Source organism: Halichoerus grypus, chromosome X (genome assembly GCF_964656455.1).
Source record: "Halichoerus grypus chromosome X, mHalGry1.hap1.1, whole genome shotgun sequence".
NCBI lineage: Eukaryota > Metazoa > Chordata > Mammalia > Carnivora > Phocidae > Halichoerus > Halichoerus grypus.
The window spans coordinates 30405949-30477444 of NC_135727.1; the positions used below are offsets into that span (position 1 = coordinate 30405949).

General features: G+C 47.9%; 1 protein-coding gene across 1 annotated transcript; it reads right to left on the reverse strand.

Annotated features, from left to right (window-relative positions):
* Window positions 1–23060: 23060 nt before the first annotated feature.
* On the reverse strand, window positions 23061–25908 carry SOWAHD (sosondowah ankyrin repeat domain family member D). Its single transcript, XM_036066380.2, has one exon. It carries the CDS (start codon window positions 25633–25635, stop codon window positions 24667–24669), a length of 969 nt encoding a protein of 322 aa, XP_035922273.2. The 5' UTR covers window positions 25636–25908; the 3' UTR covers window positions 23061–24666.
* Between the last annotated feature and the right edge of the window lie 45588 nt (window positions 25909–71496).

The window sequence follows — 71496 nt, forward strand, 5'->3', positions numbered from 1 at the left end:
AGTGAGTTCCTGGTATGTTTACAAATCACCAAAAGCTCTTGAGGTCCACTGATGATGTCTACATCACTAACACCTATCTTTTTTTTTTTTAAACACATTTTATTTATTTATTTATTTATTTAAGATTTTATTTATTTATTTGACAGAGAGAGACCCACAGCGAGAGAGGGAACACAAGCAGGGGGAGTGGGAGAGAGAGAAGCAGGCTTCCCGCTGAGCAGAGAGCCCGATGTGGGGCTCAATCCCAGGACCCTGGGATCATGACCTGAGCCGAAGGCAGACGCTTAACGACTGAGCCACCCAGGCGCCCAACACCTATCTTAAGGTTGTGTCTACACAGAGTGTTCCCCATCGGTTGACAGAGAAAATGTACTATTTGTAGGCTGTCTTTTCTTAGTAGAAGCCTCTGTGTAGGTGTTTCGGTTAATTGTGTGGGAGCAGCAGAAGAATGCAGAAAGTTCGTGGAGCTTTGGAGCTGGGCAGGTCTGGGTTTACATCATCTACCTTTCACTGGCCCGCTGGGTGACTTAGGGGAGTTACTTAACCTCCCTGAGGACATATGAAATGGAGGTTAATGCTGTGTTACAGACTTGCTGTGACAATTAAATGAGATGGTATGTCAAAAATACCTGGACTGTTGTTGGGACTTAGTAAATGGTAACAATTTATCTTTAAGAGTTCTGGAGTAAATCTGTACCAATATTTTTTCTTCTTTCTCTTTTCTCTTCTCTTCTCTTCTCTTCTCTTCTCTTCTCTTCTCTTCTCTTCTCCTCTCCTCTCCTCTCCTCTTCTCTTCTCTTCTCTTCTCTTCTCTTCTCTTCTCTTCTCTTCTCTTTTCTCTTCTCTTCTCTTCTCTTCTCTTCCCTTCCCTTCCCTTCCCTTCCCCTCCCTTCCCCTCCCTTTCCCCTCCCCCTCATCCTCCCCTTCCCTTCCCCTCCCTTTCCCCTCCCCCTCACTCTCCCCTTCCCTTCCCTTCCCCTCCCCTTCCCTTCCCTTCCCTTCCATTCCCTTCCCCTCCCCTCCCCTTCCCTCCCCTTCCCTTTCCTTTCCTTCCCTTCCCCTCCCTTCCCTTTCCTTTCCTTCCCTTCCCCTCCCTTCCCTTTCCTTTCCTTCCCTTCCCCTCCCTTCCCTTTCCTTTCCTTCCCTTCCCCTCCCTTCCCCTCCCCTCCCCTCCCCTTCCCTTTTCTTTCTTTCTTTCTTCCTTCCTTCCATCTTTTTTCTCTCCTTCCTTCCTTCCTTTCCTTCCTTTGCTTCCTTTGCTTCCTTCTTTATCTTTTGACTGGATTGGAGGGGGGATGGACAGTTTCTGTTTCAGCAGGCAGTTAACAGAAAGTTCACACTGGTGCAGATATTTAGGAGCAAACTGAAAACTAAAAACTGAAAGTGAATGAATAATAAATAAGCTGCTGTAAGACTCCCTAATTTATGGAAGGAGTGGAAGCCTGGAGCCCAGCGTTATTAGGAAACAGTAAAGGGTCCCAAGAAGATGAGGATGTTCATCTCCAAATAGGAAATGTCAAGAATAACATTCACTCATGTAACAAATATTTTAGTAACAAATATTCCCTCATGTGTCAAACAGCATATGTCGGCTGTTGGGGGTACAGGGGTGAACAGGCTCGGCACGGACACTGTACTGGGATCTCACCGTCTAGTCCAGTAGACACACACAGACACACACAGACACACACACACCCCTGCAAGGTTCTTGACTTAATATTGGTGTGCAACACATACTCATATTTTTATTTTATTCTATTTCGTTAAAAAATACATTTCATAACCCACTAATAGGTTGCATCTACAGTTTGAAAAACATTGATCTAGTCAAGGGGATAGACACACAGACTGTTAGTTATCCGACACTGTTATAAGAGCAGCGACAGAGGAGTGTTCCTAGGGGCCAAGGGGAGTATTCTGAACTCACATATTTTAAATTAAAAGGTCTGGTTAAATCTGGTGCCAAAACAGCATATGTCCCTAGTGTAAGCTGCATTTTTTATCTTTTTTTTTTTCATTTTTATATTTTTTATCTTTAATCACCAAAGTGACATTCCTATGTTTGCAATATGCATAGAACCATATATTTTGTATGGAATTTGGGGATCCCAGAATGGTAGTATTTTATTCAAATAAAAGCTTTGTGCTTTAAAAGCTTTTCACTGACATTTCGAAGCACACTAGAAACAGTACTTTTGTCCATTATCTATTGCTGGGTAACAAACTATCCCCAAAATGAGTGGCCTAAAACATTTTGTTTCCATCATCATTTTGTGGGTCAGGACCTTGTATAGGCCTTGGCTGGATGGAAGGGGCAACAGGGACCGGAGGATCCCAGGATGGCTTCTTCACTTACACTGAGAAGGAAAAATCTCCTCTACCTTTCAAAGTTCTTCTGGCTGGTCTAAGAAGTGTCTTGATCTGAGACAGATTGATAAGGGAAAATCAAATTTGATTATGTATGTATGGGGAATCCACATAAACATGAGCGATTCCAATGACAGGTAAAACGAGGTATATATGTCATCCTGAACTAAGGAGAAGAGGGTAGGGACCTGGGACTTCCAAGGGAAGGAAAGCAACTCACAGGAAGATAGAAAGGAGTAAATGTTTGGTAAACAAGTGTTTGCTAGGCCACACAGAAACAAGGGGACACAGAACTTGGATCAAACAGGCCTCGCTAGGTGCCTCCTTGTCTACCATACTTAGTTCATATTGTACTGTAGTTATATGTGGTGTTAGCTCTCTTTCGGGAGCACGTTCTTTATCCAAATTCTTTTAGGCAGTTGAGGGGAGGGTCAGAGTTTCTTCCCGAGTCTTTTGGGCCTTGATTGTTTTCAGCTCGAAATAATGTGTGCAAAAGTGGCACATCTTAGGGTGATCGTTCTGAACCCCTATACTCACACGCTGAGCACCTTGGCACTGCTTGGTCTGTTTCCCTCCACATGGCAACTCATCCTCCAGGGCCCCTCCATGGAGCTTGGGCTTCACACAACATGGTGGTCTCAGGCTAGCTGACTGCTTACGTGGCACCTGGCTTGACTGAATGTTCCGAGAAACAGGAACCGGATGCTGCTGGCAGCCTCTTCGGACCTGAGCCCTGAAACTGGCAGCAGGAGCATGTTCATGGCTGTAAAGACTGTGTAACCCCACAGGGCTCCACGATGAGTTTGATGCCCTGCTCTTTGCCGTCTTGAAATTCCTTTTTTAAATTATTCTATTTTTTTAAAGTTTATTTATTTATTTTTGGTAATCTCTATACCCAGTGTGGGGGCTTGAACTCATGATCCTAAGGTCAAGAGTCCCATGCTCTTCCACACTGAGCCAAGGAGGCACCCGCCCTATTGAAATTCTTAATAAATGCTCAGAAGGGATCCTACATTTTCAGTTTGCGCTCTGCCTAGTATATCTCTTTTGCTGTATTTTATTGGTCTAAGCAGTTACAGAATCCACTGGGATTCAAGGGAAGGGGCTATAGAACCCACCATTGGGAAGAGTGTCAAAGAACTCATGATCACCTTTAATCCATCACAGCATGGTGTAAGAGAGGGGTGAGAGTGCGAGAATCAAGAAATCTGAGGTCTGGGGGCAGCTGGCTGGCTCAGTCAGAAAAACATGTGACTCTTGATCTCGGGGTCATGAGTTTGAGCCCCAACATTGGGTGTAGAGATTACTTAAATAAACAAAGAAAAAAAGAAAAGAAATCTGAGGTCTAGTCCCAGTTTTATAGCTACCACGGGCCTGCCCCTCACAACCACTTCAGCTCTTGGGACGTCAGTTTCCTTCCACTTGAAATGAGGAAATTGGTTCTAAAGTCATGAACCTCTAGTACCACATTTGTAACTCTCTAAATGTACATCTGATACAGTGTTCGTTAGAAAAAGTGTTTCCACGGGGTTCACCAAAGGGAGAGAGGCATGGGAACGGAAGGCCAATGAACTACGAGACAATGATTATTAGTTTAATCAGGAGGACCGTGGATCTAAATTCAAGGTCAACTGCCTCCGCCTGCCACTTGTTCATTCCAGAAACACCCGTCACAGAGTGTGAGGCAGACCCACAGTGCTGGGTGCTGGGCTGCGGTGGTGAGCCATATCCACAGGCGCCCATCTCCACGGGTTCACAGTCTACAGGCGAGCATGCAGACGGTTGCAGCCCCGAATGCTGAGTGCTGTGGCGGGGAAGGCATGAAGTCCTTGCGTACCTGTCCTGAACAGGGCAGGGGCTGAGGAAGAGCAAGCTGAGCTCTGCGGCTGAAGAGGAGTTAGGTCTGGGGAATGGAGTGGCTGGTTCATATCCTCTGCAGAAGAAAGAGACCGTGAAATAGGCCCGGTCAAGAGGAAGCTGGGAGACTTTAGGGAACTGAGAGTCACCGTGGGTGGAGCTAGTGCAGACGGGATATGTTGGGTGGTGGCCAGAGACAGTGCTGACAGGAGTAGGAATGAGGCTGAAGACATAAGCAGGGTCAGATCTCGGGGAGCCTCTAAGTCTTGAGAGGGAGTTTGGATTCTATCCTGAGGCCCAGAAAAACATTGAAAGTTTCAGAATTGGACAGTGGTCTATCTGGTTGGGGTTTAAGGAATCATCGGGGTTACTGTGTGGACTGGTCAACTGTGGGGCAGGGTTAGGCTAAGAGTGGACTGGTCAGAGGCTGTGGTTTGTAGTCTGGGTGAGAAACGATGGTGACAGCACTAAGGCAGGGGGAGTAGAGATGGAGGGAAATGGACAGATCAGAGAGATTCTGTAGAAGCAGCAAGCCTTGTGATTGAGTGTAGGGGAGGAAGAAGATGGCGGTGGCAAGGATGATGCCCAAGTTTCTGGTTTGAGCAACAGGGTGGATTGGATGGTGGTGTCATTTACTGAGAGGGAAACAATAGATTTTTTGGTGGAAAAGTGGAGGAGATCAAGCGTTCAGTTTGGCATATATTTCGTTTGGGACGGTGGTAAGACTTCCAGGTGAAGATATCCAATAGAGAGTTGGGTTGTGGGTATGCAAGTCAAAAGAACTGGAGGAGGCTGTGGGTTAGGAGAGGGGTTTTGTTTTTGACCTAGGAGTGACAGCTTGTTTGCATAATGATGTGAAGAACACAGGAGAGGAAAAGTAGGAAGACAAGAGGGGTCAATAGGAATAGTTAATGGATCAAAGCTCCTGAGGGCTGGAAACGGATGGGTCAGCACAGGACTAGGGATTTGTCTTACAGAGGAGAGCCTAGGAATTAAGAGTTCAGACTCTTGGGTTGGGGGGATGGGGGAAGTAGGTGAAGGGAATTAAGAGTACACTTATCTTAAAAAAAAAAAAGGTATACTTTGTAAAAAAATTTGTACTATTTTTTCCTTCAAAATTGTTATTTAAATTCTAGTTACTTAACATATAGTGTAATACTGGTTTCAGGAATAGAATTTAGTGATTCATCACTTACATATAACAACCAGTGCTCATCACAAGTGCCCTCCTTAATACCCATCCCCCATTTAGCCCATCCCCCACCCATCTCCCTCTATCAACCCTCAGTTTGTTCTCTATGGTTAAGAGTCTCTTATGGTTTGCCTCCCCTCTCTCCTTCTCTTTTTTCCCCTTCCCACACGTTCATTTGTTTTGTTTCCTAAATTCCACATATGAGTGAAATCATATGGTATTCGTCTTTCTCTGATTTATTTCACTTAGCATAATACTCTCTAGCTCCATCCACATTGTTGCAAATGGCAAGATTTCATTCTTTTTTTAAAAGATTTTATTTATTTATTTGAGAGAGAGAGCATGAGCAGTGGGGGGCGGAGGGGTAAAGGGAGAGGGACAAGCAGACTCCCCAATGAGCAGGGAGCCCAAAACAGGGCTCGATCCCAGGACCCCGAGATCATGACCTGAGCTGAAGTCAGACACTTAACCAACTGAGCCACCAGGATGCACCTCTTTTTTTGTTTCTAGAGAGGGAATAGGGAGGGGTAGAGAGAGTGGGAGAGAGAGAATCCTAAGCAGGCTCCATGCCCACCCAGCATGGAGCCCGACACTGGGCTCAGTCTCACAACCCTGAGATCATGACCTGAGCCAAAATCAAGAGTGGTATGCTTCACCAACTGAGCCACCCAGGCAACCTAAGATTTCATTCTTTTTTTTTTTAAGATTTTATTTATTTATTTGAGAGAGAGAGAGCACAAGTGAAGGGAGGGGCAGAGGGAGAAGCAGACTCTCCACTGAGCAGGGAGCCCAATGCCAGGCTCGATCCCAGGACCCTGGGATCATGACCTGAGCTGAAGGCAGATGCTTAACCGACTGAGCCACCCAGGGGCCCCAAGATTTCATTCTTTTTGATGGCTGAGTAATATTCCATTGTGTGTGTGTGTGTGTGTGTGTGTGTGTGTATGTGTGTGTGTGTGTGTGTTTGTGTGTGTGTATACCACCTCTTCTTTACCCATTCATCAGTTGATGGACACTTGGGCTCTTTAAAGTACACTTATCTTGATGAGCACTGAGTAATGTATAGAGTTGTCGAATTACTATATTGTACACCTGAAACTAATATAACACCATATGTTAACTCTACTGGAATTAAAAAAAAGAGTTCAGGAGTGCCTGGCTGGCTCATCAGTAGAGCACACGACTCCTGAACTTGGGGTTGTGAGTTTGAGCCCCCCGTTGGGGGGAGAGTGTACTTTAGGAAACAACAAAAAAAAGAGTTCAGACTCTGGAATCTGGGTTGGAACACTTGGTTCTATCACCTAGCTGTGAGACCTTGGACAAGTCACTTACTCTCCCTGAGTCTCAGTTTCCTCAACTTTAAGGTGGGAAAATGATGAGAACCTCCTGTTTGGTCTGATAATTAAAGGAGATAATGCAGGTAATAGACTTACTATTGTGCCTGGCCCTGCATAAATGGTAGATGTTATTATTATAACAGGAGCCCAGGAGTAAAAAAAAAATGGGTACACATGCAAGTCAGTTCATAAGCTTGGTTGCAGGAAGTTGAACAAATTCTTTTTAGATGTTTTATATCTTTCGGATGAAATAAAAGGTGAAGTTGTCTCTGGGGGGCTATCTGCTAATGTCTCTGGGCATAGAAAAGCCCCTTTTTTTGCACTGACTGGGACCTAGAATAGTCACTATCAACAGAGGGTCCACAAATCACCAGTCACTGAAATCATCTAGATTGGCTTTTAAATTAAAGTAAAAAAAAAAAAGTGGGGCGCCTGGGTGGATCAGTCGGTTGAGCATCGACTCTTGGTTTCAGCTCAGGTCGTGATCTCAGGGTCATGAGCTCGAGCCCCGTGTGGGGCTCTGCACTCAGCAGGGAGTCTGCTTGGGATTCTGTCTCTCCCTCTTCCTCTGTCCCTCCCCTGGCTTGTGCTCTTTTGCACTCTCTCTCTCAAATAAATAAATCTTTACAAAAATTAAAGTAAAAATGGGAATAGCAGAATGATTCCTGATTTTGTAGCCTAATACTGAAACTTGTGTAGGGCATAGTGACAAGTATTTGTTCATCTGATTTTTTCCTGATCTAGTTTCTTTAAAAAAAAAAAAAAAGATTTTAGGGGCGCCTGGGTGGCTCAGTCGGTTAAGCGTCTGCCTTCGGCTCAGGTCATGATCCCAGGGTCCTGAGATCGAGCCCCACATCGAGCTCCCTGCTCCACGGGAAGCCTGCTTCTCCCTGTCCCGCTCTCCCTGCTTGTGTTCCCTCTCTCACTGTGTCTCTCTCTGTCAAATAAATAAATAAAATCTTTAATAAAAAAAATAAAAAAATTTTTATTTTATTTTTTAAGTAATCTCTACACCCAATGTAGGGCTCGAACTTACAACCCCAAGATCAAGAGTCACATGCTCTCCCAACTAAGCCACCCAGGCACCCCCTGATCTGGTTTCTTAATAGACTTTTTAAAGAACAGTTTGAGATTTACCAAAAAATTGAGAAGATAATACAGAGTTAAAGTTCATGGTTTATTTGGATTTTCTTAGTTTTTACCTAATATCCTTTTTCTGTTCCAGGATCCCATCTACTTTGCATATAGTTGTTATGTCCCCTTAGGCTCCTCTTGGCTGTGATAGTGTCTTGGACTTTCCTTTTTGATAACCTGGACAGTTTTGAGGAGTACTGGTCAAATATTTTGGAGGATGCTCCTCTATTGGATTATTTGATGTTTTTCTCATGTTTAGACTGAGGTTACAGGGTTTGGGGAGGAAGATCACAGAGATCAAGTGCCATTCTTATCAGATCATGTTAAGGGTATATACTATCAATATGATTTATCACCCTTGATATTGATCTTGATCACCTGGCTGAAATAGGGTTGGTCAGGCTTCTCCACTGTAAAGTTACTTTCCCCCCTTCGCAACTCTTTGGAAGGAAGTCACAATGTGCAGCACACTCTTAAGGAGTGGGAAGCACACTTTAAGGAAGGAATATCCCCATAAATTATTTGGAATTATTCTGCATGTGAGATTTGTCTCTTCTTTCATATTTATTTATTTATTTATTTATTTATTTATTTATGCATTCATTCATTCATTCTATCATTTCTTTATATCAGAATGCACATGGATATTTCTTTTATACTTTGTGCTATAATCCAGTACCTCCCCAGCCCTAGAATCAGCCTTTTCTCCAAGGAAACAAGGATCCTTGGTTTCTCTTATTGGAGAATGGTATTAGAAACCACAATCTGGGTGGTAGGTATATTCCATCTGAATAAACTTTAACTTGATCACAAACCTATCACCTTGAAGTAACGTAGTTGTTTTTCCTATCAGTCAGTGTTCAGCCAGAGAAGCAGGACCAGTAGGAAATCCCTATTAAGGGATTTATTGTAAGGAACTGACTTCTGCGATGGTGAGGTCTGACTAGGCAAATTGGGAATTCACAGGGCAGGTTTTCAGAAGGGCACAGCGGACCTCACAGGTATGGGCTGTCCACAGGCTAAAGCCACTGTCCCCAGGCAGAATTTCTTTTCTTTTTTTTTTTTAAGATTTTATTTATTTATATTTCAGAGAGAGAGAGAGAGCGCACAAGCAGGGGGAGCGGCAGGCAATGGGAGAAGCAGACTCCCTGCTGACCAAGGAGCCCGATGTGGGACTCAATCCCAGGACCCTAGGATCATGACCTGAGCCAAAGGCAGATGCTTAACTGACTGAGCCACCCAGGCATCCCAGAATTTCTTTTCTCAGGGGAGCTTCAACCCTGCTCTTAAGGCTTTTCAACTGATTGAATCGGGCCCACCCAGGTTATCTAGGATAACTTCCCTTACTTAAAGCGAACTATAGATTTAATTACATCTGCAAAATACGCCCCCCCCCACCGACTGCAACACCTAAATTAGTGTTTGAATAAATGGGGACTGTAGCAGAGCTAAGCTGACACATCAAGAAGACCATCACACCTTGGGGCGCATCACCCCCTTATGAACTAAAGCTTTCAGACTGTTACATATTCAGAACAGAGTTTTTGTTTTGTTTTGTTTTGTTTAAGTAAGCTCCATGCCCAACTTGGGGCTTGAACTCAAGACCCCAAGATTGGGAATCACATGCTCTCCCAACTGAGCCAGCTGGGTAACCCCCTAGACTGTTACATATTCAGGACGCCCATAAACTTCTTGCCTTCTTCAGCTGAACACTGAATACTTTGCTCTGGTTGTAATTACCCAGGGCCCCCAATGTGAACATCATTTATCATACTGAACTGAGCTCACAGAGGTGCATCAGGGCCTCTGAGGCCTGGAAGATGACTTACCCCCAAGCCCAGGATCCTCGTTGCTCCAGGTCTTTTAGTTCCTCTGTCAACTTTCTTTTAAAGTTTATTTATTTATTTTAGTCATCTCTACACCCAATGCAGGGCCTGAACTCACGACCCTGAGATCAGGAGTCAGCAGCACACTCTTCCGCTTGAGCCAGCCAGGTGCCCCCTCTCCGTCAGCTTTCTACTGATAGACTTCCTCCTTCTTTCCTTTCTGAAGGCTGCCACTTCTCACTGTCATTAGCCTGACTCTCCCACACCCTACATGCAACAACTTTGCTAGGTGATGGGAGCTGAAAGCCAAGGGCACACAGGTTGCTCTGGGAACAAACGTCGATCCTACAGGTGTCTCTCTGTCCTTGGGGTTGAGACAAGTGTCAAATATGAAATGGATCGACCAAAAGCATTATACAAAATGAACGCTCATATTTCTGTACTCGGTACTGGGGATACAAGGATAAGTAAGAGCTGATACTTTTCTTTCCTTATTTACTCAGTAACTCCGTGTGTGTGTGTGTGTGTGTGTGTGTGTGTGTGTGTGTTGTGGACAAGGGAAAGCATATAAGGCTATCAGCTAATCTTTCAGCAGAAAGTTAGCAGGCCAGAAGAAGGTGGCATGATGCATTCACAGTGCTGAAAGGAAAAACCTACAACCAAGAATACTCTATCCAGCAAAGTTATCATGCAGAATTAAAGGAGAGAGAGAGTTTCTAAGACAAATAAAAGTTAATGGTGTGCCTGGGTGGCTGAATTGATTGGGTGTGCGACTCTTGGTTTTGGCTCAGGTCATGATCTCAAGGTGGTAAGATCAAGCCCCATGTCAGGCTCTGCGCTCAGCATGGAGTCTGCTTGAGATTCTTTCCCCTCCCTCTCCCACCCCCTGCTCCTCACCCCTGCTCTCTCTCTCTCTTTCTAAAATAAATAAATAAATAATCTTTAAAAAAAAGTTAAAGGAGCTCATCACCACTAAGCCAGCCTTCCAAGAAATGTTAAAGGGTCTTTCAGCGGAAAAGAAAACAACGTAACTAGAAGTAAGAAAATTATGAAACAAATTTCACTGGTAAAAGCAAACATGTAAAGGTAGTATGGATCAGTCACTTATAAAGCTAGCATGAATATTAAAAGACAAAAGTAATAAAATTAATTACATCTAAAAAATTAATTCAGGGATTCACAAAATGAAAAGATGTAAAATATGACATCATATACATAAAATGTGGAGAAGGAGGAGTAAAAATGTAGTGCTTCTAGAATGTGTTTGAACTTAAGTGACCATCAACTTAATATAGACTGCCATATACTTAGGATGTTACATATGAACCTCATGGTAACCACAAACCAAAACCCTATGATAGATACACAAAAAATAAAGAGAAAGAAATCCAAGCGTAACACTGAAGAAAGTCATCAATCCACAAGGGAAGCGAGCAAGAGAAGAAAAAAAGAAACAGAGGGGCGCCTGGGTGGCTCAGTTGGTTAAGCAACTGCCTTTGGCTCAGGTCATGATCCCAGGGTCCTGGGACCGAGCCCCGCATCAGGCTCCCTGCTCGGCTGGAAGCCTGCTTCTCCCTCTCCCACTCCCCCTGCTTGTGTTCCCTCTCTCTCTGTCTCTCTCTCTCTGTCTGTCAATTAAATAAATAAAATCTTAAAAAAAAAAAAAGAAAAAAAGGAACAGAAAACTACAAAAGCAACCAGAAAACAATTAGCAAAATTGGCAATAAGTACATGCCCATCAATAATTACTTTAAAAGTAAATGGTCTAAATGCTCCAATCAAAAGACTAGGGTGACTGAATGGATTAAAAAAAAACAAGACCCATCTATATGCTGCCTACAAGAAACTCACATCAGACTTAAAGACACATACAAACAAAAAGTGAATGAATGGAAAAATATACTCCATGTAAATGGAAGCAAAAAAAAAAAAAAAAGCTGGGGTAGCAATACTTATATCAAACAAAATAGACTTTAAAAGAAATAATGTAATAAGAGACAAAGAAGAACATTACATTATGATAAAGGGATCAATCCAACAAGAGCATATAACAATTGTAAATATCTATGTACCCAATAGTGGAGTGCCTAAATATATAAAGCAGATATTGACAGATATAAAGGGAGAAAGTGACAGTGATACAATAATAGTAGGGAACTTTAACACCCCACTTACATCAGTGGATAGATCATCCAGACAGAAAATCAGTAAGGAAAAAATGGCTTTGAATGACACATTAGACCAGACGGACTTAACATATACATACAGAACATACCATCCCAAAACAGCAGAATACATGTTCTTTTCAAGTGCACATAGAGCATTCTACAGGATGTTAGATCACAAAACAAGTCTCAATAAATTTTTTTTTTAAGATTTTTAAAAAATTTATTTATTTGACAGAGAAAGAGACAGCGAGAGAGGGAACACAAGCAGGGGGAGTGGGGGAGGGAGAAGCAGGCTTCCCGCGGAGCAGGGAGCCCGATGTGGGGCTCGATCCCAGGACCCTGGGATCATGACCCGAGCCGAAGACAGACGCTTAACGACTGAGGCACCCAGGCTCCCCAAGTCTCAATAAATTTAAGATTGAAATCATATCAACCATTTTTTCCAACCACACGGTTTGAAACTAGAAATCAATTATAAGAAAAAAAAAAACAGGAGAAAACACAAACATGTAGAAGCTAAACAATATGCTACTATACAGTTAATGAATCAACAAAGAAGTCAAAGAAGAAATCAAAATATACCTGGAGGCAAATGAAAATGGAAACACAACAGTTCAAAATCTTTGGGACACAGAAAAAGCAGTCCTAAGAGGGAAGTTTATAGCAATACAAGCCTACCTCAAGAAACAAGGAAAAAAGTCTCAAATAAACAATCTAACCTTACACCCAAAGAAACCAGAAAAAGAACAAAGCCCAAAGTTAATAGAAGGAAGAAAATAATGAGAATGGAAATAGATAAAATAGAGACGAAAAAAAACAGTAGAAAAGATCAATAAAACTAAGAGGTGGTTCTTTGAAAAGATAAACAAAATTGATAATGCTTTAGCCAGACTCTTAAGGAAAAAAAAGGGGAGGACTCTAATAAATAAAATCAGAAATGAAAGAAAAGTTACAACTGACAGCAAGGAAATACAAAGAATTATGACACTACTAGGAAAATTATAAGTCAGTAAATTGGACAACCAGGAAGAAATGGATAAATCCCTAGAAACATACAATCTTCTGAGACTGAATCAGGAAGAAATAAAAAATCTGAACAGACCAATTGCTAGTAACAAAATTCAATTGGTAATCAAAAACCTCCCAACAAATGGAAGTCCAGGACCAATTGGCTTCACTGGTGAATTCTACCAAACATTTAAACAAGAGTTAATACCTATCCTTCTCAAACTATTCCAAAAAAGAGAAGATGAAGGAAAGCTTCCAAATTCATTCTATGAAGCCAGCATTACCCAAATACCCAAATCAAAAAAAGAAAAAGAAAGAAAGAAAGAAAGAAAAGAAAATTACAGGCCAATATCCCTGATGTACACAGATACAAAAATCCTCAACAAATATTAGCAAACCGAATTTAACAATACATTAAAAAATTGTTCACCATGATCAAGTGCAGTTTATTCCAGGGATGCAAGGGATTATTCAATATCTGCAAATCAATCAACACGATACACCACATTGACAAAATGAAGGATAAAAATCATATGATCATCTCAATAGATGCAGAAAGAGCATTTGACAAAATTCAACATCTGCTCATGATAAAAACTCTTGACAAAGTGAATTTAGAGGGAACATACCTCAACATGATAAAGGCCATATACGACAAACCTATAACTAACATATTCAATGGTGAAAAGCTGAAAGCTTTTTCCCTAAGATCAGGAGCAAGACTAGGATGTCCTCTCTCACCACTTTTATCCAGCATAGCACTGGACGTCCTAGCCACAACAATCAGCCAAAAAAAAAAAAAAAAAAAAAAAGGCATTGAAATTGGTAAAAAAGAAGTAAAGGGACACCTGGGTGGCTCAGTGGGTTAAGCATTCGACTCTTGATTTTGGCTCAGGTCATGATCTCAGGGTTAGTAGATCGAGCCCTGTGTGGGGCTCTGTGCTGGGCGTGGAGCTTGCTTGGGATTCTCTTTCTCCCTCTCCTTCTGCCCCTCCCCAGTTCATGCATGTGCTCTCTCTCTCTCTCACTCTCTCTCTTAAATAAATAAATAAATAAGTAAATAAGTAAATAAATAAATAAATAAATAAAATGTTTAAAAAAAAGATTCTCTCTCTCCCTCTTCCTCTGCCCCTACCCTCCCATTCGCTCCTTCTCTCTCAAATAAATAAATAAATAAATCCTAAATTAAAAAAGCAGTAATCTGGGGCACCTTGGTGGCTCAGTCGGTTAAGCGTCTGCCTTCAGCTCAAGGTCATGATCTCAGGGTCCTGGGATCGAACCCCGCATCGGGCTCCCTGCTCCACGGGAAGCCTGCTTCTCCCTCTCCCACTCCCCCTGCTTGTGTTCCCTCTCTCGCTGTCTCTCTCTGTCAAATAAAGAAATAAAATCTTTTAAAAAAAAGTTGTTTAAAAATAAATAAATAAAAATAAAAAAGCAGTAATCTCTTAGACATCAGCCTTAGCAATATTTTTCTAGATCTGTCTCCTCAGGCAAGGGAAACAAAAGCAAAAATAAATAATTGCAACTACAGCAAAGTAAAAAGCTTTTGCACGTGAAGGAGGCCATCAAGAAAACAAAAAGGCAACCTACTGAATGCAAGGTATTTGCAAATGACATATCTGATAAGGGGTTAATATCCAAAATATATAAAGAATTCATACAACTCAACATTAAAAAACAAACAAAAATCCAACTAATCTGATTTAAAAATTGCCAAAGGGCCTGAATAGGCATTTTTCCAAAGAAGACATACAGATGAGCAACACACACATAAAAGGATGCTCAACATCACTCATCATCAGGGAAATGCAAATCAAAATCACAAAGAGATATCACCTTACACCAGTCAGAATGGCTAGTATCAAAAAGCCAAGAAATCACAAGTGTTGAGGAGGATGTGGAGAAAAGGGAATCCTCATGCACTGTTGGTGAGAATGCAAGTTGGTGCAGCCACTATGGAAAACAGTATGGAGGTTCCTCAAAAAATTAATAACACAAATATCATATGATCCAGTAATTCTACTGCTGGTTATTTACCCAGAGATATTGAAGACACTAATTCAAAAAGATATATGCACACCTATATTTATTGCAGTGTTATTTATAATAGCCAAGATATGGAAGCAACTTAAGTGTCCATTAGTAAAAGAGATTGCGGTATATATATGCAGTGGAATCATAGCCATAAAAAAGAATGAAATCTTGCCATTCATGACAACATGGATGGACCTAGAGGGTATTATGCCACATGAAATAAGTCAGGGAAAGACAAATACCATAGTATTTCACTTATATGTGGAATCTAAAAAACAAAAAGAACAAACAAATCAGAAAGACTCATAAAGAGATAGAACAGATGACAAAATGGTGGTTACCAGAGGGAAAGGGATGGAGGGACAGAGGAAATAGGTGAAGAGGATTAAGAGGTACAAACTTTTGGGGTGCCTGGCTGACTCAGTTGGTAGAGTGCGTGACTCTTAATCTCAGGGCTATGAGTTAGCCCCACATTGGGTGTGGAGCCTACTTAAAAAAAAAAAAAGAGGGGTGCCTGGGTGGCTCAGTTGGTTAAGCGACTGCCTTCGGCTCAGGTCATGATCCTGGAGTCCCAGGATCGAGTCCCGCATTGGGCTACCTGCTCAGCAGGGAGTCTGCTTCTCCCTCTCCCGCTCCCCCCCTCTTGTGCTCTCTCTCTCTCTCACTCTCTCTCTCAAATAAATAAATAAAATCTTTAAAAAAAAAAAAGAGGTACAAACTTTCAGTTATAAAATAAATAAATCACAGGGATGAAAAATACAGCACAGGGAATACAATCAGTAATATAAAAATTTTGTATGGTTGACAAATGATGACTACACTTCTCATAATGAGTATTTTGTAATGTATATAATTGTCAAATTACTATGTTGTACACTTAAAACTAATATAATATTGTATGTCAACTATACTTCAGTTAAAAAAAATGAAGTGTGGGGGCGCCTTGGTAGCTCAGTCAGTTGAGCATCCGACTCTTGATTTCAGCTCAGGTCGTGATCCCAGTGTCATGATCTCAGGGTCATGAGATTGAGCCCAGGGTCCTGCTCCACGCTCAGTGGAAAGTCTGCTTGAGATTCTCTCTCCCTCCCCCTCTGCCCCCACCCCCGTTCATGTGTGTGCTTTCTCTCTCTAAAATAAAAAAATAAATCTTTTAAAAAATAAAGTGTCCAGTTTAGTGGTTTTTAGTATATTTACAGCTATGTGCCGCCATTACCACAGTCAATTTAAAAATTTTTTAATTTTTTTTAAGTTTTATTTATTTAAGTAATCTCTACCCCCAACATGGGGCTAGAACTCACCATCCCGAGATCAAGAGTTGCAACGCTTAGGGCGCCTGGGTGGCGCAGTTGGTTAAGGGTCCAACGCTTGATTTTGGCTCAGGTCCTGATCTCAGGGTTACGAGATCAAGCCAGGCGCTGGCTCCAGGCTCAGCTCAGAGTCTGCTTGACTCTCTCTCCCTCTCCCTTTGCCCCTCCCCCTGCTCTCTCTCTCTAAAATAAATAAATAAATCTTTAAAAAAAAAAAAGAGTTGCACACTATTCCGACTGACCCAGCCAGGCACCCCTCCATAGAATTTTAGAACATTTTCATCACCTTAAAAAGAAATTCCCTGCCCTTTAGCTATCACCTTCTAGTCTCCCATCCTCCGAAGCCCTAGGCAACCATTAATCTCCTTTCTGCCTCTATGGATTTGCCTATTCTGGACATCTCATATCAGTGGGATCATATAATATGCGGTATTTTGTGACTGGCTTATTTCATGTATCATAACCTTTTCAAGGTTCATCCACATTATTGCATGTATCAGAACTTCATTCCTTTTTACGGCTAAATAACATTCTATTGTATGGCGACACCACATTTTGTTTATCCATTCATCTGTTTGTTTTTTTTTTTTAAGATTTTATTTATTTATTTGACAGAGAGAGAATGAGAGAGCGCACATGAGACGGGGGAGGGTCAGAGGGAGAAGCAGACTCTCCGCGGAGCAGGGAGCCCGATGCGGAACTCCATCCAGGGACTCCAGGATCATGACCTGAGCCGAAGGCAGTCGCTTAACCAACTGAGCCACCCAGGCGCCCCCATTCATCTGTTGATAGACATCAGGGTTATTTTTACCTGTTGGTTATTATGAATGATGCCGCTATGAACATTCATGGAGAAGTGTGGACATGTGCTTTTATTTCTCTTAGGTAGATACCTAGATACCTAGGAGTGGAATTTCTGGGTCATATAGTAAACAGGTTCTTGAACCAAATCCAACCTGTGTGTGTGTGTGTGTCGGTGGGGGGGGGTGGATCCCCAAACTAACAAGGAGAAACTCTCTGACACCAGCTGGGTATCCTACAATGTAACTCAATTCTGACACTATTTACCGGGAGATAGCATCAGATTCCACAGGTTGAGGACGGAGTCCTACAAGACTCACCCCCTCCCCTGCCAACTCTAGATACCAATCATAAACCCAGGTGTCACCTGTGCAGCTGACCGACCAGCTGTAGATTGCAGGTTCCAAGGCCCCTTTTCCTTGGGTTCGATTAATTTGCTGGAGCAGCTCACAGAAATCAGAGAAACATTTTACTTATTAGACCCCTAGTTTATTATAAAAGGCTATAACGCAGGAAGAGACAGATGGAAGAGATGCACAGGGCAAGGCATGGGGCAGGGGCTCAGAGCTCCCACGCCCTCCAGGGTGCCACTCACCCAGCACCTCCATGTGTTTACCAGCCCAGAAGCTCTTAGAGCCTTGTCCTTTTGGGTCTTTGTGGAGGCTTCATCACATAGTCACAATTGATTAACTCATTGGCCATTGACCATTGACTCAACCTCCAGGCCCTCTTCCCTCCCAGGAGGTCTGGGGGAGGTATTGAAAGTTCCATTCCTGTAATCACATGGTTGATTCCCCTGGCAACCAGCCCCCATCTTAAGGGCTTTCCAGGGGCATCTGGGTGGCTCAGTCGGTTAAGCGTCTGCCTTCGGCTCAGGTCATGATCCCCGGGGTCCTGAGATCAAGTCCCGCATCAGGGAGCCTGCTTCTCCCTCTACCTCTGCCACTCCCCTGCTTGTGCTCCTGCTCTCTCTCTCAAATAAAGGGATAAAATCCTTTAAAAAAAAAAGGACTTTCCAAAAGTCACCCTGTTTAACATAACAAAAGACACCATGATCACTCTTATCACAGGAAATTCCAAGGGTTTTAGGAGCTCTGTGCCTTGGAACGGGGTCAGAGACCAAATGTATATTTATGATAAATCATAATATCGCATATGGTAGCTCTATGTTTAACTTTCTGAGGAGCTGAAAGCTGCCGGCTTTTCAGAACTACTTTCCAAAGTGGCTGCACCATTTTACATCCGTACCAGCAGAGTATGAGGGTTCTCATTTCTCCGCATCCTCGCCCAATGCTTGTTATAATCTGACTTTCTGATTATAGCCATTATAGCCTAGTGGATATAAAGTGGTATCTCATCCTGGGTTTCACTTGCATTTCCCTAACGACTAATGATGTTGGGGCACCTGGCTGGCTCAGTCGGTAGAGCACGCAACTCTTGATCTTGGGTTCGTGAGTTCAAGCCCCACTTTGGGCCTAGAGCTTACTTAAAAAAAACAAACAACAGGGGCGCCTGGGTGGCTCAGTCAGTTAAGTGTCCAACTCTTGATTTCGGCTCAGGTCCTGATCTTAGGGTCATGAGATGAAGTCCCATGTCGGACTCCACGCTGAGCATGGAGCCTGCTAAGATTCTCTCTCTCTCTCTGCCCCTCCCCCCCAAAACAAAACACAACAAAGTCCTAATGACTAATGAAGTTGAGCATCCTTTCATGCGCTTGTTGGAGATTTGCATATATATCTTCTTCGGAGAAATGTCTGTTCAAGTCCTTTGCCCATTTGTAAGGCAGGTTGTTTATATTATTTTGTTGTTGAGTTTAGGATTCTTTATATATTCTGGATACTGGACCCTTTTTTTTAAGATTTTATTTATTTATTTATTTGACAGAGAGAGAGAGAGAGAGAGACAGCGAGAGAGGGAATACAAGCAGGGGGAGTGGGAGAGGGAGAAGCAGGCCTCCCGCTGAGCAGGGAGCCCGACGCCGGGCTCCCATGACCTGAGCCCAAGGCAGACGCTTAACGACTGAGCCACCCAAGTGCCCTGGATACTGGACCCTTATGAGATATACGTTTGCAAATATTTTCTGCCATTCTGTGGGTTGTCTTTTTACTTTTCTGATAGTTGTCCTCGGAGGCCCAAAAGTCTTTAATTTTGATGAAGTCCCATTTATCTATTTCTTATTTTGTTTCCTATGCTTTTGAGTTCAAATCTATGATTCCATTGTCAATCAATATCTATTTATTGAGCACCTTCTGTCTACCAGGAGCTAGGGATACTGTGGTAAATGAGACAGACTCGGTCCCTGTCCTCATGGAATGTCAGTCTAGTGGTGGCAGAGAGAGCAATTTACTAACTGCTGGGGTAATTTCCTCCTGTGTAATAAGGACTATGAAAAGGAGCAAAATGAGTTAAGTGCTAACCTAGGCTGAGGGGGCAAGGAAGTCCTCCCCAGGGTGGTGACTAACATCTGAAGGATGAGCGGGAGTGGGCCAGGTGAAGAGGGCAAGGAATAGAGGGAAGAGTGTTTCTGGAGAGGGAACAGTGTTTCTGGAGAGGGAACAGCACGTACGAATCCCAGAGGTCAGAAGAACATGGCTCTTTCAAGGAACAGCAAGGAGGACTGTGTGGCGGAAGCAAAGGGATGGAGGGAGAAGGGCGGGAAGTGGAGAAGGGAGAAAAGGACTTGGGGAGAGAATGTAGAGCGAAAAGAAAGGTTTGCTGAGACTTCAAGTTGGTAAACACCAGCAATTAAAGCTATAGGAGATCATGGAAGACTCGAGAAGGGAGTTTCAAGGAGTAGGAAGTAGCCAACACTGGCCAGTGAGGCCAAGAAGTGAATCAAGATAAGGACTTGCATTTGGCAGCTGGGGGGTCATCGTTGGAGACCCTCGTGGGGGGGGGTCATCACTGGAGACCCTCGTGGAAACAATTGGGTTGGGATGATGGAGGTGGAGAGCAGAATGCAGAGGGCTGAGGAGAGATTAAGAGGTGAGGAGACGGAGACACTGAGGGGAGGACACCTCCCCTTGGAGAGATTTGGCGGTGAAGAGGAGAGGGAGAGTCACGAGACTGGGCCAGAAGGTGGGGCGCAGGGGAGACACTCAAGCCTGTTTGTCCCCCCAAGAGCCTGGCTTCTTAATAAATGTTTATTACACTCAGCCACACTGATGGGGAGCTTGGAGATACCGGAGAGGGACCACTGACAGCATTAGGCCCTGGGAGGAGCCGGTGTGGAGAGCTGGAGTCACATCTTGAGAGGATAGACTGGCATCTCCTTCCTTCAAATGAGTGGCAAGGGGGAAGAAGAGCCCTTAGGAGGCGGGGTGTGGAATGGTGGGTAGGGGATGGAAGGGGGCTTTTGTGTAGATAATAGGGCAGGAGATGAAGGACTTGCATGCTTTTATTCTCCTCAGAGGACTTCGGGTTTGGTCCTGACTCTAGTCTGTGACTTTCTCGGGAAACCGCATCTCACCTACTTAGTACTTGGTGGGCCCTTCCTAACTTGCGGCTTTGACTTGTGCGGGCCATGGAACAAGCTGTGGGCTCGCTGCGATTCTGCCTGAGGTCCAAGTATGTCGGTCATGGAGAACATTAGCGAGGGAGGCACCATCTCCTTTGAGGAACAGCAGAGAGACAGGAACCTGCAATCAGTGCGCACGCATTTTAGAGAGGGGTTAACACAGGGAACCACAAGAACCTTCCGGGACCACCCTGGCCGAGAAACCAGCTTTACCACAACAGCCCGCCGAACACCTCTCCGTTCTTCCAAACGGCGGCCCATTTTCTCGGCAGCGCGCTGCGGGGGGATGCGGATCCGTGATGTCAAACCCTCTGAACCCCGCGAGGGGGATTGGATCGGTCCCCTTTTACCGATGAGGAACGCATGACTCCGAGGGGTGAGTGACCGGCAGTGCGCATCGGAACCCGGGTCAGGCCGAGCGCGGAGCCCACCAGTGGTTTTGAACCTGGCTGGGTGGGGGGGTTCTGTTCGCCTGGGCCTTTCCCACATGGGGCTTCGAGGTCAGCTTCGTGACAGCAAATTCTATGGAGGAAAAAAAAGTTTGAAAGCCAGTGCTCCCCACAGGGTTCTTTGAACTTTTCAGCTGAAGCCCGACTTTTCTTGAAGCGTTTCGTTTCGCCAGAATGGCTCTGCTTGCGTGATGCTCCCCCGCCCCGCGCCCCTCACCCCCTACCCCCTACGCGCCCCCCCCCCGCCCGTTGTCGCCCTGCTCCCTGACACATCCATTCTCCACGTGACTGCCAGAGGGACTCCTCTAGAATCCCATCAGGTTACTCCTCTGCTTAGAAACCTCTGGCTCCCAGCTACCTTTAGGTTAAAATCTCCGTTCCTCTTTTAGCCTCATCTATGAGACCCTTAGTGATCTGAGCCCCCATCCACTTCTCCAGCTTTGCCCTTAATCACTCCCCAGCTCCCACCTTCCTGCCAAACCGGCTGACTTACATTTCCTGGTACTTACTCTCTTCTCCCGGACGGACCAGACCAGACGTACCTTACTCCGTACTCCCGGCGGCTCTGCCAGGAGGCCCCTCCCCTTCTCCACCGACCAACTCCCACTCACCCCTGGAGCCTCAGACCAGGCCTTACCTTCCTTCCTGGAAAGCCTTCCCTGCATCTCACCCCCGGGTCAGGCCCCGCCCTGGTGCAGCACCCCCCACCCCCAACTGCCATGCTCACCTGTCACAGCCCTGCTTCTGTCACCTTTGCTTGTCCCTTGCTCCACTAGAATGCAGATTTGCATCATCTGCCTAACTCCGTTTTGCTCCCCTGGAAAACAGTTTCTTAGGGAATTTGTTCTTTCTCTTGGGGTAAGCATACCAGTCTTGCCTCAAAAAGCATACCAGAAATGCCAATGGCTTGATGTTAGGCATGGAGAGTTTTCAGCATGGGAGTTTGTCCCCTGCAGCCAAACCTCAATTTTACATGGAGGAGGTAGGCCAGGGACTATCACATGATGAGAAAAATCTGTGGGGAAGAATAGCTGACTGCAGGAGAAACGACAGAAAGCGCTTTCGAACCTTCCGGCTGACTTGGTTTTCTTGTTGGAAAAAGCAGGGCAGATGCTTGTCTCCAGTCCCCAGATCTGCTACTAGTTAAGATGCTTAGGTTCAGACTTCTCCCGTGAAGAGGGGACTACCGTTCTAAGTGTCCTTTGAATGTGGGGCAAAGGCACAAGCCACGCTTCCCTCCAAGCCAGGAGCCTGCAGACCCAGCCATTGGGCAGGAAGGCCCTGTCCCAGCAGTCTTCACCAAGCCCCACCAGCCTTAGCAGCTGTCAAAGGCGACTGTGGAGCAGAACCTGCAGCCCTGCATCTATAAAATGGGCATGTGTGTGTGTAGGGGGGCACCTGGGTGGCTCAGTTGGGTAAGCTTAAGCGTCTGACTTCCAATCAGGTCGTGATCTTGGGGTCCTGGGAGGGAGCCCTGCTCAGCGGGGAGTCTGCTTTTCCCTCTCCCTCTGCCCCTCCCCCCTGGCTCGTGCTCTGTCTCTCAAATAAATAAATTCTTTAAAAAAACTATAAGGGCGCCTGGGTGGCTCAGTTGGTTAAGCGACTGCCTTCGGCTCAGGTCATGATCCCGGAGTCCCGGGATCGAGTCCCACATCGGGCTCCCTGCTCGGCGGGGAGTCTGCTTCTCCCTCTAACCCTACCCCCTCTTGCGCTCTCTCTCTCACTCTCTCTCTCTCTCTCAAATAAATAAATAAATAAATAAATAAATCTTTAAAAAAACTATAAAATGGGCACAGGGATGGAGGGAGTTATGCCAGATGCTGATGCCAACTGCCAAGATCCAGGAACCGTTCGCCTTCCTCCTTTCAAACATTGAAGAAGTTCATTGAGAACGAAAAGTTATTGCTACATCACACTGTGCAAATTTGTTTTAAGGTGTAGTTCCTAGAAACATGTGACAGGCTGAAAACATTGATAGGGAGGGTTTGGATCATTTTAGGGATGAGAAGAATCTAATGGGTTATTAAGGGAAGATCGGAACATTTCTAGCACAGAGGATGTAATGGGGTGGGGGGCAAACGGGACCGCCAGGTGGAGATGGAAACCTGTATGGATGAGCTCAGGGTAGTGTTTCTGGGCTTTCTGTGTTTGGTGATGACTGTTTCTCCCTGGTGTTCAAGGGCAGGGAGGGGAGGGCTGGGGATGCAACAGTCCATTGCAAGGGCGGCCCAAGCTTCTAGGGATACAGTGCTATTTTTGAAAATGCACTGTTCTCTGGGGCGCCTGGGTGGCTCAGTCGGTTAAGCGTCTGCCTTCGGCTCAGGTCATGATCCCAGGGTCCTGGGATCGAGCCCCGATTCAGGCTCCCTACTCAGGAGTCTGCTTCTCCCTCTCCTCCTCCCCCTGCCAATGCTCTCTCTCTCTCTCCCCCACCCCCCGCGCGCTCATTCTCTCTCTCAAGTAAATAAATAAAATCAAAAAAAAAAAAAAAAATGCACTGTTCTCTAAGGCAGCATGGATCCCTAGCCACCAACTGCTTTCCCTCCTCTCAGTCAAAGTCAACCCTCCTGTATTCTACTGGCTTCATACGATTTCTGAATGGGAGCCAGTTTCCAAACTACAACTTATGTATTAGATGTAATTAAAAAGCAATGCCAAGGATTAAAGCCCTATCTTGGAAAAAGCGTCGATGGGTGTGTCCCCCAGGAGGGCAGAAGTCAAGGTAAATTACATGACTCACCACAAAAACATCAGAAATGTACATTTGGAGATTTTCCCCTTTTACCACCCTTCTGCCCCCTACAGACAACTCGTCTAGGATGAGACTTGTGCCAGAAGCGGGACCTAGCTGCCAAAAGAGTCCGGCAGACAGGCAAACTGTGTGTCTCCACTCAGAGCCGAGGTGAGTGTAGCTCCTTCCAGCGCCCCGCTTGGCCATTTGCTGTGGGAACAAGGTCCAGAGCCTCCCGGATCACTAGCTCATGGCCATGGGTTGGTGAACTCTTCCCCGCGAATGTAGGAAGCTTCCCGCACTCAGTGGTTAATGAAAAAAAAAAAAAAGTCACTCAAAGGACAGCTTTGTCATGTGAAAGGAAAACATACCCGGCTTTAATATGCTTAAGAAGTCATCCGTGATACATTAGAAAAAGTACCGGTAAAGCCTGGATGTCTCAGGAGCAGGGTTGGGGGGGAGGGTGAGTGCCCGCAGGAACAGCCGAGTCTAACCTTCAGTTAGGAGCTTCCTCTGTACCAGTGGGTTCCAGTCTTAACTCATTCTTCTAGCAAGCGCTTCCCAATACACGCAGAGCTTCTGCCTGCCCAGAAATGGCTCCTGGAAGCCTTACTTTTCCTCTCCCAAGCAGGACCACACTCCTGCCCCTAACTCCTTAGTCCCCTAGTTTTGGGGACTAGTTTTGCGCCAGGACAGCTTTGGTCTTTGCGCTCTCTCTCGGTGAGGGTTTCTCGGTCCCCAGGTCTCCTGGCCGGTGGCCGTAGGTGACCTGGGACAGGTACCTGCGACAAACCTGGAGGTGGTCCGCTGCTTGCAGGCCCAGCGCACTCGGCTGCGGCCGGAGCTGCCGCCCCTTCGGGTGGGGCCCGAGACCACCCGAGACCGAGGCCTCGACCGCAGCGTCGCGGTCCGTCCGCGCTCTCCAGTCCCTGTCGCCCTCAACGGTCCTGGAAGAAGGGGAACATCTGGCGGAGGAGGCCCTGAATTTGCGCCACCCGGCTGCCCGCGTAGCTCTTCCCCTTGCCGGGCGACGCCGCCGCTCTCGCCGGGGCCTCCACGGAGCCCGTGCCCACCGAGCTCGGGGTCCGTCGCAGCGCCCGGGCGGCGGCGCTGCTGCTGTTGTTGTTGGCGTTGATCCGCTCGCAGCCGCCCGCCGGCTCCCAGTCCTCGGCCCCCGACAGCTCCCGCAGGCTCTGGGGCGCGTCGGGCCGCAGGTAGTGACAGGCCCTGTGGCCGCTGTAGTCGCGGCGCGAGGGGTCAGCCCCCAAGGCGCCCACCAGCACCTTGATGACCATGTCGTGGCCCTGCAGGGCGGCCAGGTGGAGGGGCGTGAGGCCGCCGCTGCCCGAGGCGCTCACGTCGAGCTGCAGCCCCCGGCGCTGGGCGAAGTCGTGCACCAGGATGAGCTCCTCGTGGCACCCGTGCTTGGCCAACCAGTGCAGCACCGTGTAGCCCGTGATCGGGTCGCAGCGCAGCAGCAGGGCGGGCTCGGCTTCCAGCTGCTCCCACAGCACCTCCAGGCGGCCCTCGGCGGCCGCCAGGATCCACGCGTGCTCGTGGGGCTCCAGGCACAGCCCGCCGCCGCCGCCCTGCCCGTTCGGCGCGTTCGGCCCGGCCGGGCACTGCTCCTCGGCGCGCTCCTCCGACAGCCCGCCGGCGGCGGCCGCCCCCTGCAGCCCGAGCAGCTCCCGCAGCGCTCCCCGCCGGCGGCCCGAGCCCGCTCCCGAGAGCATCAGCGAGCCGTACACGAGGGGGTCCCGGGAGGCGGCGGCGTGGCCCCGGTACCTGCCCCGCGTGCCGGCGTCCACTCTCCAGGGGCAGGGCTGCAGGGCGCTCCGCGGGCTCAGCGCGCTGGCGGCGAGGGAGGCCTTGGGCCCCGGGCTCGCGGGCCCCCGGGGCTCGGCCATGGTCTTGCCGCCGCCGCGGCGCTTCCAGTGTCGAGCGTTCGCTGCCCTTCCCGGGCCCCTCCGGGAGAGGAACTGGCGCTGGCGTTGGGGAAGGAAGCGGCTTGAGCAATTGGGCTCTGGGAGGGAGGGAGCAAAGGAGGGGAGAGGGAGGGAGAGAGCCAGCGAGCCGAGGGAGGGCCCCCGCGCGGGAGGTGGGGGGCGTGGAGGGGTGGGAGCTCCGGGCCCGGGCCCGGGGACCAGGCCCTCTGGCGCCCCGCGGGGACCGCCGCCACCTCCGCGTCCCCGGGTGGCGGGCGGCCCCGCCCCAAACGGCCAGGTGAGCCGGGCCAGCCCCGCCTCCCGCACCGCGCGCGACGGTGGGGCTGGCGCGGGGCGGGGGCGAGCGGGCCCCGAGCGCCCCAGCCGCCGGCTTCTCGCCATCCCCGCGGCTGCCGGGGTGAAGAGGCTCTAGGGCGCCCCCTCCCCGGCGGGCTGAGCTCGGCCGGCAGCCAAGGCCTCCGGGAGCGCGATCCTTGAGCTCCTGGGCGCTGGCTCCCCGCCCCCCTCCTTCGCCCTTCCCTCTTATCTCCTGCACTTTGTCCCCGAGCAGCCTTTGTCCCGCCCCGAGCATTCAGCGAGGCGGCCTGGGACTCGGGCTCCCCTGCCTTGCCCTTTGTATGGCCTTGACCCTCCCCGCAGATCCTGGAGTTGCCCGGGATTCCTGCAGAGGAACCCGAGACAAGGATCCAGGCAGAAGCTCTTGCGGGGGAACTGGGAAAATATTCGCGCCTGGGTGGCTTAGTCATTAAGCGTCTGCCTTCGGCTCAGGTCATGGTCCCGGTGTCCTGGGATCGAGCCCCGCATCGGGCTCCCTGCTTGGCGGGAAGCCTGCTTCTCCCTCTCCCACTCCCCCTGCTTGTGTTCCCTCTCTCGCTGTGTCTCTCTCTGTCAAATAAATAAATAAAATCTTAAAAAAAAAATAATAAAGGTGTTCCCTTCTTCCCCGCGGGTTCCCGCTCGGCCCTCCGCCCTCTTCTCCTCTTTAACCTTCCCCAAGTTGGCTTGAAGAAGCAGGCGCAGGTGAATCCGTCAGCTGCCACGGGAACGCCCTGCCCTTTTCAGGGATGTGTCCCTGTTGTCTCCTCGAGGATATTTTACCTCATCCTAAGAGTGGCCTTCTCTTTGCTCTTCCTTTCCCTCAATAAGTGGTAGTTCTTGCCTCCTGCCCCCCACCATGTTAGGGAGTTCAGTTAGTGGACGACAGGGACCCTCAGACGATTCTTGAGTCAGAGAGGGACACAGCCGTGATTAAGGTGGTGTTTGGGAAGATGATTCTGGGAGAGGCAGACAAGAAGGCAGGAGACTGTTCCGACAGTCTAGGCCAAAGGTGATGGGGGGTCAAGCCAAGCCAGCCCACTCCACTGGGCCCACCTGTGATGGAAGGTATCAGAGGCTTTCCTCCTTGGCCCTCAAATATTTTGCCCTAAATATCTTGAGCTTTCCTTCATGACAGCCTATGCATTTGTCATCAATGTTTGAACATTTATTATGTGCCGGACACTGTGCTAGATGCTTTATATATATGTTAACACTTTTAATCCTCCCAGCCACGTCAAAAGCTAAGTATTATTACTGTCCCCAGTTTGCAGAGAGATTGAGGTCACTTGCTCAAGGTCACCCAGCAGGAAGTGGCAGAGCAGGTCTGTGTGACACCACAGCCTTTGTCCTGGCACCGAGGGACTGGCATTCAAGCCAGGCTTATCAACTGCAGATCACTCACACAAGCCCCAAATTCCAGCCCAACAGAGGGCCTTGCCTTGACCTGAACATATCTTGAAGTCGCCCTCCTCTTCTAGAATGTCCTCCCTCAGAGCTTCTGTCTCGGGACGTTCTCCCTGTCCTTCAAGGTTGGCCTCAGCTTCCACCTTCTCCAGCGTGCCTCCTCTGATGACCCCAGCCCAGGGTGATCGCTCTCCGCCCCTCCCCTCCCCCCCCCCCCCCCCCCCCCCCGCCCCAGCCGGCTGGTTGTCTTCCTCCTCTGGTACCCAGCCCAGACGGCCCTGTGTTGTGTCTCTCTTCCCTTGCTCTGACACGCCAGCTAGACTCGAGACTCTTTGATGACGGTGTCATACTATCCTTGTGCCCCTAGTAGGTGCGGGAGAACCAGTTCTTGCCTTGTTCTGGATTGGCCGCCTGGGAAGCTGTGATTGCGTGTGCACGTGGAGGGGGGCGCTGTGTGCGGGCGTGTTAGGGGTGCGTCTGCAGTCGGAGCTTCCGTGCCCACTCCCACACCCCTGCCTCACGCTGCACCTCCGGGACACCAAAAACAGCTCACAGATTTCATCGGTTCGTAGAAAATAAGATAGTGATCGCGTAGTTGCTTCGCTGAGCCAACTAGCCAAAGCCACCTCTTGGCCTTTGCTGACTCCTCAGGGACCAGGCCCAGGCCCAGCGTGGGCCCCAGGCTTTCAGGCTTTCATTTTCAAAATGAACCCTGACTGACAAGCAGCTACTTCCGCTGCTCTGGAAACTCCCCTCCACAACCCCGAATCTGTAAACACCAAACCACACGCGTGCACACACACTTCCAGAATATGCAAACAGCTGCAGCAATATTTTTTTTTAATCAAAATGCCAGCATGGAGAATGCAGGATGGAAGAATGCTTGGACTATTAATTTTCCTCGCCACTAAGCAAGCAAGTCCCTTCCCTATCAGCACTAACAATATCTCCGGTTCCAGTCCAAAGACCGCAAAGACAATTGCCTGACCAGCTGTGCACACCCATGCCACACGCGCCCTCGCTTAGCTCTGTTGCCAGGGACCGAAGCCACGGCACCTCCCTAACGACTCGTTCCTTCTTTACTTAGCAAGTACTTCCTACCCGAGGTCACCAGCTGCATACACGGGTCCCCAGAGCCACAGCACCCCGTCTCTATTCCAGTAGAGAGGGTCTCTGGAATTTCAGAGCTGGGAGTGGGGTAGAGGATGCAGAAAGCAGAAGGGACAGTCGGGACCGCCCCCCCAAAATGAAGATGCCCATCGCCTTGAGGTGGCTGCTCCCTCCCAAGGGAGTGGGGCAGAAATCCCTCAAGCCCTTGGAAATAGTCTCCCCCAAAGGTGCACACGGGGTGGGTATTTGCATTTCAAATGGCGATGCCTGGTGTCTCTTCCAAATAGCCTCTCTGATGTACTTGTTGGGTTTGTTTACAGATCCTGGACTATTTGAACTAGAACTTCATGTTTCGTTGGTCGTTTCTTCATTTTTCAGATGTGGTTTAACTGTCAGAAGGGGTGGCAGGAAGCAGAGAAATTTAAAGCCGAAGTGTTAGGCATACATTGAAACTCAATCTCAACGAAAAGGGAGAGGGGCTCGCATATCTTATTAGAAGTCAGTGGGGAGTGATTATTGAGCTGCAAAGATGTAATTTGCATGCAACTTTTCAGGAACATGTTCCTGGGGGGAAGCCAAAGGCACATGTATCTTTGGCTCTCAGTGGCGTTTGCCAGTGAGGCTTAGGGATTTAGAGAAATCCATGGCTGCAAAACAGGCAAGAGGGGGATATGTGGCATATGGGAAGGAAAGTCCCTCCAGCTTCTATAATCCTTGCTGATGGAGGGAGCAGGGAACATTCTTGAGGTTCTAGATATAAAATAGATTTTCTTTCTTCCGGAAACCTGTGCTGATATCATCACGTGATTCTCAATGAAGGAGAAAGCCACGAGAGAAAGCTCCTTTCCCACTGAGCAAAAGAGTGTGTGGCTGTGTGTGCGAGTGTATGCTTGAGTGTGTGTTCGTGTGTGTGCACACACTGCCGGGTGTTACCGTCTCTGGTTGTCATTTTCCCCTTTCCAAGGGCCAGGGCTTTACACGAGGACACCCCTGGGAAAGGTTTAACATTCTGAATACCTTTTCCTTGGCTGATAGAACAAATCATTTAAAGACACTTCAGGGCGCCTGGGTGGCTCAGTCGGTGAAGCGTCTGCCTTCAGCTCAGGTCATGATCCCAGGGTCCTGGGATCCTCGTCAGGCTCCCTGCTCAGCGGGGAATATGCTTCTCCCTCTCCCTCTGCCCCTCCCCTCTGCTCATGCTCTTTGTCCCTCTCTCTCTCTCATAAATAAATAAAAAATCTTTTTGGGAGGGGGGCAGCAAAGCAAGGTTTATTGAGTGATAGCAAAGTGATAGTACAAAGCTCCCGAGGAGGGAGGGGACCTGAGAGCGTTGCCCTAAATAAATAAAAAATCTTTAAAAAAATTAGCATATAGTTAAAAAAAAAAAAAAAGACCTGGGCTGCAATGGCTTAACTGGATTCCACATGTCAAGCATGGGCCCTGAAGTGCGACGAGGAAAAAAAAAAAAAAATTCCCGCGCACGTTATACTGATATCCCGGAGAAGACACACGAGGGCGCTCTAAGCAAGTAGAGCTCCAGCAAACCAGAAAGGTCGTACAGATGTCAACCTGGGAGGGAAGAGGCATTTGCAGGTCTTTTGTCGATGTGGATTCAGGTTTTGGCCCAGGCGGCTCACCCTTGGCCCGTAAGTAGATGCGAAGAAGAAGGTGCTAGCATCCGGGCCTGTGGGGGAGAAGGCCGGGGTGTCATCTTGAAGAGAACGGGAACAATCTGGAAAGAGGAGGATGGTGAACAGAACAAAGTGTTTCCTTACTTTATTCAAGAGGGGTAGGCTTCTGTAATATGAAAGGCTTGGAATAATAATCCCTTGTGATTTTCAAAGCGCTTTCATGGTTTTTAATGATCTCTTTGGCCCAGGCAGCAAGCCTGTGAGGTATGTAGCGAAGACAGTATTTATATCCAATTCACACAGAAGAGTGAGAGAGGTTAAGTGACCTGCCCGGAGTCACACAGCTCGAAAGTGGTGGAGCAGGGTCTGCGCTCCTGCCTCCATGTCATGCTGCCTTACGTGGGTCTGGTGGGCCAAGGCAGCTTGTCAGCCGCACTGTGCAGTATGGGGATGCCTTCCGCCTTCTGTTTCTAATCCAGACGCCCCGTGCCCCAAATCACCCAAGGTAGCACTCCTTAGCAATAAGGGTGACAGCTACCTGCTGGTCCTGAGCCCTTGGGTACCTGGCAGGCCCTGTGCCAAGCATTAAACGTGCATAATCATACATGAAAGCTCCTAGCAGTTGTATTCACAACAGCCGAAAGGTCGAAACGATCCCAATGTCCAACAATGAGTGGATAAACTAAATGCGGCGTACCCCCGCAGTGGAATATTACTTGGTCATAACAAGGAATGAAATAATGACACATGCTACAACATGGAAGGACCCTGAAAGCACGAGGCTTAGTGAAAGAAGCCAGACACAAAAGACCGCATATTGCCTGATTCCATTTATAGGAAATGTCCAGAAGAGGCAAATCCGTAGAGACAGAAAGTAGGTTAGCGGTTGCCCAGGCTGGGGGGTGGGGCGGAGGCAGGAAAGGGCTATTGGAGAATGACTGCTAATGGGTACAGGTTTCTTTCTGGGGTGTCCAAAAGGTTCTGGAATTAGATCATGGTGATGGTCGCATAACCGTGTGAATATACTAAAAATCACTGAGGTGCACACTTTAAAAGGGTGAATTATATGGCATGTGGATTATATTTCAGTAAAGCTGTCACAAAAAAAAGAGCATTCTCTCTCTTAATCTTTACAACTCTAAGAGATGGCGACTAGTGAGAAATTGAGGCCCAACGAAAATAATAATGTGGTCACGTTCACTCAGCTAGTAAGTGTCAAGGGAACCCATCCGATCTGGCCTGACCTCAGGGCTCATGCCTGTGACCATCTCTTACACTGTCCCTAGTGCTTCCCTCAGACAGAGCCAACATTCACTGAGGACTTAATATTATGTGCCAAGCACATTACGTTCATGATCTTGCTGATGCCTAAAACAAGGTAGATACTATGAAAGCAGTAGTCTCCCAACTTTTTTTTTTTTTGAAGAAGAGATAGTGTGTGCATGTGCGCGAGCTGGAGTTGGGGGGGGCAGAGGGAGAGGGAGAGAGAGAATCCCAAGCAGGCTCTACCCTCAGCACAGAGCCCAATGTGGGGCTCAATCTCACAACCCCAAGATCATGACCCAAGCCAGCCGAAATCAAGAGTCCAATGCTTAACCGACTGAGCCACCCATGCGCCCCAGGTGTCCCAACTTTTTTGATTGCACATCCCTTGAATGAAAATATTTTGAGCCAGTATTCCCCACATTTGAGGGTTTTGTAATTTCAAAACGATGTGTTACTCTACTAATATATGATGTATATTAGAAAGCATACACAAAAAGGACATTTTCATGGATGAGACAAGGATGAGATAAACTGATTTCAAATAACTTAAACTTTTTATATACTTAGAGTACAAAATTGATTTTGACTGTCACTGCAATGTTATCATTAATAAATCTTTTCAGAAGAGAATGTGATTGCATATGCTTCATTTTTTAAAAACCTCAGCTTAGGAGCACCTGAGTGGCTCAGTCGGTTAAGCGTCTGCCTTCAGCTCAGGTCGTGATCCCAGGGTCCTGGGATCGAGTCCCACGTCTGGCTCCCTGCTCAGCAGGGAGTCTGCTTCTCCCTCTGCCCCTCCCCCTGCTTGTGCTCTCTCACTCTCTCTAAAAATAAATAAATAAAATCCTTTAAAAAAAGCCAAACCTAGGGCGCCTGGGTGGTTCCAGTTGGTTAAGCGACTGCCTTCGGCTCAGGTCATGATCCTGGAGTCCCTGGATCGAGTCCCGCATCGGGCTCCCTGCTCGGCGGGGAGTCTGCTTCTCCCTCTGACCCTCCCCACTCCCCCCTCTCATGTGCTCTCTCTCTCATTCTCTCTTTCTCTCTCTCAAATAAATAAATAAAATCTTAAAAAAAAATAAAAAATAAAAAAACCCAAACCTCAGGTTAACACTGTAATATAGCTATGCAAAGGTGTGGTTCTGAACTTAGTTTATTTCCGCACTTGGCCTCAGGGGCTGTCATAGATGAGAAAGATACCAGCCACCAACAGAAGGCCAGTTCCACTGGCTGGGCTTACTACATCATGATTCTCATTTTTCAATTCCACCCACCAATTAGGCAACGGTTTTTGATGAAATTCAGCTGGTAAACAAACGGTCACCTTTCCTGATGTCAGTCATTGGTTCTTGCCAACGAGTCAGCGCCCGTTGCACTTCTGTGTTTTTAACAAATGTCTCCAAAACCCACAAAAACTCTACACTGGAAAGATTTTAAACCAGGGTAGAAAATTTCAGTCCCAGGTTTGTAAGTGTACAGATACGAGAGGTTTTCTAGGTATGCAACTTAAGTCATTTTTGGCAATAAAATTACATAACAGTGAAAACACATGTATTCGTTTTCCAAATGTTCTCTCCATGTACTGAGTTTCCTTCCAAAGCGGTTACTTTCTCACTCATTCTTAAAATATCAATCTAACTTTGAATAGCTAGATTGGGTGTATTTATTATAATTGTTTTATTTTTTATTTTTTTAAACTACATTTTTTGCCATTTAATCGGGAAATTGTTGATCTTTTAAAAAGATTTATTTATTTGAGAGAGCGAGAGAGCACAAGCAGATGGGAAGAGGCAGAAGCAGGCTCCCCACTGAGCAGGGAGCCCAATGCGGGACTCGATCCCAGGACCCTGGGATCATGACCCTAACTGAAGGCAGACGCTTAACCAACCGAGCCACCCAGGCGCCCAAATTGTTGTTGTTGTTTTTTTTTTAATGTTCACTGACTGCTCTAGGACACCATGGAAGAAATCAGTAAATTTGAAACACCTTTGTGGGAAAGGAAAGCGTATCTTTTAGGTTGAAACTCTTTTTTTTTTTTTAGGTTGAAACTCTTTTAAGGACTTTGTCACTAAACACTCAGCCTCTGTGTGGTACCGAGGTGACCATGGGAGTATCATTCTCTACCTTGTTACAAAATAGAACACTTTGCATATTTCACGCTTCCAGTTTCTTAGCTGAAACAGCTTCCCAATTTTCTCAGTAAACTTACCTTGAAATCCACCCCCCACCTTTTGAAAAAAAATCCTGTCAAAGCAGCACTACTGTATTTCCAGTTTTTCTATAAGATATTTTTAAAAATTAAGGGGTGCCTGACCAGCTCAGTCAGTAGAGCATGCGACTCTTGATCTCAGGGTCGTGAGTTCAAGCCCCATGTTGGGTGTAGAGCCTACTTAAATTTTTTTTTTAAATAATAAAATAAAGGGGCGTCTGGGTGGCTTAGTAGGTTGAGCGAGCGTCTGCCTTCGGCTCAGGTCATGATCTCAGGGTCCTGGGATTGAGCCCCGCATCGGGCTCCCTGCTCAGGATTCTGCTTCTCCCTCTCCTCCCTGCTTGTGCTCTCTTTCGCTATCTCTGTCTCTCTCTCTCAAATAAATAAATAAAATCTCTAAAAAATAATAATAATAAAATAATTAAACCAGTCATTTTTTAAACCAGTCATGTTTTGATCAAATTACATCTTTTTCTTTATATCTTCCCTTTAGTAGCCCACAAAAAAGTAGTTCTTTGTGGATTTCATTAATGAAACAGAATCTAGCAAATACAAACCTGCAAATGTTAGAAACATTTTATCCAGCTGCATAGCAAACTTCCCACGCTGTATCACTTATTCTAATACTCTTTATTCAAATCTTCAGCAATGTTCTCTAGATGCCCTTCCAACAGTATTTGCTGACAAAAGAACGAATTTCAGTTTGTCACCATATTATTTCACATGGATTTATTTTGACCACTTTTATTTTTATTTTTTTAATTTTATTTATTTATTTGGGGGGGAGAGAGAGAGCACACAAGTGGCGGGGAGGGGCAGGGGGAGAGGGAAAACAGACTCCCCACTGAGCGGGGAGCCCAATGTGGGGCTTGATCTCAGGACCCTGAGATCATGACCTGAGCCGAAGGCAGACGTTTAAGCAACTGAGCCACCCAGGTGCCCCTATTTTGACCATTTTTACCATGATAGGAAAAACAAGTGTTTTCCCAGAGGGATCTGTTTTGTTTTTCATTATTTGGCAAGAAACTCCAAATGAAGCTTCTAAACATGTATCTTTACATTTAGTGAGATTTAATAGAGTACTGTATTGAAACTCACATGATGTTAAACATTGCTGAAAAAGTAGTGGAGATTTATCTTTTTAAAAAAGATTTATTTATTTATTTGAGAGAGAGAGAGCACACGAGTCGGGAGAGGGGCAGAGGGAGAGAATCTTCAAGCAGGCCCCTGCTGAGTGCAGAGGCTGATGCGGGGCTCGATCTCACCACCCTGAGATCATGACCTGAGCCAAAACAAGAGTCAGACACTCAACTGACTGCGCCTCCCAGGTGCCCCAGAGATTTATCATTATATTCTGGATACCCAGGTTTTTTTTTTTTTAAGATTTTATTCATTTATTTGACAGAGAGATCCCAAGTAGGCAGACAGGCAGGCAGAGGGAGAGGGAGAAGCAGGCTCCCCGCTGAGCACGGAGCCCGATGTGGGGCTCGATCCCAGGACGCTGGGACCACGACCTAAGCCGAAGGCAGACATCTAACCGACCGAGCCACCCAGGCGCCCCTGGATACCCAGTTTTTAAATGTAAACTTAAAAAAAATTAGGACATATGTACAGAAAAGTGCACAAATCATAAGTGTACAGCTTGATGAATTTTTACAAATTTACCACCAGCACCCAGATCAAGAAATAGAGCATCATAGTATCCAGAAGTGTCCTTTGTGCCCCTACCCTTTCATTATCCCTTCGTTTCCTATTGCTGTGTAACAAATCACCCCCAAGCTTAGTGGTGAGAAATAACCATTTTATTATGCTCCTGGATTCTGCTAATCATGATCCCTTCATAGCCAGTATCTCAAGGCCAAGTATACACTTAAAGTGAGTTTGTTATTAACAAAGTGGATGTGAATCATACTTTAAGTAGCTTTCTTGATGTTTTTCTTTTTTGTTTCTTTTTTTTTTTCTTTTGGCTGATTTCTTATCAGAATCAATGTGTTTGTTGTTGCTGTTACTTTGTAATGGGGCAGATAAGAAGCTCACGCTAGGAATGGAGATGAATCAGTTCTGCCATTTTCCTCTCCCCATTTGTACTTGTATTCTTCATATTATCTTCGTTTGGGCTGTGGTTTTGTAGGCATCTTTTCAAGCCACTTTTCCATTTGGGAAGGACTGGTGTAGTTAAAACCAGATGGTATAATCTGTAAATTCACAACCCAACACAGAAATTGCAGAACTTTGCAATAAGTTAAAAATAAAATGAAAGAGGGCTGGCGTCACCATCCATCTTTCTGCGTCGTGGAATTCCTGTTCCTCCCTCAGGACACCCATCCAGGACTATCTTACAAAGGGACCGGATGAGGGTGCTGGCACCAACCCACGAGTTGTGTGCGTTACACCTTAATTTCCCTTGTATCTTTGTCACAAAAGAAATTTTCATAGAAGTTCTCATATCTTCTTCCCACACCTCAGTGAGTCATCTCACATACCCCACTTTGGAGACAACTGGCTCATTGCACTGGTTCCATTTTACAAATGAGGCAACTGAGGTACAGGCAGGTGAAACAACGGAGTCCAGGACGCACAGCCAGTAGATGACGGAGCGAGGAATCAAACAGGTCTGTTTGACTCTGTTGCCCATGCTCCTTCAATTACGAGCAAAAGATTCTGGCTGACTCAGCGAGACATAGTTTCTGGTTTCAGATACCAGAATGGTGAACGCTGAATCTTATTTTCTCAGCTAAGGGCACGTTTCCCTCCGGGTGGTCTATGGCAGAGTAGGGGTTAGGATTAGAGAGAGGATGTGGGCACAATTGGAATCTAACTACCAGTCCCTGGGCAAGTTTACTCTGTGAAAGACGCAGAGCTGAGCACCGCATCCCCCGTGCAGCCCTAGGAGGTGGGTCTGAGTGTTATCGCCGTTTCACAGATGACAGATGGATTAGGTGACCACCTAATTCCACGCCAAAAATGCAGTGACTCCAAAACCTGGGCTCTTAACCAATGTGTAGTATTGTCTCTAGACTGTCTGCCTCATAGATAATGCAGTTTCAGCAAGCCCACGGTAAGCCTTAGCAACATGCCCGGTGCTGTGTGCCATGGGTTATATCTCATTGAATTCAAATAGCACTCTCACGAGAAAGGAACCCATTTTACAGATGCAGAAACTGAGGCTCAGAGAAGCTAGGCAACTTGTCCGGGGGTCACAGGGCTGCCAGCAAGTGGCAGATCTTCTCCCAGGCTGACGTCCCTTCCGTCGTGGCTTTGGGCAGGGAATGGACAGACTCTCAGTAGAGCCAGCTGGTCCTGGGGAGCCTGATAACGGGGCCATCAGCATCTCTTCCCTGAGCAGATGGAATCCAGAGAGGCCTAGAATGATGTGGTCTGTGGACTGACGCCAGTCCAACAGGAGAAGAAAAGAAATTGAGAGCTTAGAAGCATTTCTGGAAATTTGATATTACTGAGGCATCTCAGCCCATGATTCATTTTTTTTTATCTTACTAAAGTATCTGCTCATGACAGATTGGAAATGAAAAGAAAATAAATAACTGATCTTTCACCACAGATCGTTTGAGAAGCGCTAGTATAAACAAATCCTGTGCATCATCCATGCGCGTGGTCTGTCATTTGGAGAGCAGGAGTGGTCAACTCCAAGCCAGAGGAGTGCTGAGCTGCCTGCAAGTGGTTCTCAAAGGATTCTGGGAATGACTTGATTCATCCCGAGTTGAACCTGATGCTGAGGGTTTGTGAGAGACAATAAGGGCCTGACCCTCTGCCTCTTGGGGGTTCTCCAAAGAGGATGAGGCAGTTGGTTTTAGACGATAAAAAGATCCAGTGTCATTTTTATTTCTAGGGTTCTCTTGGTAGTGCTCCGATGACCAGCCATCAACAGAGGCATTGATGTGCCATCCTCCAGGTCCACTCATGTCACTGCTGTCCTCAGCGTTAGTAAGCACTACCATCTCTCCAGAGACAGCTGGACATGACCCAGTTAACTGCTGTGGGACAGGACAGACAGTGGGAACTAGGACTAGATTGTCAGGTGAGTTTTTAGGGGGCTAAGCGCAAGGTCCAGGCACGTGACCAGACTCCAGCTTTTCCCTTCTGCCAGGGCAAATGTTACCTATCCCAGCTCTGCTCCCTCCGGGCGCTCTGCCTGACTGCTCTAATCCTAATCACTTGCCCCCTCACAGAATCCTTGCCGTCCGGAACACCCAACCCAACGTGTTATCATATAGTAGCTTGAATGGTTCTCAGTGACTTATGTCTCAATTTCCCACCTGGCTGAAAGGTCTCCAAAGCAAGCACAGGGGAAAAGGCAATAATTTAGCAGCCAGAACTGAAGCAGGATGGGAGGGGACACGAGGGGGCTGCCGGTCTGAGGGATGCCTGGGTGGCTCAGTCGTTAAGCGTCTGCCTTCCGCTCAGGTCATGATCCCGGGGTCCTGGGATCGAGCCCCGCATCGGGCTCCCTGCTCGGCGGGAAGCCTGCTTCTCCCTCTCCCGCTCCCCCTGCTTGTGTTCCCTCTCCCGCTGTGTCTCTCTCCGTCAAATAAATAAATAAAATCTTAAAAAAAAAAAGAACTGAGATCTAAAGTCAGGGCTGGCTCAACAGTAAGGGTGATCGCAGACAGATTCTCAGAGTGCTGAGCTGGAGCTACTGATGTCCCGCTGGCCTAGAGCCTGGGCCAGGGCTGAGCCCATGGCTAGAGGGTTGGTTCATCCTTGGAAACTGGCTCCAGTCATGGAGTGGGGAGGAGTTAGGTCTAGGTCCTAGGCCGGACCTGAGCCCGCATTGTTCCTTAGCCTGGCATTCAAAGCCCTCCACAATCTGACCCCATCGTAATGATAACAGTTAACATCTGGTGAGCACTTCCGATGTTTACGTGCATTAACTCATTGAGTCCTCAAACTAGCCTCATCAGCGGGTCCATTATTATCTCCATTTTACAGATGGGAAAACTGAGGCACAGAGAAGTTAAGAGGTTAAGTGACTCACCCAAGATTGCACAGCTAGTATGTGGTGGAGCTGGGATTCGATGCCAGGCGGTGTGGCTCCAGGGGCAGATGTTTAGCCGAGAGCTTATACTCTGAAATACTTGCCTTATCATCACAACGAGCCTTCAACGCCTTAAACTGAAGGAATGGCTTTAATGGTGGAGATCTCAGACATGGGAGAGCCTGACAGGGGAGAGAATTCTGGTGCTGGAGACCTTTCATGGAGGCACACTCAACTCTGCCATCTGAGTCCTATGTTTCATGGCGGCTTCTCTGGGAGACCGTACCTGCCTCTTGCGGGAAGTAAACGAGGGAACATAGCTCCTTGCTTGGGCTTGTGGCATCTTCCCGAATGACTCAAGGCCTCCAAGCCTTGACCTCAATGTTTCAGTGGCCCTCGTAAGGGTTGAGTTTACTTGAACATTGTTCTGATTCGAGTGGGCAGGATCTGGTGAGATCTCAACGTGCAGCATTCTTGGGTGTATCATACTTCGTTGTCATTTGTTCTCACTTTGGAGATTAAGAAACAGGGCCTGTCTCTGAAACTAATAATATGCTATATGTTAATTAATTGATTAAAAAAAAAAGAGGGGCGCCTGGGTGGCTCAGTCGGTTGAGCATCTGCCTTCGGCTCAGGTCATGATCTCCGGGTCCTGGGATCGAGCCCGGTGTCAGGCCCCCTGCTCAGTGGGGAGCCTGCTTCTCCCTCTCCCTCTGCCCCTCCCCTCACCCATGCTCTCTTTCTCTCTCTCAAGTAAATAAAATATGAAAAAAAAAAAAAAAGAAAAGAGAAAGAAACCGGGCCCGTGCCTTTGATGGCCCTGAGTCTGAGGCTGTCACCTGTCCATTCTGTGGCCTTGTGGAAACCATACTCTGTGTTCACCTATCGGTTAGAGCAGGCGTGGACAGTCTCTCCCAGCTGGTCTGCTAAGAGCATGAGCTCTCTGCCTGATGTGCTGGGGTTGGGTTCAGGTTGGTAGAGGGGGCGAGGAGGGCCTCGAGCTCAGCACGGGCTCTCGAGAGAAGACAGACACTGTCCGTGGGTCAGCTCTTGCAGTGAATGGCTAACGGTGCCCACAAACAGCAGGGGAAGGGAGAGGGAGAGAGCCTGGCAGTGGGTCCCAGGGCCATGGCGAATGGATTTGCCTGCCATCTTTGGCACGCATGCTGCAGGCTGTCAGCCCCTTGAAGGGAAACAACCCTGCCTGGTCCAGGATCGTGGAGGGATCAGGGCCCAATACCCGCCGGGTGCTCTAGGACCCTGAAGCCCACAGCTCAGTATTACCCATCAAGGGGTCGACCCCATTCTTTGGGGAGTTTGGCTGCTCCCTTAAGGCACAAGGAAGAATCTGCCCCAGTTTGGCCACCACGTTCCAGTTTGGCCAGCTGGCACCATCAAGGGCTCTGTTGCTGGGGTCCCCTGGCCGCCGGTTTGGCAAGAACAGGCTGGGAAGAAGAGTTGCTTGATCTGTTTCCTGTCTGCCAGACGCTCAGAGCTGCTGGAAATCCACACGGATGCAACAACTCGACATGGTTTCATTCATCGAGATCCAGAGGGAGGACACGCTCCTTCCAACGACAGATAGGACCCACATGCCTAATCTAGCAAGTCGGGTAGGGCAGGTTTCACACTTCTCCACACATTTCAGATTATAATTAAATGTCGGGGCTGCCTCATGCATCTCCTTCTGTGCTCGTATAACACTTGTTTCTCAGGGCTCCTGGGGACTGGAGATTTTGTAAAGGAACAAAACAGACCAAACACATATGCAAATTATTCATATTTATGAGTGAAAAAATGAGTAAGACAACAGATTGAAGAGGCTCCGTTACCAAGCCAGGCATTTGATTCCAGGCTGCAAAGGGGGGGGGGGTGGGGCACGAGAAGGTGGCTCTACATGGGACTGGCCAGACCCCACGTGGAATACGGTACTCAGGTTTTGGAGCCCACTTGTGGCAGTGGCCAGGAGTGAAGGGACTCCCAATGAGAAATGATTGAAAGAAATTGAGAAAGTTTAGCTGGAGGAGGGGCAGGCTCAGGGGGGAGCACGACAGCTGCCTTTGAAAAACTGAAGGGCTGGCCCGTGGGAGGGCTGGAGGGGACTCAAGGCAGAGTGGAGGAGTGTAGAGTGGGCTTGGGACTCAGGACCCCCAGCCTAATTCATGGCTCTGCAACTTACCAAGGCTGCTCCCTTTGGTAAGTCACTGAATCTCCCTGAGCCTCAGTTTCCTCACTGGTGTGAAGATTCAGTGAGAGGTGGTCTACAAAAGAGTGCTTGAAATCTACAAAATTCCTGGCAATTTACATTACTGTGAGTGTCTGTGGCGCGGGAGCACAGAGCGCGGTCCAGTGGGTGGACCTGACAGAGAGGCGGCTTTGGCGCCCTACAATTACAAGAGCTCCCTAACCGACAGAGGGATCTTAACATGCAAACGGCTCCTTTGAGAAGGAGCCAGTTCATCATCACTGGAGATGTTCAAGCAGAGGCTGGACCAGTGTTTTCTGGAAGGCTGCACCAGTGTTTTCTGGAAGGCTGCATGGGGGAATTCCTGCATGTGGAATAAGGTTGGAGTGCATTACTTCTTTTTTTTTTTTTTAATTTTATTTATTTAAGTAATCTCTACACCCAACATGGGTCTCGCTCTCACAACCCCAAGCCAGCCAGGCGCCCCAGAGTGCATCACTTCTAAGCTCCTTCCCAACCTTTAAGGTTGAAGATTCTTTCTTTCTTTCTTTATGTATTTATTTGAGGGAGCGAGCCGGAGCAGGGGTGGGGGGGTGGGGGGAGGAGCAGAGAGAGAGGGAGAAGCAGACTCCCCGTGGAGCAGGGAGCCCGATGCGGGGCTCGATCCCAGGACCCCGGGATCGTGACCTGAGCCGAAGGCAGTTGCTTAACCAACTGAGCCAGCCAGGCGCCCCCTGGGTTGAAGATTCTGTGCTGAGTTCCTGCACAGTCCTGTTACTATAAGGAACTGTTACTCTAAGGCTCCACTTCTGTGCTGGGTCCCATTCCCTCTCGCCTGTTTGCCGCTCCTTGCCTAGCAGTTGGCCCCGCTTTCCTGAATCATCAGTTTCTCCTTCTCTACTGGATCTTTTCTATTCGCACACACATATGCTGTTGATTCTCCAACTGAAGAAAAAGAAAACCGATTTCCTCTAGCTGTTGCCTCATTTCTTTCCTTCCCTTTTTTCTAAACAGTTCAAAAGAGCTGCCTGCATTTGCTGCCTCTCGTCTTTCTCCTTCAAGCCTCTCTCTCTTTTTACAAGATTTTATTTATTTATTTATTTATTTATTTGACAGAACGAGAGAGAGCACAAGCAGGGGGAGCGGCGGGCAGAGGGAGAGGGAGAAGCAGGCTCCCCGCTGAGCAGGGAGCCCTATGGCAGACGCTTAACCCCCCAGGCGCCCCCGCTCCAAGCCTCTCCTGTACAAACTCCAATCTGGCCTTTGCCCCCACCATTCCACCAAAGTTGTTCTTTTTTTTTTGTTTTAGATTTTTTATTTTATTTATTTGACAGAGAGAGAGAGAGACAGCTAGAGAGGGAACACAAGCAGGGGGAGTGGGAGAGGGAGAAGCAGGCTCCTGGCCGAGCAGGGAGCCCGATGTGGGGCTTGATCCCAGGGCCCTGGGACCATGACCTGAGCCGAAGGCAGACGCTTAACGACTGAGCCACCCAGGCGCCCCCCACCAAAGTTGTTCTTAAGATCATTGTGAGTTCATAGACAAAATATATATTGGCCTCTGCCCCCGGTTCCTGGCATAGAGCTCCTAAAACCCTTGTATTTTCCTAAGTGATAAGAGCACTAGGAGCATCTTTTATGCTATTGGAGTGACTGTGAGTGGGCTCTGGGATGGCTCTTGGGTGGGGGCTGGTCACCAGAAAGATCAAGCCGTGGTTAGTAGCTTGGAATTTTCAGCCTCAACCCCACCCTCCAGAAAGGGGAAAGGGGCTGGGAATGGAGCTAATGATGGAATATGCCTACATGAGGAAGGCCCCCATAACGTCCCCAATAGGAGGGGGTTCAGAGAGCTTTCAGGTTGGTGAACACATCCACACACATCCACAACGGGAGGGTGAGGCGCCCCAATTCCATGGGGACATGGAGCTCCTTGCCCTATGTATCTCTTCATCTGGCTGTTCATCTGTATCCCTTACCATATCTTTAATAAACTGGTAAACTTAAGTGTTTCCCTGAGTTCTGTGAGCCGCTCTAGCAAATTCATGGAACCTAAGAGGGGGAGAGGTTATTGGAACTTCTGTTCCACAGCCGGTAGGTCAGAAACACAGGGGAGAGCCTGAGCTTGTGACTGGCATCTGAATTTGGGGGGCAGTCTTCTGGGCCTAAGCTCTTAACTTCTGAATCTGATGCCATTTCTGGGTAAATACTGTCAGAACGGAGTTGAATTCCCGGACACCTTGCGGGTGTCCACGAATTGCTTTCCTGCGTGGGGAAAGACCTCCACATTCGGTGACCACAAGCGTCAGAAGTGAAGTGTTCTCTGTGAAGGTAAAGGAGACACACAGGAAAGAACTGGGTTTGCCCCTACATTGGAAGGGCTAAAACTGAGGTTTTCCCCTACACAATCGCCAACAATTTATATGCTGCCAAATCCAAGGATCAATTTTCTCCATCTTCCTCTGACTTGTCCCTTCCGCATAATCAATAAAGTTAACCTCACTCCTCCCTCCAGGACACCACACTCTCCTACCTCACTGGCCCTCAGTCTCCTTTAGGTTCCTCCTCATCTCCTGACTTCTAAATGATGGAGTGCCCCCAGGGCTGTGTCCTCAGATCTCTTTTCTTCCTTAGCGTTTCCTAGCAGTCTCATCCAGACCACGGCTTTAAATATATACTGAACATCATTCTTTTTTTAAGATTTTATTTATTTATTTGACAGAGAGAGAGAGCACAAGCAGGAAGAGCAGCAGAGGGAGAGGGAGAAGAGGGATCCCCGCCGAGCGGGGAGTGCCAAGTGCGAAGGAGGTGGCTCCTTCATTCTCTACGAGGACAGGTTCCCAGGACAAGTCTTCGGAGGCCTGAGCCAGCCTGGCCCAGGACATCAGCCCTCAGGGACACCGTTCCTATAGCTGTAGAATCCACACCTTCAATTTAACAGAGGCCTGGCTGAGCAGCTGGGGGACTCTGGCTCCCCCAGCGGGATCCCAGGACCCCGGGATCATGACCTGAGCCGAAGGCAGACGCTTAACCGACTGAGCCACCCAGGCGCCCACTGAACATCATTCTTGCTTCTATACACAGGATAGCCCCCACGTTCGCATCTCCAGCCAGGACCTCTGTCTTGAACTCCATCCCTGTATAATCAACCTTGACTCACCGCCTGGATGTTTAATTGCCACACTGCATTCGGCAGGCTCCACACCAAATCCCCCACGCCTTACCCCCGAACCTGCTCCTCCCACCATCCACCTCACTCCGCAAATGGCAACTCCATGCTTTCAGTCACTCTGGCTAAAAACCTTGGGGTCATCTTGTACCACCCCCATCCAGTTCATCAGCAAATCCTGTCAGCTCTACCTTCAGCGTGTAGCCAGAACCCAGCCACTTTTCACTTCCCAGTAAAACATAAATCATATCATGTTATCTCTCTGCACAGAACTGCCCAATGGTTCCATCTTTATTATTATTATTATTATTCATTTGAGAGAGAGAGAGCAAGCCAGCAAGAGCGTGAGCAGGGGGAGGGTCAGAGGGAGAGGGAGAAACAGACTCCCCACTGAGCAGGGAGCCTGATGAGGAGCTTGATCCCAGGACCCCAGGACCTCAGAACCCCAGGATCATGACCTGAGCCGAAGGCAGATGTTTAACCAACTGAGCCACCCAGGTGCCCTTGGCTCCATCTTAATCAAAGCAAAAGCCAAAGTCCTCATCTCCCAGCTATTCTCTCCATTTAACCTGCTCTAGGAATCAGCAGACCTCCTTGCTATTCCTCCAAGATGCCGGCCAAGCTCCTGGCCTGGAATGCTCTCTCCCCAGATATCTGGTCTGCTTGCTCACCCACCTCCTTCAGGTGTTCTTGGTGAGGCCTTCCCTGACCATCCTACTTAAAATTGCAGCTTCCCCCTCTCTCTCCGGCCAGCCCCTCTGTCCCACTCTCCTTTCCCTGCTTTATTTTCTCCTTTGCACTCATCACCATCTGGCATACTATATGTTTTACTCAAGTATGTTGTTTATTGTGGACTGTCTTCCCCCCATTACAACGTAAGCTCCACGAGGGCAGGGAGTTTTGTGTTGTGTTGTACACTGTAGTGTGGTGAGGTCGCTCCAGCCTCTAGAACAGTGCCTGGCACAGGGTAAGTGCTCGATAAATGTTTGTTAATCTCCCAGATGGACTGGTAAGTGACAAACGCAAGTTGCCGTGCAACAAGAATAGTGTGAGCTAATTTATGTAAAAGAACGCCCACAAGGCACCATTCTCTGTCTGCATATATGCATATGCAAATGAATGTAAATGCATGGAATGGGCTCTGGAAGGATCACACCCAAGCGATAGCAGTGGTTATAATTAGGGTTGTCCCCAGTGGACCCGGGGTTGGGGGAGGGGTGTCAAAGAAGACTGTAGTCATATGAGTAATGTTTTTTTCCAAGGAAAATGTATTCCTGTATTACTTTTGTGGGATTTAAAAGAAATAAAAATGAAATCCATTAAAAATTATATGGGGCGGGACGCCTTGGTGACTCAGTCGGTTAAGCGGCTGCCTTCGGCCCGGGTCATGATCCCAGGATCCTGGGATCGAGTCCCACATCGGGCTCCTTGCTCAGCAGGGAGCCTGCTTCTCCCTCTCTCTCCCTCTGCTTGTGCTCTCTCTGTCAAATAAATAAAATCTTAAAAAAAAAAAAAAATTATATGGGGCCACAGTATCCAGGAAGTAAACAGAAAAGGTTTGAAGGACTCAGTAAGTGCCAAAAGCCATTCTGGGGCTGGGGTGTGCTGATCGGTCTCCAGGACTGTACCCCTTCCTGCCCCCACACCTCCCCCCACCCCTTGCACTTCACACATGCTGTTTGTGCAGCACCTATCCCTTGTTGGGGTGCTCTAAGAGCTGGGGATAGAGAAACCGAGAGAGAGCCTTTTCCCTCACAGGGTTGACTTCCCGCTGGGGGAGCCAGAGCCCCCCCAGCTGCTCAGCCAGGCCTCTGTTAAATTGAAGGTGTGGATTCTACAGCTATAGGAACGGTGTCCCTGAGGGCTGATGTCCTGGGCCAGGCTGGCTCAGGCCTCCGAAGACTTGTCCTGGGAACCTGTCCTCGTAGAGAACGAAGGAGGCACCTCCTTCGCACTTGGCACTTGGCTGGGTTTCGCGGATGGAATGACACCATCACACGGATTGCAGTTAACAAATACTGAACCTACCGGGAATCTTTCTCAACCGTTCTCGCCCACTCCCGCCCCAGGCGCAGACTGTGGGGGGCTCCATTCTGCAGATCCCGGAGGATGGGGCTTCTTACTGCCCCTTATCTCTTGTTCTCATTGGTGAGCAGGCCCCCTAGCTTCTTGTAACGGGGGCAGAGCGGGTGCCAGAGGCCCTGGCTCTGGGGGCCCCGAACAGACCAGACTCTTCCACTCCAAAATCCAAAGGCAGGGAGATGAGTAGTGGTGAGACGAGGAAGGGATGTACGTCAGTGAGGGCACCACCGGGAAGACAGCGGACTAACGTCTCAGAGATGGTCTCCAAAGTGCTGAAAATCCTTCCTGGTCCCTATACGGAAAATGTGGGACAAAGGTCGGTGGGTACAGGCAGGTGGGCAGGAAAGGCCAGGTCGATCACTGTCTTGGGGTTGGTCCCGCGGGGTCTTGCTGGCTCAGGGAGGTCCTTATTGCTTGAGGGGGGATTTGCAGTTCCCATCCCAGGATGCTTTGCCCACCGGGTCTTTGGCCTGAGTTAAGAGAGAAGTCGGAAAGAAGAAAATGGAGGTAACTGGCATCCTCTTTCAAATCCCCACTGTCAAAACACCACTCCACCGAAGGAAAAGGGGCTATGGTCATTTCTTCCGTAGCTCCTTCCTCCTGTGCCCACCGCCCAACATCTTTTGTCTTTAGCTGGAGATATTTAAGCTGGTGGTTTGGGCCATTTGGGAGAGTTACTCAGTTTTTCTGGGTCTCTCCCACGGATGCAGGAGGTATATATGTTATTAAACTTTTGCTTGTTTTTCTCCTGTTAATATGTCTTTTTATTACAGGGGTGTCTTGGCCAAGTACCTAGAAGGGTAGGGGGAAATTCTTTTTCCTCCCTCCGCACTATGTGGGGCAAAATCCAGTTCTTCCCCTGCTGTGTGTTTCTTCCCTGTGAGTCTCCCTTGCTGCTCACACAAACCACTTCACTTCTGGTCCCCAAATGTGTGGAGGTTTTCCCCCCACACCAAGCAATTCTCCGTGACACCAGCTGGGTGTCCTACAATTGAACTCAATGCTGACACTATCTATCTGGAGACAGTACCAGATCCCAGAAAGTTAAGGGCTCGGTCCCACAAGACTTCACTCCCCCCGCAACATACACACACACTTCAGACGCCGGTCTGTGATGCCAGGTTATTTCCTGTGCTTCTGACCAACTGGCTATAGATCAGAGGTTCCAGCAAACTCTTTGGTTTAGATTAATTTGCTAGAGTAGCTACAGAACTCAGGGAAACATTTATGTTTACTAGTTTATTAAAGGATATGATAGAGGATACAGATTGTTAACGAGGAGAAGCAGGCCCAAAATGGAGTCACTTGTGCTAAGGCCCATGTCAGCAAACCAAGACTTAATACCTAACCTAGTTACAGTTTCAACGTCTCCCAGGAATGTGACCTTTAGCCAGTCAATCTGGAACTCCCTGGTTAGCATTGGTGAGGGAATCTGCCACATAAATCCTTTCTATCCCCCAAAGAACGGTGAGGCAATCTGTTCTTTCCTTATCTCTTCCCCCTCCTGCCTGTAAAAGCCTTCCATTTTGTACAGTTCCTTGGAGCGCCTTTCTATTTGTTAGGTGGGATGCTGCCCAATTCATGAATCATTGAATAAAGCCAATTTGATCTTTAAATGTACTCAGTTGAGGGGCGCCTGGGTGGCTCAGTCAGTTAAGTGTCCAACTCTTGGTTTTGGCTCAGGTCATGATCTTGGGTTCGTGGGATTCAAACCCATGTCAGGCTCCCTTGAGGAGAGTCTGCTTGAGGATTTTCTCCCTCCGCCCCTCCCCCGACTCATGCTCTCTCTCTCTCTCTCTCCCTCTCTCTTAAGGTAAATAAATAAACTTTTAAAAAATGGAAAAAAATTAATGTACTCAGTTGAAAATTTTGTTGTTTAATAAAAGGAATAGCCACAGAGAGAGAGATACATAGGGCAAGGACCAGGAGGGTTCTGAGTGCAGGAGCTTCTGTTCCCTTGAAGTTGGGATGTGTCACTCTCCTCTGTGGATGTGTTCACCAGCCTGGAAGCTCTCCAAACCCCCTACTATTGGGATTTTATGGAGGCTTCCTTATGCAGGCATAATTGATTATTAACTTCATTTCTTTCTGGAAGATGGGGGGGGCTGAAAATTCCAAGCTCCTAATCATGGTTTGGTCTTTCTTTCTTTTTTCTTTTTTTAAAAGATTTTATTTATTTATTTGACAGAGAGGGAGAGAGAGAGAGCACAAGCAAGGAGAGCAGCAGAGGGAGAGGGAGAAGCAGGATCCCTGCTGAGCAGGGAGCCCGATGCAGGGCTCGATCCCAGGATCCTGAGATCATGACATGAGCCGAAGACAAGAGTCGCTTAACCGACTGAGCCACCCAGGCACCCCTCTTTCTTTCTTTTTCAAAAGATTTTACTTTTAAGTAATCTCCATGCTCAACGTGGGGCTTGAACTCACAACCCTCAGATCAAGGGTCATATGCTCTACCCACTGAGCCAGCCAGGTGCCCCTGGCTTGGTCATTCCGACCAGCCCCCATCCAGGAGCCATCCAGGAGCCCTTGGGCAATTTGCAAAAACTAGACCTTCTGCCTCATTTTCCCCAAATGAGTTTCCTCACTTGTAGAAGGAAGGTGACAACAATGGTAAAATCTACTCCCAGGCCGGTAGTGACGATTAAATGAGCTCTTTTTTTTTTGCCTGTAAAAGCTCTTAGAAGAATGTCTGGCACATCGCAGGTGTTCAGTGCAAGGAGGTGGTTATTTTTACGATTACTAATACCATATTTTATTTTATTTCATGTTTATCGTGGCCCTGTATGGAGGAGAATGAACAGAATGAGCTTTGCAGTCAGACGGACCGGGTTTGAACTTCAACTTGGAGTCTTTTTTTTTTTTTTTTTAAGATTTTATTTATTTATTTGACAGAGAGAGAGACACAGCGAGAGAGGGAACACAAGCAGGGGGAGTGGGAGAGGGAGAAGCAGGCTTCCCACGGAGTAGGGAGCCTGATGCGGGGCTCGATCCCAGGACCTGGAATCATGACCTGAGCCGAAGGCAGACGCTTAACGACTGAGCCACCCAGGCGCCCCTCAACTTGGAGTCTTAACTATGTGACGTTTGTAAGGCACTTCGCTGTTCTGCACTTTAGCTTCCACATGTATAAAGTGGAAGTCAGAGTAACTATGACTGCCTCCCAAGATGTTCCCAAGAATTGAAGTAGCTCTTCCGAAGATAGCATCTAGCACCAAGCCTGGCGTGCGGCAAGCCTCAGGTAATGGCAGCTGGAGTTGGTTTGATTTTGTTTTGTGATCCTGATTCAGCTGTGACCTCCCTGGCTCGCCCTGAGCTCCTCTGTCCTCTCCCTGGGGCCTGCTTTCTTCAGCTGTCATTCAGAGAGCAGCCTCGAGCCCGCTCCTCTCCCCTTGGCTCCCGCCTGACAGTCCGTAACAGGTGCCCCCCACCTGGCCCTGTCCATCCTCGGGCCCCCCGAAGCGTCCGGGCCACGCAGCTCCTCCAGGGATGCGACTCAGGGCTCCTGATCTTGACTTTGCTGGTTGAACACCGAGTGCCAAGTCTCTTTGTCTCCCGGGCCGGCCACTTGCCCTACAGCCCCAGTTCCTCAGGGGGAAGGAGGCTGCCGCAGGAATCAGCATCAGGCCTCCCTGGCCGTGTCCAGGCCCTCAAAGTGACATTTTCCTGCTCAGTTCACTGTCACAAAGGAAGGTTCATGTGCTGTTTTCCCTCAGAGCCTGGACTGCCCTCCTACCCACCGCCACCACTTAGCTCAGCTTGTCACTTCCCTCCTTCACCCGGCACCTCAAACTGCCATCCCGATCCAGCCTCAGCTCGACAGCCACGGCCCCTGGGCACTCTTCCCTCTTCCCCCCGCCATGCCCACCCGCGCTCGGCAGCCACATGGAGGATTCTAGTGCTTCTCAAGGCAGCCCTTGCCTGTGCCTCTGTCCCCCCAGCAGCCCTGTCTCCCACGGGGCAGAAGCACACAGCCTGGGCCTGTTGGGCCCCATGTCCCTGCGCTGCCCTTCCCAGGGCTCTTCACTCCCCTCGGGGCCTCTCTGTGAGCCCGGCTGGCTGCCAGCCGGCCGACTCTGAAGCCAACTCCAGGGAGCGAGTCCTGCCAAGGGCTGGCCCGGATCACCGTTGTGAGAGAAGCAGCCACCAGTCCCCCTAGAGACATGGTTTCCAAACGGGCGAGTGGACACGCCCCAGGAGTTTGCTCCCCACACTCCTCCTACTCTGAAAACTGGCTAAGAATGGGCAGCCAAGGAGAGAGGGTAGGACCTTATTAGGATCGGAGCCCTAGGTCTGTCTGCCTGTCACCAGCTGTGTGACCTGGGGTGATGACTTAACCTCTCGGAGCCTCTACTTTCTCATCTGAAAAATGGACATGAAAGGAACTACTTTTTTTTTTTTTTTTTTACCCCACAGGTTTTTTGTGAGGATCAAATGAGATCCTGGACAGGAACACCCTTGGTAAGCATACTGTGTGGTATGGGCACAGCGTTTCAAATAAGACACAAAAACACTGATTGAAAAGTGTGTGTGTGTGTGTGTGTGTGTGTGTGTCTGTGTGTGTGTGTGTCTGTGTGTGCACACAGATAAAATTTGCCATTGATTCTCCTCTGAAGTATGTCGACCTTAAAAGTAAAACAGCCAGATATTATACCAGCGAAATGAACTTATTCGAAATAGGGAAACGGCAATTCAGGGCATGCAAGGGAGGGCAAAACTAGAGGCAAGCGGGGAGATCAACGGAGAGGAGGGGCGCCTGGCCGGCTCAGGGCTCATGTGCCTCCTGATCTGGGGGTTGTGAGCTCAAGCCCCACCTTGGGTGTAGAAATTACTTAGAAATAAAATCTTTAAAAAGACAAAGGGGAGAGGAACGTTACTTTATAGAGAAAAAGAGGAAGTTGGAAGGGGCGGCTTTGAACTAAAGTTTATTGGAGGAAACCGAGAGTTCAGGTAGGTGGCGGTGTCTCATTGGCCAGGCTGTGCTACTTTCTTATTGGCTGAGCTTGTTGCTGGGCGAGGCGGCCAGGTACCTCTCACCCTGCTGGGTGGGCCACTGATGAGGGGTGGTAGGGCATTAGAGCTCCCCCTTCTGGCCTCCCGCCGCCATTTTATTTTTATTTATTTTATTTTATTTTATTTTTTTAAAGATTTTATTTATTTATTTGACAGAGAGAGAGAGAGTTAGTGAGAGCAGGAACACAAGCAGGGGGGTGGGAGAGGGAGAGGCAGGCTCCCAGCTGAGCAGGGAGCCCGATGCGGGGCTCGATCCCAGGGCCCTGGGATCATGACCTGAGCGGAAGGCAGACATTTAACGACTGAGCCACCCAGACACCCTATCCTGACTCCATTTTATTTTTTAAAAAAGATTTTATTTATTTATTTATTTATTTATTTATTTATTTATTTGACAGAGAGCGACACAGCAAGAGAGGGAACACAAGCAGGGGGAGTGGGAGAGGGAGAAGCAGGCTTCCTGCTGAGCAGGGAGCCCCATGCCAGGCTCGATTCCGGGACTCCGGGATCACGACCTGAGCAGAAGGCCCACGCTCAACGACTGAGCCACCCAGGCGCCCCCCGACTCCATTTTAAATAAGGTTTCCTTTAGTCAGTTTGACAAGTACTCAAGGACTTGGCTCAAGCAAGTGCAGGAGGGGTCCTGTTCCTGCATCATTAACACCTTCCCCCAAAGTGGAACATTGCCCCCACATTCAAGTATACTGTAATGTTTCCTCTTTTTAAAAAAAAACCCACAACCTTCCTGACCCAATATCCCCATCTACCCACCACCTCATTCCCTGGCCCTCCTTTGCAGCAAGAGTCTCCGGAATTCGAGTTGTCTTTTCTGGCAGTTTCTACTTCCTCACCTCCCATTGTCTCTCAAACACATTCCAATAAAGTTCACCAAACCTCGGAATCCACACTTGCCAAGGCAGGACCGCCTACATAATTTGCAGGGTCCAGGGCAAAGTAATGGGGCCCCTTGTTCAAAGGTGCCTTTGTTTCTTAGAGTTATTATCACAAATGACCACAAACTGGGTGGCTTGAAACAACAGGAATTTATCCTGTCATGGTTCTGGAGGCCGAAGTTGGAAACCAGGTCTCAGCAGGGTGGATTCCTTCTGAAGACTCTGAAAGAGAACCTGTTCCATGCCTCTCTCCTGGTTTCTGATGGTGTCCATTCCTTGGCTTGTAGATACATCACTCCAATCTCGGCCTCTGTCCTCCCATCACCTTCTGTGTGTCTTTCCCCCACTTTTCTCTTGTGAGGACACCTGCCGTTAAATTAGGGCCCACCCTAATTTGATCTCATCTCAAGATCTTTACCTTAATTACATCTGCAAAGACCCTTTTCCCAAATAAGGTCACACTTGGGGTGAACATATCTTTTAGGAGAGGAGCCGTCATTCAACCCACTATAAAAAGTTATTTAAGAATGTCAAGATGGTTGAAGAAGAGCATTAAATTAAGCACAGGACCCTGCTGAGATCGGGACCCTGTCCCACTGCATCGGTTGCATGCCTATGAAGCAGGAGTGTGCCAAGGTCATCCATGGCCTCTCTTCCTGCTGTCAAAGCCAATGGTGAGTTCGAAGTCCCCATCTTATGGACTTCTCAGTGGCATCTGACATAACTGATCACCCTGTTCTTGCCACCCTTGGCTCTCTTGGCTTCTGGGACACCAAGCTCTCCTGATTTATCTCTGATCTCACCAGTCAGTCAGTTCTTTGTGCCTTCTGCTGGCTCCTATTCCCCCCATTCTCTAGAGTCTGGAGGTTGGAGAGCCCTGGGGCTCCGGCCTTTGACTACCTCTCTGTACATTCACCCCCTCAAGGATCTCATCTAGTTTCAGGTCTTTAAACACTCTATCTGCAAGGACACCTGCTGCCCAGAACTTTCCTCTGGGTTCCAGACAGATCCAGCTGCCTCCTGGACAGCTCCCTTTGGAGGTCTAATAGGCCTTTCAACCTTAGCACGTCCAAATTGAAGTCCTCCTGAGCTGCCCCCCAGTCTCCTCTGCATCCCTTAATGGCATCTCTATCCTTCCAATTGCTTGGGTGAAAACCTTCATGTCATCCTAATGCCTCACTTTCCTCTCGCGCCCCAACATGCAGTTTCAGCACAACTCCCATCCCACCTAGAGTGAGATCTCCACTCCTCGCCGTGTGTGGCCCACAAGGCCCTACATGATCGGGTCCTCCTCTATCTCCCCTGTTCCCTCTCCTACCAACTCCACCCCACCCCCTTACGCCGCTCCAGTCCTCCCCCACCCAGCTTGCTTGTTCCTTGATCATGCCAAGCACACTCCCACCTCAGGGCCTTTGCACCTGCAGTCCTTGCTGCCTAGTGTATCTGTCCTCATTTATTCAGGAGGCTTGCTCCCTCACTTCATTCAGTGCCGCTCAAATGTCACTTGGTCAGGGAGGCCTTCCCTGACCACCTGTCTAAAATAGCATCTTCTGGGGCGCCTGGGTGGCTCAGTTGGTTAAGTGTCTGCCTTCGGCTTGGGTCATGATGTCGGGGTCCTGGGATGGAGCCCCGCATTGGGCTCCCTGCTCAGTGGGGAGTCTGCTTGTTTCTCTCTGTCTGCCCCTCCCCCTGCTCGTGCTCTCTCTCTCTCTCAAATAAATAAATAAGATCTTAAAAAAAATAAAATAGCATCTTCTGGTGCCCCTGTATCCTCATCTCCTCTTGATTTTTATCCCTTTGCTCCTTGTCGATCTCTCCAACTAGAACGTAAGCTCCCTGAGTTTAGGGGCTGGGTTTTTTCACCGCCATCACCCTCAGCACCTAGTGGGACGTGGCACATATATGGAGTCCATGAATGAATCAATCTGATCCTGCTGCTCTCCTAGCTTAAAATCCTACAGTGCTCCATTAACTCTCCTTGCCTTTGCCGATACCGTTCCCTCTGCTCGGAAGGCCCTTCCTCCTTTTCATCTGCCTGGAAAACTCTTACTCATCCTTCAAGACCCAACCCAACTGTCACCACCTTTGTGAAGCTCCCATGTCCCGAGGCACAGTTAGCCAGATGGTCCTCAGGGACCCCACGGCATCCTGGACACACCTCAGTTAATGCCTGCCTCTCGTGCAGTTTGTCTTTCTTCTCCAGGAAGCTGTGAGCTTCCTGAGGGCAGGCTCTGTGTCTTTTCAGCCCTGTATCCCCAGGGCCTCATCCAGTGCCTGGTAAAGGTTTGCTGCCTGAGTGAATAAATGAAGGAAAAGAGGGAAGAGGAAGGAAGTAGAAAGGGGGGAAAGAGGGAACCATTTCTTTCCCTGTAGGTGTCCTCAGGGCGCCTGGAAGCCCCTCACTAGGGAAGTTCCCCTGTTTTCCAGACTGACCTCAATACCTTGCCCCTTACCCAAACTTTCTAGAAACAGATGCTAACCTCTCAGCCACAATGACTTTAATTTCCAAACTCCAGAATGAGGACCCACTCTCTGACAGGTTTAAGCATGTGTTGTAGAGACAACAAGCCTGAATTTTAAAAATCTTATCTGTTAGAAAAAGAAACAACAGGCCCAAAATGGAGTCATTTGTGCTCAGCCCCACATCAGCAAACTAAGACTTGATACCTAACCTACCTGCAGTTTCAGCCTCTCCCGGCAACATCAGCCTGAACCAGTCAGTCTGGAATCACCTGGTCAGTGCTAGTGAGGTAATCCACATGATAAGCCCCTCCTGTCCCCTATAGGAAGGTGACCTTGCCTAAAACAATCCACTCTTCAGGGCGCCTGGATGGCTCTGTTGGTTGAGCATCGTCCAATTCTTTTTTTTTTTTTTTTTAGATTTTATTTATTTATCTGACAGAGAGAGAGGTGGGGGGAGCACAAGGAGGGGGAGTGGCAGGCAGAGGGAGAGGGAGAAGCAGACTCCCTGCTGAGCAGGGAACCCGATGCAGGGCTCGATCCCAGGACCCTGGGATCATGACCTGAGCTGAAGGCAGACGCTTAACGACTGAGCCACCCAGGCGCCCCAAAAGCGTCGTCCAACTCTTGATTTCAGCTCAGGTCATGATCTCAGGGCTGTGAGATGGAGCCCCACATCAAGCTCTGTGCTTACCGGGGAGTCGGCTTCTCTCCCTCTCCCCACGCATGCCCATGCTCTCTCTCTTTCTCTCTCTCTCAAATAAATAAATAAATCTTTAAAAAAAAATCCACTCTTTACTAGAAATGTCCTTTACCTGCCCCCTTCTGTCTATAAAAGCCCTTCATTCTGTGTAGCTCTTCGGAGATCCTTTCTACTTTCTGGGTGGGATGCTGCTCAATCCATGAATTGTTGAATAAAGCCAATTAGATCTTCAAATTTACTCAATTGAATTTTTTGGCTTTTATTTATTTATTTTTATTTAAATTCAATTAATTAACATATAGTGTATTATTAGTTTCAGAGGTCCATCAGTCTTATGTCACACCCAGTGCTCGTTACATCATGTGCCCTCCCGAATATCCATTCCCCATTGACCCCATCCCCGCACCCCCTCCCCTCCAGCAACACTCAGTTTGTTTCCTATGATTAAGAGTCTCTTATGGGGGGCACCTTGGTCAGTCCGTTAAGCGTCTGCCTTCGGCTCAGGTCATGGTCCCAGGGTCCTGGGATCGAGCCCTGCATCGGGTTCCCTGCTCAGCAGGGAGTCTGCTTCTCCCTCTCCCTCTGCCTGCCGCTCCCCCTGCTTGTGCTCTCTCTCCGTCTCTGTCAAATAAATAAATAAAATCTTTTTTTTTTTTTTAAATGAAGCTGAACCTGGAAGTAAGACCTTGATGAGTCACAAGGGGGCAGCAAAGCGTTCCTGCTCAGAGGGAGGCTAGGAAGCCTTCCCTCACCAGCCGGTAAGGAGAATCAGTCTGAAGCCATATAGCAGCAAAGGACCAGCCACAGAATTCACAAACCACCGGCCATCTCCCGCTCCAGCATCAATATTCGAAAGGTAAATCGTTTAAATCGCAGCGCCACCACTTTGTGTATAAGCCCTTGGGCCAGTCGCAATGTATACGCCCCTCCGCTTCCTCGTCTGTAAACTAGGGATACCTGCTTCCGGATCTCACACCTTCCTCATATGGTCGGATAATTAAGGCAATAGGTAAAATGCTCAGCACATAGTAAGGATTCATATGTGAAATATTATTACTACTGCATAAAGAACGAAGGGAACTGTTACTGAATACCTATTGTGTACCAGGTGCTTTGAAGCCTTAGAGCAAAAGCGAGGAATGATGAGAAGTTAAATGAGAGGTTGAAAGACAGATGGGGAGTTAAATGACACGGCCAAGGTCAATTAGCCAGCAACGATAACAGCAGTTAACGCGCAGCAAGCGCTAACTCCGCACCGGGCGCTCGCTGCTCTAAGCACTTGGCAGGAATTACCTCACTTCTTACAGCAATCCTATGCAGTGGGTACTGTTACTACACCCATTTGACAGAAAGGGCAACTGAGGCACAGCACGTAACTGGCCCACGGTCACACCAGGGCGTCTGAGTGCGGAGCTGGGGTTACAGGGGAGGCAGCCTGGCTGGCATCTGGCACGGATGAGATTTAACCCGAGGTCAAGGCCAAGCTCCTTGGACCATCCTCTGCTGTTTCTAGGCTAGTTTGCATCAGTCAACTCAAGATCCCGACGTAAAACACAACACACCATCCCTGCCCCGACCCCACGACACCCCCTCCCAGCCACTGCCCTTTCTCCCGCCCCCTCGGAACCGCACCACCTGGGGTGTCTATATGGGCTACCTCCACTTCCTCCCCGCTCGGCCCTGCCCCCACCCCCGCCAGCCTGCCTCCTGACAGGGCCACTCGGCTGAAACAGCAATCGGCGAGGTCGCGAAGGGTCTCCGTTTTCACCCAGCCCAAAGGTCACTTTTCAGCCCCTTTCTGGAGATTGCGAATTTTCCGACTTTGACATGGCTGATATCCTGGGCTTCTGCAGCCCACCCTCCCTTGGCTTTCCTGCCCCCTCTCTGGCTGTTCCTTCGTCTCCTTCGTAGGCTCAACCTTCTCTCCCTGGCCATTAAGGAGGTGTGCCTCAAGCCTCGTTCCTGAGCGCCTTTTCTTCTGGTCCTTCTGGTCTCTGTACTCTTCCCTCTTGGCTCCTCTCCCCGTGGTGCCCAGCGTCGATACCAGCTGAGCACCAGTGACTCCCAAATTTATATGGCTAACCCAGACATGCCTCTGAACTCCAGACCACGTATCTAGCTGCTTCTCGAACATCTCGGCCTGAATGTTTCAAAGGCCTCGCCAACTCAACATGATCCGCTCGCCTCCAGACCTCTGGCCCTCTTGTCTTCCAGTGGGTTCCATAGTTGTACTCTCTTCTTCCAGCCCCTCTATTTAACCCATCACCAAGCCCTGTGGCTATGGATCTTCTTCGGGTCTCCATCTCCACTCTCACCAGTGTACCCATCTTTCTGACTGTTATCCTGGATGGTCGTCTAACTGGTTTCCCTGCTTCTACTCACCCCTGTCGAAAATGCTTCGATGGTTTCACTTCCTTTAAAATAAAGGTCACAATTCTTGGCCAGGCCTCTGAGGTCCTGTGGGGTCTGGCTCTGCTTCTTCTCCAGCCTCATCATTCCCAAGGTCCCCCTTGATCTCAGGACTCTAGTGTCACTGGCAAGCTTTCGATTCCTTGTGGATGCCCAGCTACCTTCTACCGCAGGGTCTTTGCACATACTGCCCCCCCCATTTTTGAAACAAGTCTTCCCTCCACTCTGCCTAGTTAACACCTATTCATCCTTTTGATTTTATGATCATTGCCTCAGAAAAGGCCTGAGAATTCCTCTGATTATGGGTTCTCACCTAATTCTCCTTCCCGGACCTGATTATGGTTGTAATTTTACATGTCTGTATGTGATTTTTAATGTTTTAAAAAATTTTTTTTAAAGGTTTATTTATTTGAGAAAGAGAGAGAGAGAGAGTGAGCAGGGGGAGGGGTAGAGGGAGAGAGAATCCTTGAGCAGTCTCAACTGAGCAGGGGGCCCAACACGGGGCTCGATCCCAGGACCCTGAGACCATGGCCTGAGCTGAAACTGAGTCAGACTCTTAACCAACTGAACCACCCAGGCACCCCTGTATGTGATTTTTTTTTAATTTTAAGTAGGCTCCTTGCCCAACATGGGGCTTGAACTCACAACCCTGAGATTAATTGTCACATGCTCTACCGACTGAGCCAGCCAGGTGCCCCTGTAATGTGATTCTTTTTTTTTTTTTTTTTAAAGATTTGATTTATGCATTTGGGAGAGAGACAGAGCAAGAGCATGAGCAGGGGAGAGGGGCAGAGGGAGAGGGAGAAGCAGGCTCCCCACTGAGCAGGGAGCCCAATGTGGGGCTCCATCCCAGAACCCGGGGATCATGACCTGAGCCGAAGGCAGACGCTTAACCGACTGAGCCACCCAGGCGCCCCTGTATGTGATTCTTAATTATTGACCTCTACTAGACTGTGAACTCCATGAGGGCTTGTTGCTGGTGGTCCTTTCCTCAGCTGTGTCCCCAGTGCTGAGTACAGAGCTGCTTCTTGATGAATATTTAGGGAATGAAGGAATGAAAATGCATGTTTTTATTTTTTCTGAACCTCTACCATTGCACCTACCACCTAGGACCCAGCGAGAACCATCCTGGCTTCTTTGAGCTGTTTCTAACGGGAAGGAGTCTCCAGAAGGCAATTAAAATGGTTTCGACTTAAAATGTTTTATTTTGGAAATAAGTTCTAGCTTCCAGAAAAGCTGCAAGATCGATGCACAGAACCCCCGTATAGCTCCCGTTTCAAAAGTCTCTGTTTCTCGGGCGCCGCCAGTCCTTTCTGAGTGCGTCAGGCTGCCCTTCCTCTCAGCCACTGTGGCCCTCGAGCCACCAAGATAACACACTAGGTGGGTGGGACAGCAGACCGTCCAGCGTGATCTGAAAGGCAGCGTGAGGCAGACTCAAGGGCAGCCCAAGGTCAGGGCCACAGATCCAACGGCACAACGTAGCTCGCCGCCAGCCTGGTTGCTGTCTTTCTTGATGCACAGATACACCCCCTTGGGGTTGGACGGATACACACGGCCCGGCACGGAGTGAGAGAGAGTCACCCCACAGAGAGACCCAGGGCTCAGCGAGGTGTTCTGTGTCTCTGTGTCTTCTGAGGCCCCGGTAGCTAGCCAGGTGGAATGGGCCCCCCCTCCCACCCAGGCCTGGGACAGAGAAGGGGCCGCCCTTCTCTGCAGCCCCCTGTGGGAGTTAATGCGTGTTTTGGAAACATTTTTTTTTTTTAGTATGACTCCTACAGAGAAATGCATTTTCCACCACGACCCAGCACACACACACTCACACACACAGGCACACGCCATTATCATACAAGTTTCAAAATAACGCCCTTACTACGTCTGATGTACTCTGATGTTTTCCCTTAAAAAGAAAATGCTCGATTTCAAAAGCCACTAATGGGTCGAAACTTAGTATGAAACACACTGAATTAGAGGACTCTCAGGCTGTAGGTAAGAGAAGAGCACAAGAGCTGGTTAAAAAACAAAACAAAACAAACAAACCCACGCCTTTGTCTATGGTGCTAGAGAGATCGGAGAAGTGGTCACCTTTGGGGGGGATTGACTGGGAAGTATCAGGAGGGAGGCTTCTGGGGTGCCGGAAATGTACTCCATCATGAATTAGGTACATGTACACAGGTGTATATAAAAATATGTAAAAATTTATTTATTTATTTATTTCAAGATTTTATTTATTTGAGAGAGAATCAGCGAGAGCATGAGTGGGGGGAGGGGCAGAGGGAGAGGGAGAAGCAGGCTCCCCACTGAGCAGGGACCCTGACATGGGGCTCCATCCCAGGACCCTGGGATCATGACCTGAGCCGAAGACAGACGCTTAACCAACTGAACCACCCAGGCGCCCCCAAAATATGTAAAAATTTATTGGTCTATACCTTTAAGATGTATGTACTTTATTATAACGTGTCTTGGAATTCAAGAGCAGAAATGTTTGTGGGCCTCAGGATGGGACTAGAGCCAGGACAGCAATCTAGTATGTGCACTGAGAGTAGAGAACCATGGATCCAGGCAGATTTGAAGCTTTGCTTTGTTATTTAATAGCTGGGTGGCTTTGGGCAAGCAACTTAACCTTTCTGAACCTCACTCTTCTCATCTTTACAATGGAGATGATATATGTTAAGATGAGGCAATCAGCTAACGAATAGAAAGGAGTTGCCCAGACCTTACACATTAGCCGTATTCAGTACATGGGTATTGCGTAGACTCGAAGTATTTTCCTCCTCTATTTCTCTGTGTGCATCTGCTTCCAAATTCCCTCTACAGACTGGCTTTTTCTGCTTTTCTGGTCCACAGAGTGCAAAATAGCACTTTTCAGCTCCCAGTTTACACCTGAAGATTATGTTTCTCGATTCTAGATCCAACATCCTGAGAGAAAAAGCCTGACTAATTCACCTTGAGTCACCCTTGTTCAATCAGCCATGGGCAGGAGGGCAAGCGCTGCAATCTTAACATGGCTTCCTGGGGGCTGTTATGGGCTGAACCGTGTCCCTCCAAAAAAAGATATGTTGAAGTCCTAACCCCCAGTACATCAGAATGTGACCTTATTTGGAGAGAGGGTCTTTACAGAGGTAATCAAGTTGAGATGAAGTCAAGAAGGTGGGCCCCAATCCAATATGGTGGGCGTACTCATGGAAAGGGAGAATTTGAACACAGAGACATGGCCAGAGTGAAGACGGTGTGAGACACACAGGGAGGATGGCAAGGACGGCATGGGAACCGGGAGGGTCGAGGCAATGCCTCTGTAAGCCAAGGAATGGTGAAGATCCCCGGTGAACCACCAGAAGCTAGGAAGGGACAAGGAAGGATTCCTGCGCAGGTGGCAGAGTTGAGTGTGGCCCTGATGACTCCTGATTTTGAACTCGGAGTCCCCAGAACTGTAAGACAATACATTTCTGGAGTTTTCGTCACCTAGTTTGTGGTACTTTGCTCTACAGCAGCCCTAGGGAACCGATGCAGGGCCCATCCTGCTGATGGGGCACAGTGGTTCCCGGAGCAGGAAAGGGATAGCTCCAATAAAGGCAGACACCCCCGAGGGACTGTTGTGTATTGGCTCGATGTGATTTCAAACCCACTTGTTTATGATTTAAGTGAAGTTGTTTTAATCTACTTATTTATGGCAAAGCCCGCCCCCCCCCCAAAAAAGTTGTTTTTGGAGGTAAAGTTGTTCTAAGAATGAAGTAAGTTGTGTTAGGATGTTGTCCTCTCCTGTGTTCTCACCGATGAGAACTCAGTAGCTCAGGGGGCGCCTGGGCAGCTCAGTCGGTTGAGCGTTGGATGTTGATGTCGGCTCAGGTCATGATCTCAGGGTTGTGAGATCAAGCCCGGCATCCGGCTCCGCGCTGAGCACGAAGCCTGATTAAGATTCCTCCTCTCCTTCTGCTCCTCCCCACCTCACGCATGTGTACGCACTCACTCTCTCAAATAAATAAATAAATCTTTAAAAAAAAAAGAACTCAGTAGCTCAGCTGCTGAGGGGCCCCACTGGGGCTCATCAATAAAAACATAGGAAGAAGCAACTACGGCAAAGGGACATTGAGAGTATAAATTCTGAGAGCTTGCGAGGACTCTCCGGGAGTGTTTGGTCTGTGCAAGGCCACATCTTGCTGATCCAAATAGCTCTCTGAAGACTTTGGGAGCAATTAGCTCCGGCCCCGGGAAAGGTGGCTCTTTACTGGCAATGGCAGAAGCTGAGCAGTGGGCCAGCAAAGCAAATCCTCTCGCCCTGGTCACCACGGGTGCCCTGGGGCCCTAGCAGTGTGCTTATGAAAGCCCTCCCAACTCCCCCACTCCTTCCTCTATAAAAGAGCGGTCCTCTCCTTTGTTCTGCAGACTGGCCAATGGTTTTGTGCAGCTTTCTTGTCCCAAATTGCTACTCCGGAATAAACCCATTGTTGTTGGTAAAATAACGGACAGTTTTATTTTGCGAAAGTTAACAAGCTAAAATGAAAGTAAAAGGAAGTGCCTGATCCGTCCTTGATGCTAAACCAAGCTCAGATTTGGGTTGGTCCAAGCTTCAGTGACTAGCCTCAAAGCCACCTACAAAGAGAACAATTATGTAGGGGCCACAAGAACGTACCTCTAGGACCTCTGGTCCCCAAGGAGGTAGTCAACATGGGGGAAGGGCAAAAACCAAGAAACCATTGAAACCAGGGTTATAGTGTGAAGGAATTGTTTCGTTTTGTGGTGAAGAGGAGTAGAGTCTGCTTCTCCCTCTCCCTCTGCCCCTGCTCCTACTGTCTCTCTCTCTCTCAAATAAATAAATAAAATCTTTTTAAAAATCTTTAAAAAAACAAACAAAAACCCCAGTAGGTTAATTAACAAGGGAATGGGGAGAGGCTGAGGGGAGAGTCGTGGAACTCTTATCATCAAGGTGGAAATTTTTAATTACCTTTTTTTTTTTTAACTGTGTGTGTGTGTTTAAGTAAGCTCTACACCCAGGATGGGGCTTGAACTCATAACCTTGAGACCAAGACTTGCATGCTCTAGGAACTGAGCCTGTCAGGTGGCCCTAGGGTGAACATTTTTAAATGGCTAATAAGAAATACAGTGAGTAAGGCAAATATTGATGGGATGAAACCAAGAGGAAGCAGAAAGGAGAGAGTCACTGGCCTTTCCCCAGCAGGGTGGAAATCTTTAGATGGTTATTAAGAAATGGGATGAATAAAATGGACATGGATAGGGTTAGATCTGTTGAAAAGCAAAATTCAACTGAGTAAATTTGAAGATCTAACTGGTTTTATTCAGCGATTCATGAATCGGGCAGCACCTCATCTAGCAAGTAGAGGGACACTCCCAGAAGAACAAAATGGAAGCGTTTTTGTAGAAAATGGCAAGAAAGCTACAAGCGAAAGAAAAGCCAGGATTATTTCAGGTGGGATCACCTTCCCTTGGAAGACGGGCAAGGGTCTTTTTATGTAGATCACTTCATCTTCCTTTGCCCAATGGAGAAGGCCCCCGTGATAGATTACCTCATTGATGTTTATCAGAAAATTCCTGATTGACACGTTGACTTACATTTTAGGAGGAGGTTGAGACTGCAATTAGGTTAGGTATGAAGCCCTGGTTTGGTGACTTGGCTTGACCCAAGCAATGCCATTTTGGGCCTGTGGTTTTCTTTTTAACAAAACAAAGGTTGTAATTGGTATTACCAAAGGCTGTGTCGAACAAAGAGACTCCCTATTGGTTCCCCCAACATTAAAGTGACCCAAGTAAGTGTACTCTATTTACCCCTGTTTGGTGTTAAAATTTATATATATATATATATATGTATGTATATATATATATGTATGTATATATATATATTTATTTATTTATTTATGGTGTAAAAAATTTTTGGGGGGGCAGGGGCAGAAGGAGAGAGAGAATCTTTCTTTCTTTTTTAAAGATTTTATTTATTTGAGAGAGAGAGAGAGAGAGTGAGCATGAGCGGGGGTGGGGGGTGGTGAGGGCAGAGAGAGAGGGAGAAGCAGACTCCCTGCAGAGCAGGATGCTGGGCTCATGAGATCATGACCTGAGCTGAAGGCAGACACCGAACCGACTGAGCCCCCCAGGCGCCACTGGTGTTAAATTTTTAAAAGCTAGAAGGTAGAGATTACTATGAGAAAGTTGACCAGCAATCACTGGGGGTGATGGTTAAGCAGGTTAATCAAGGTAAAGATTGACAAAAGGTCCAGGGTCCCTTGGCTTGGCCCCTCGATGGTGATGCAAACCCGTTGAGCAAGAGTGAGTAAAATGGTCAGGGGATGGAGAAGAGAAGTTTCCAGGACTCATCAGTACAGGAGCCTCACACACTGTGGTACCAAAACACTGGTGAAGCCCTGATTCGGGCTACAATTAGATCAAAAGAATTTTAAAATGGTTGATAGGATTGTGAAGGTTGGAACGTGTAAACAGGCATTGTGTAAAGAAGTTGGGCCCCCTGAATGTTTTATGGGTAAAGGGGAGCAGAAGCGGCCACCCCAAAAAAGTCTCTCTGGCATAAGGATTATCTTGAGCTGGTTATTTTTAAGAAACAGCAGACACAGGAGAAGCTCTGAAAAACAAGTAGAAGTTACCCTTTTGAGGTGCGCCTGGGTGGCTCAGTGGTTAAGCGTCTGCCTTTGGCTCAGGTCATGATCCCAGGGTCCTGGGCTTGAGGACCGCATTGGGCTCCCTGCTTGGCGGGGAGCCTGCTTCTCCTTCTCCCACTCCCCCTGCTTGTGCTCTCTCTCTCTCTGACAAATAAATAAATAAAATCTTAAAAACCCTTTTGTAAGGGACATTTATGTTTATAAGGGAAATCTCCATATGGAAGGGTGTCTCCTTTGGTGTACCAGAAAGAGAAGGGTGGCTGAGAAATCTCTAGAAATTTTTATCCGTGGAGAAGGCAGACACTGAAATCTGAGACTTACCCTCCTTTACTGTGCTTTGCCTGGGAACCTCCCATAACTGCTTCCCCCACCCCCATCTTTTGTCTTTAGCTGGAGATATTTAAGGTGGTAGCTTGGGCCATTTCTAGAAGTTAGTTTTCCTGGTATGTCCCATGTTTACAGGAGGTGTACATGTTATTAAACTTCTGTGGTTTTTTTTTTTCCCGATACTCTGTCTTTTATTACAGGGAGGTCTCAGCCCTCCCCTACATGGGAGTGGATATTATGTCTGGCCCCCAAACCCTTTCCCTATCCAGTTCTGTAAAACCCAAACCTGCTGATGAAGTCCTAATGGAGGCTACAGTTAGGAATGTAAGGGTTGATGGAATTCAGTAAAAGTTTGTAGGAGAATTGGTATGTGTGCATTGTCTTTCTGTGAAGTTGTTGGGTCATTACTTGATTATATTTTGGAAATAAACATTGTATCTGACTGGGGAATGTTTCCCCCACCTAGTGTTCTGTTTTATAAACAGAAGGCCGGCAAATTGGCCTTTCATGTGATATTACTTGGGCATGCTGAATGGGAATCAGGAAGACCACGTGAGCCTGCACAGTGGGGAATAGAAGCTGGAGTATTGGTAGGGACCATTTCTTGGGGCAGTAGCCCTGTGTAGACAATGGACTAGGACTTCTGGGAAAGTCTTTGAGTGCCTCCCAGCAATGACTAGTAGGACTTAGGACTAGAGAATTCAATTTAAGGGGCACTCACTACCTTGCTTTCGGACAGTAATTAAAGCTACTCCAATGGGGGCGCCTGGGTGGCTCAGTCCTAGGCATCTGCCTTCGGCTCAGGTCATGATCCCAGGGTCCTGGGATTGAGCCCCACATCGGGCTCCCTGCTCAGTGGGAAGCCTGCTCCTCCCTCTCCCACTCCCCCTGCTTGTGTTCCCTCTCTCGCTGTCTCTCTCTCTCTAATAAAAAAATAAATGAATAAAATAAAATCTTTAAAAAGCTACTCTGATGACTGAAGGACATAAAAGGTTCTTGAAACCTGAAATACTCGCAATGTCTTGGGTGATGTTGGAGCAAAGCTCTAATGGAAATGGCAGCACACAGAGGTGTTCCATAAGAAAATGGAAGTGGTTTATACGGGATCATGAGGAGGAGATGCTTGTGAGCAAGGAGACTTTTTTTCCCTAGGACTGACTCTGGAACTGCATGAGGACTTGTTGGCATCTACTGTAACTTGGACAGTGCCCTACACAGAGCTCTTGATGGCCCAACAAAGAGCCTCTTGATTTGTGGGTGGCAGCTCCATGGTGAATGGACAACATCTTGTTTGGATGGCCACCACTCTGATCAAAGAAGGTCAAAACAAATCGGCTCAGTGGGCTGAAACACACACTGTTTTCCTGCAGTGATGGAAGAATTGAATAGTGGAAAGAGCCCTTATGTTGGGGTTTTTACCGACTCATAGGAAGTGGCCAATGGCCTGGTCGTATGGTCAGACAGGAGGACAATGAAAATCTGGCCTATTAAAAGGATGCCTGTATGGGGCTTGGTTCTATGGAAATTAGACGGGTGCATTGAAGAAGGACATGTCAATGCCCATCAGAAGAGCTCCTTTCCAGGTCTGGAAGATGACAGGAATCGACAAACAGATATCCCCGGGTGCTCCCTGGAGATGGCCATCTGTGTCCATGAAATAAGTGGACATTGGAGGTCTCCAGCAAGGCAGAGATGGGCTGAGTGTAGACATGTTCCTCCTGCACCTTCTGAGGCACAAAATGCCAATAAAAACAGTTCTGTCTGCCATCAAGAGAGACAGAGACTGCAGATGGCTGTGTGGCCAAGGGTGGGAAGGCCCTGAATGTAGCTGGCAAGCGAGACTGACTGTGGCAGCCCTGGGGGCCACTAATGGGTCCCGACACAAATAGACAGATGTTGACTCTAGCCTGGGTGTTGCTTATGGGGTGGTAGATGCCAATGCTCTGAGTGCTCTAAAAGACCCGGATCAGGGCGCCTGGGTGGCTCAGATGGTTAAGCGTCTGCCTTCGGCTCAGGTCATGATCCCAGAGTCCTGGGATCGAGCCCCGCGTCGGGCTCCCCCTGCTCTGTGGGGAGCCTGCTTCTCTCTCTCTCTGTCTCTCATGAATAAATAAATAAAATCTTTAAAAATAAATAAATAAAAGACCCGGAACAGAGGACATTGCTGCAGTTTGAACAGCTGACTGTCATTTCTTCAGACCATGGGACTCACTTTGCAGCCCGTAATGTCCAACCGTGGGCAGAGAGATGTCCTCAGAATTCTGATTTGACAGAGAAGGGAACGGATAAATAAAACAGTGGTTGTCTGTGGCACCTGAGTGGCTCAGTTGGTTAAACGTCTTCCTTCAGCTCAGGTCATGATCCCGGGGTCCTGGGATCGAGGCCCGCATTGGGCTCCCTGCTCAGCAGGGGGGCTGCTTCTCCCTCTACCCTTCCCCCCTGCTCATGATCTCTCTCTCTCTCAAATAAATAAATAAAATCTTTAAAAAATCCAATTCTTTTTAAAAATTAGCTTCAGGCACACACCATAGTGATTAGAGAATTATATACATTACAAAACGCTCACTGTGATAAGTGTAGTCACCCTACAAAGTCATTACGATATTCCTGACCACATTCCCTGTGCTGTACTTTACATCTCTGTGACTTATTGATTGTATAACTGGAAGGTGGTACCTTTGGATGCACTTCACCTACCTCATGCATCCCCCCACTCTCCCCTCTGGCATCCACCAGTTTGTTCTCTGGACTTATGAGCCTGTTTCTGTTTTGTTTTGTTTTGTTTGTTCCGTTGTTTTGTGTTTTAGATTTCACATAGAAGTGAAATCATACAGTATATGTCTTTCTCTGTCTTATTCCACTTAGCATAGTACACTGTTGACTATGCAGTTCTTGCCAAGGGAAGACACAGTATCATGGCTATACTTTTCTTTTCTTTTCTTTTTTTAAGGATTTTATTTATTTGACAGAGAGAGAGAGAGCACAAACAGGCGGAGGGGCAGGCAGAGGGAGAGGGAGAAGCAGGCTCCCCACTGAGCAGGGAGCCTGATGTGGGGCTCGATCCCAGGACCCCGGGATCATGACCTGAGCCGAAGGCAGACGCTTAACGACTGAGCCACCCAGGCGCCCCTACACTTTTTTTTTCTTCTTCCGCACATCACCTCAACTTTTTTCCCCCTACTTGGAGCAGGGGTGATAGGACCGGGGCTGCAATTACAGGGGCTGGAAGTAGGGCTGATTTCGGAATGAGACACCGTTAACTATGGTTGTGACCTGCATGTCAGACAGAATTTCTAAGGGCCTGATGGGGCAGGATGTACTTTTGCCTCCTCTGACAAAATTGGAACGAACAGCAAACACAGCTATATACGGCCTGGTGGGGCAGAGAGCCCGCTAGCTCTGTACCCGTGACCCGTACCCTGTGTGAACAGCAGTGCACCGAGCGCAGGTCCTTGCTGGGCTGATAGAGCTGCCTGCAGTCTAGGCCAACACAGTGGACAGCACCTGATGTCCCTCCCCGAGGGGAAAACGTTTGCCTATAAGTGGAGAGAAGGAAAAAGAGTCATGGAGGGTAAGGAAATAAACACATGGGTTACGTAATAAAGGGAAATCCAATATTACAGTAACACTTCGAGAGAAGCTCCGAGCAAAAGATGATATTGGCTCTTAGCTGATTATACCAGATGCCTGAAGTGGTGAAGCCATATGTTTGCTGAAACCACTCTTGCTTTTGGGACAAGACCGAGTGGAAGCCCACACGCCTGAGTGGCCTTGTGCTGGGACACGTTTTCCTACAATAAGATGATGGACTGGGTAGGTATGAATGACTGCAAGAGGTTCTAGTAATGAGCCTTTATCTTTTGACTTGTGTATCATTTTGCTGTAAGGGCTCTGTGGCCAGAGACCAGGGGGTGGGCTGTGAGATAATAGAAATAAAAATATGTGTCTGTCTCTGCACCCGGTTCCTGGCATAGGGCCCTTGAGCCATTGTGATTTCCCAAGCGATCAGAGCACCAGGAGCCTCTTTTGCTCTAATGTTGGGGTCTTTTGACAAGTTTTGGCACAGGACTCCCAAACCCTTATCATTTCAGGGTGACAGCAGTGTCCTTTTCTGACAAATGAGGCGACTCTGGGTGGGCTCTTGGGTGATGCTTGGATGAGGACTGCTCGCCAGAAAGACCAAGCCTTGGGGCGCCTGGGTGGCTCAGTCGTTAAGCGTCTGCCTTCGGCTCAGGTCATGATCCCAGGGTCCTGGGATCGAGCCCCCATCGGGCTCCCTGCTCAGTGGGAAGCCTGCTTCTCCCTCTGCCTGCTGCTCTCCCTGCTTGTGTTCCTTCTCTCGCTGTGTCTCTCTCTGTCAAATAAATAAATAAAATCTTAAAAAAAAAAAACAAGTGCTTCAGAAGATGAATGTCAAACAGTGGTTACCTGTAGGGAAGAGATTAGGTTTGGGGATAGTTGATGAAAGGGAACTTGACTTTTTTTTAAAAAGTATTTATTTATTTAAGTCATCTCTACACCCAGTGTGGGGCTCAAACTCACAACCCTGAGATCAAGAGTCGCACGCTCCTCAGACCCAGCCAGCCAGGCACCCTGGGGAACCTTGACTTTATTCTTTTGTCTTTTGTTTTCTTTTTTATAACATTGGATTCATGCATTATCTGTGCAATTAATAATGCATTTATGTTTTAAGACTCAAACTCTAAAAGGCTGATTTGTCCCACATCCCCACTCTGTTGTCCGTGTATTTCGCATCCGCTTTCATTGAATTCATTCTTTCACTCAGTTATTACTGAGCACCTGCTATATGCCTGGCATTGTGTCGGATGCTAAGGGTATATAAGAAATTTAAGATACGCTTTGGTTTCTGTTGATTAGCAGGGCAATCCCTCCCTCAAAGTAATAAAATCAGCATATGATGGAGAAGATCAGACATTAAAAATAATATTTTAAGGGCAAAATGTTTCCCAGGCCCAAAGCAGGGAGAGTAAGAAATTGACTGTAACTTAACAGAGAGTTATAAGCTGAGGAGAGGATGTGTTGCTCAGAAGGGAAGCAGTCAACACCAGACACAGAGAAGCGGGAACTAGAAAAAGAACTGGCAGGGCCCACCCAGTGCCCTCACGTCTGAGGGTCTCACTCAGCTTCTTGAACTGTCTGGGTCACTTGTCAGGTGTGTGTCTGAATGCCCGCGCCCTGCCCCCACCCTGGGAGTGGGGCAGGTAGAGGCAGGGCCCCTATTGGGGTTGTGGAGCTAGAGAAGCTTAGCGGGAAGTCAAGGAGCAAGTCCAAAGTGAAATCCACTGGGGAGAGGCTGCAGATGAAGCCTCGAGAAGTCCAGGGGCAAAACAGAGGGTCAGACGCCAGACCTCAAATGGATGCAAAGCTGAGTGGTGCAGCTGTGAGTTTACTGTCGGCCTCTAAGACACGGTCGGGGGAGGCCAAGTCGTGTATATACATATACAAGCAAGGAGGTCCAGTGCAATGGGATCCAACAGTCTTGGGGTGGATTCTTGGGGCACTAGGTACGGCAGGCGGATTCTCACTGCAGGGGAGGTGAACGTAGCACCCTACCGTTGCTTGCTGTCCTTGGAAATATATTTCATGAAGTTTTCTTATTACAGAAGTAATAGATGCTAATTATAGAAGATACAGACAAGCAAGACGAGAGCATAAAGGTCACCCATAAACCCCACGACCCAGAACAACCACTGTTAGTACCTTTGTGATTTTGTGTTAGTACTTCTGTGATGAGTTTGGATCCTTTTGATATGTACATTTATCTAAAATAGATATCCATATGGTCATATGTGGATATTTACCTTTGGCATTCTATCTTTCTTTTTCTTTTCTTTTCTTTTTTTTTTGATTTGAAACTTCTTCGGTTATGTAAGTGATACCTGAGTACATTTTCATAAAAGCTTTCAACAAAATATAGAACAATATAGGGTAAAATGTGAAAGACCCCAGAAGCAATTCGTAGTAAATAGCTTTGCATTTATCCTCGCAGCTGTTTTTCTCTGAATTTAGAGATCTGCATTACATACTATTGAAAAAGAAAATCTTGCATCCTCCTATCACACTATTAACTGCTTATTTTTACTATAGATTCTATCACGAACATCTTATCATGTCAATAAATACAATTCACATGATTATTTTTTTGGCTGCACGGTATTCCATTGTATGAATGTACCATGATTTATTGAACTAATATCCTATTGTTGAACATTAAGTTGTTTTCAACCCTCTTCTATTACACACAGTGCTTTGGTAAACATCCTCCTGTGGATACCATTATGCACATGAGTGATCATTTTCTTGGAATATATTTTTATGGGTAGAATTGTGGGATCCAACAGTGTGAACATTTGAAGGTCCAATTGCCCTCCACAAAGGACATAGCAATCTACCCACCCAGCACCCAAAGTGTGAGGGTGCCCATTTTCCTCAATCCTTGCCTACGCTGAGTATTTTTAATCTTTTTCAACTTTGCCAATCTATGGGCACCATAGGGTAGATCACTGTTGGCTTTAATTGCATTTAAAATTGCTCCTGAGGCTTATTTATTTAACAGATAAAATTCAGGACCAACTATGTGCTGAACACTGTATTAGGTACCAGAGACACAATGGTGAACAAAAATGGCCACAGATACCGATCTTAATGAAGCTTACAGTTGAATGAAAGACACAGACATTAATCAAAGGATGCCATAAATAAACACCCCGTGATAAGAGTCATGAAGGAGAAGCACCAAGAGCTTTGAGAATATAAAATAGGGGACTTGGGCCATCAGGGAAGGCTTCCCGGAGGAAGTGATGGTGAGGTTGGTAACTGAAGGGAGAGTTGGAGTCATCAAGCAAAGCAAGGAAGTATTCCATAGAGAAAACAACCTGTGCAAAGACCCTGTGGTAGGAGAGAGCACGGGGAGGCAAAGCAGTCAGCAGACTCGGAGCACAAAGAGTGAAGGACAGGTTCAGAGAGATAGGCAGGCGCTAGGGCATTCAGGAGGGTCAAGTGGGTTAAGGACTTTGGTCTT

Excerpts from the sequence above, each read along its gene's own strand:
- SOWAHD (XM_036066380.2), bottom strand. The coding sequence starts at position 25,635 with ATGGCCGAGCCCCGGGGGCCCGCGAGCCCGGGGCCCAAGGCCTCCCTC.